At 46.6% G+C, this 71,580-nt stretch overlaps 3 protein-coding genes and 1 pseudogene across 5 annotated transcripts; 1 reads left to right on the forward strand and 3 right to left on the reverse strand.

Moving 5' to 3' along the window:
• Window positions 1-2,363: 2,363 nt before the first annotated feature.
• Window positions 2,364-7,180, reverse strand: LOC100827821 (aldehyde dehydrogenase family 3 member H1). The gene is made up of 10 exons (XM_003577710.4): window positions 6,552-7,180; window positions 5,430-5,498; window positions 5,227-5,323; window positions 4,348-4,554; window positions 4,114-4,229; window positions 3,917-4,021; window positions 3,652-3,824; window positions 3,432-3,522; window positions 2,969-3,118; window positions 2,364-2,892 (listed from the first exon to the last, which is right to left on the reverse strand). The coding sequence occupies exons 1-10, from the start codon at window positions 6,741-6,743 to the stop codon at window positions 2,647-2,649; spliced, it is 1,446 nt and encodes a 481-aa protein (XP_003577758.1). The 5' UTR covers window positions 6,744-7,180; the 3' UTR covers window positions 2,364-2,646.
• A 6,556-nt stretch (window positions 7,181-13,736) lies between these two features.
• On the reverse strand, window positions 13,737-17,809 carry LOC104585047 (protein FAR1-RELATED SEQUENCE 5). Of its 3 annotated transcripts, XM_024463041.1 has the most exons (5): window positions 17,642-17,809; window positions 17,266-17,340; window positions 16,951-17,106; window positions 14,295-16,852; window positions 13,737-14,197 (listed from the first exon to the last, which is right to left on the reverse strand). In XM_024463041.1, exons 4-5 carry the CDS (start codon window positions 16,312-16,314, stop codon window positions 13,923-13,925), a joined length of 2,295 nt encoding a protein of 764 aa, XP_024318809.1. In that variant the 5' UTR covers window positions 16,315-16,852; window positions 16,951-17,106; window positions 17,266-17,340; window positions 17,642-17,809; the 3' UTR covers window positions 13,737-13,922. The 3 variants fall into 3 exon arrangements, with proteins under 3 accessions (XP_024318809.1, XP_024318808.1, XP_014757844.2); XM_024463040.1 differs by having other exon boundaries at window positions 17,266-17,809; XM_014902358.2 differs by having other exon boundaries at window positions 14,295-17,106; window positions 17,266-17,809.
• Window positions 17,810-31,095: 13,286 nt separating this feature from the next.
• On the forward strand, window positions 31,096-33,473 carry LOC100828131 (NAC domain-containing protein 71). Its single transcript, XM_003577711.4, has 2 exons — window positions 31,096-31,725; window positions 32,193-33,473. Exons 1-2 carry the CDS (start codon window positions 31,210-31,212, stop codon window positions 32,775-32,777), a joined length of 1,101 nt encoding a protein of 366 aa, XP_003577759.1. The 5' UTR covers window positions 31,096-31,209; the 3' UTR covers window positions 32,778-33,473.
• A 16,734-nt stretch (window positions 33,474-50,207) lies between these two features.
• LOC100827407 lies at window positions 50,208-55,275 on the reverse strand (annotated as a pseudogene).
• Window positions 55,276-71,580: the final 16,305 nt, after the last annotated feature.

A 71,580-nucleotide genomic window follows, 5' to 3' on the forward strand; every position in this document is an offset into this window, starting at 1 on the left:
GTGTATGCTGGAACGACTATCTCGTCTTATAAGATTGCAGGATAAGGACGAATACTCTGATCTTGGCTGGCGTCGAGATGTCTCAACGGTCTTATTCTCACCACGTGTCGTAAAGTAAAGCAACGCTGTCTTTATCACGGAAAAGTAGTCGCCGCTTACGTTGCGGTGCCAGGCAACTGCGTGAAGAAGCACCGAAAGAGAATTTCTGACGGAAGCCGGCAGATGACTGCTGTATTTGTTGCAGGGCGTCAGTAAAAGTAAAGTTGTCTTGTCCCCTACGGCGCCATCCGGAGGGAACCAAGGCGCGTGCCCGGCGGGGCCCAAAGAAGATAACGTTAGGCTCCGGTCCGCATGTCAGTATGACATGGGCGGTTCATAAATAGAGTACTACCCCTCTCACGAGAGGGATCCAAGACTTAGGCATCTAGGGTTTTCCCCTTCTTCTTCTTTTTCCTCAAGAATACAGCTCAAGGAGCGTTATTGTAGAGCTTGTTATTTCGGCTAATACAACAAAACAGAAGTAGGAGTCTTAACTCGGTAAGAGGGCTCCGAACCTGGATAAATCTGTGTGTGCTTGTGTATTCGTGCGTGTTTCTCTTCACGTCCTCCCTCCTCCGGATCCTCCTTCGTCCATCGGCCCCAAGATAAGCCATCCCATGACATCTGCCGTGACACCACCACGACAGGTGCAAAGCCTGACGATCCCTGATTTCGTGTTGATCCCGTCAGGGAAGGGAATAACCAAACGGGACCTTATAGTGGTGACGAAGGACTCAAAACATGACCTCAAATCACATACGGATGCTCTATAGTAGTGGACCTTCCTCTGTTAGATAAGGACTGAAAATAAAACCAATGCAGGAGAAGGTTAGGTCTTTATTTCTGATTAGGAGAAGGTACAAAATGTTTCCCTCCTTAGCCTGGTTGCAAGTCTTTGCAGATTATAGTAGTACATACGGTATAAAATTTCTTCCCCTGCGATTCCAATTGACAGTACATATAATCACCCTATGAACATCAGTTACTGTCTACTACTCCTACCATAGGTCAGGCTGGACCTAGGCGCACCACAAACTTGGCGTGTTTATGTTGTAATCGGTCTATTGGTAGGCTTATTAATAAGTGACTACGTTTCCTTTTTTTTGAAAATGAAAACTTATATTGATCTCAAACTTTATATCGACCGATACAACAAAAGAGTACCACACCTCCGGACCCAGGATTTTAGAAGTGGGTATTCAAAATGTAAAATAACAATGCCATAGCTAAGCCTTGTTTTTGGCATACAGAGTTGATTATAGCACATATAGGAGTACTGCATTTTCATACATAGAAGAGATAGCACATAATTGAGTAAAATTTCGTATAATTGATCATCCCATCAGAAATTGTATAACTGAGCCGAGCATAACATCACTAATTAGAGTACTAATTGTTCAAGAATCTATACAAATTTCTGAAGTTTTCATCCTTAGTCACATCATTAAAATGGTGCTTCAATTGATAAGGAAGCTTGTTCATTTTTTCATCTTCAAAATCTTTCTATCAAGCTTGTCCAATTTCTGATCGAGTGATCGGCTGATCGTTGATCGCTGATGCTGAGGCATTGTGCAACTGTCGGCTTGTCGCAGTGTAGCCGCCAGCCGCTGACAGGGGGAAACCGGCGGACGGCACCGAGCAGCAGCCACGCACGGACCCGACGAGATGAGGAGGAGAATTTTCTGCTCACAACTCAGTAGAATTCGGCATGGGATTTGGAAATTGGGACAGCTGCGCTAGGTATTGAAGACGAGGAGCCTCAAGGTGTTTTGGTCAGAACGCATAGATTCGATTGAAGACGAGGCTACGAGCAGAGATGGTTCAGTTTACTGGGCTGGCCCAACTCAAAGGACTAGAGCAGGGTGGAGAGAAGGGCCTAATACGTGAATACAGTTGAGATTTAGCATGAAATTCTTTTCACATATATACCTACATTATACGTACTATATATATCCAGGCTTTTTTTTTCCAAAATTGATGGGTATTCAATTGAATACCCTTGAATTGAGGTGGGCCCGTCCATGCACACCACAATCTTATTACATCAAAAGACTCTAAGCAGACTCAATCCGGCGACTAGACCACCATCCATGATGGCAGAAAATATCCCTGACCACTTGCTCTAACTTGCTGCACGTCATCAAAACCAGTTGACGATCCGTTGACTTGAGTAGCATAGACCAAGTACAGAACCAAGTGACTACGAGTTTCTGGGAGTGGCTTGCATTGTTATTGTAATCGGTCTACTTAGGCTTAACTTTCTATCAGTGCATCGAGACACGGTTTTTACAATTTTTCCTGGGAAAAAATAACAAAGCAAGAAATGAGGAATCATCAGGAACAATTCTTGCAAGCAGGACACCTTCACCTCCATTCTGCACACTAAATTGACTGGCAAACTCTCTCTCAAAAAAGAAGACTGGCAAACCATGCTTATTCATGTAAAATCAAATTAACTTACATCCAGAAACCCGAAAATAATCCCGTATTGTACACCTGTGTTTACCAAATGCATGTACCGATGCCGCTTTCCAGTGCACCAGACAACCATGACCATCATGAACAGACACTGTCATGCTGTGCTGTGCTGGGGAGGCCTCAACTCAGCTACCTCTTCTCCCTTGGAAACCCCAGGAGTGCAAGGATCAGCGCAAAAAAGCTGCCCTTTATGAGGCCCCTCAGGATCCTTTGCTTCTCCGGCGTGTAGGGCGGGTACCTGGCATTCGCCTCGCCGCCGAACCCACGGACCAGCACCGCCTTCTTGTGGCTGAAGCAGTCGAAGGTGAACTTGCCGTGGTACGACCCTGTCCCGCTGTCGCCCACGCCGCCAAACGGCAAATGTGGGTTCGCTAGCTGTAAGAATGTGGACGTTTTCATGAGGAAATGTATGTTGCTTTATAGATTTGGTCAGTCAGCAGAGAGCAGTTACGTGTAGCGCGACATCGTTGACGAGCATTCCTCCGGATGAGACGTTCGCGATAAACTCTTGTTGCAGCTTCTTGTTCCTACTGAAGAGGTAGGCTGCGAGTGGCTTCGTCCCGGCGTTTATGTGCTCAATGCTTTCTTCAATCTTGTCAACCTGATGACACAGGTCCGAAGAATTTAGACACCACTCGGGTAATAACTTCAGTTCTGGAGATTATCACACAATATAATGCAGAGTCTGCTGCACTCTATGAACATTAGTAACTGTCTGTCAAATCAGTTGTAGTTCTCTATTAATCCCTCCGTTCCATATTAAGTGACTCAAATTTGTCTAAATATGGACGTCTTTATATACTAAAATATGTCTAGATACATGTAATATTTCGGCACTTAATATGGGACGGAGGAAGTACCAACATAATCTTGCTTATTAGAGGTATAGATGAAGACGGAGGAGAACTACTAACCGTCACGATTGGAAGCAAGGGGCCAAATATTTCCTCTGTCATAAGTGCAGTATCATGAGGAACGTCTACCAACACAGTAGGAGCTATTTTTCTGCAACACAAAAAACAAATGTTCATTCCTCGCAAAACAACAACAACAACAAATGTTCATGATCAATCAAACCCCTTTGGAACCCAATCGCAACCGCAAAGTTCACATAATAAGTTGCTAAATTCTCACAATTGCTTCTCGTCTGTCTGGCCCCCGAGCACAATCTTCTCGGCTACTTTCTTATCTTCTATCAGTTTTGCAATTCTGTGAAAATGTTTCGAATTCACAATACGAGACAGGTCTGCTGATTGTAATGGGTCCTCCCCATAGAACCTTTCCAAAACTCTCTTCAAAGAGTCAACCTGTAAAAAGTTTATTCCATGGATAAGAGAATATAGAAGTTCAGTTGGCACAAGAAATATTTTGTCTGTAGTTATAATGGCCATCTACATACCAGCTCTGTAACAAAGGTTTTCGTTGTTATGATGTAATCCGGAGCAATGCATGCCTGGCCATTGTTACAGCCCCATTTGCCAACAGCAATCCTCTTAACAGCAACCTTCAAGGTAAAAACCAAGTTAGTGAATACCGAAAGATAAGAGTTCTATAGAATTGTTCTGACAACTGACAATACAACAAGATAATGCTTACGTGAAGATCGACGTTAGAATCAACAATAACAGGGCATTTTCCACCAAGCTCGAGAGCAACTGGGGTTAGATGCTTTGCGGCTGCTGCCATCACTATGCGGCCTACATGTCCATTTCCTGCAATTTCAAATGAACATGTGCATTTTAGAATCTTACATCACTATTTTGAGAGAACAGAAGAGAAATAAAGCTCCTCTATCTAAAGAGAAGATATTTTCACAGGTAATGACTTAACCTGTGTAGAAGATCTTATCCCATTTTTGTGCCAACAGTGCAGTTGTTTCATCAACGCCTCCCTCCACAACTTTAATACAGGAGCTATCAACATACTCAGGTAGCAGCTTAGCAAATAACGATGATGTTGCCGGTGCAATTTCAGATGGCTTCAGCACAACTGCATTCCCAGCAGCGATTGCTCCAATTACGGGGTCAATCGACAGCACTGTAATGAAGAAGTTGGGGTTATTAATCTTAATACTTAGCACTCAGTCTGTTAATACTCGACAGTGAGCCAGGAGGCTAAAAGCCAGTGAACACTGTCGTAAAGCTCAAGACAGAAGGGACAAAATGATTTACTGTTTTTGATCCATGGTTAAGATACTCTTCATGCCACTCATGGTAAAAATATCTTTAGCACTTGAAAACAAAAATCTTTAGAACTTCATATGTGGTTCTCTTTCTTAAGATACCACATCTAACCATCTCACCTAAAAGACCAATCTGATAGGAAGATGAGATATGATACACTTAACACTCTGCTCAAAAGTCTAATCACAGAAATGATGGTCAAAGAATGAACTGAGTTGAAACCTGGAACGACTCAGGTGTTGAACAGATCAGGACTCGTGGCATAAGATTGTGTTAGAGCATAACTGCGAGAATGCAGAGTTTGTTTGACGAAAACGAAATATACCAACTACCAGACAGATTGACACATAACCGATCCCTATGCGGAGGAGAGGGGAGCATCCAACTCATGCCATAAACCTCCAGCAGACCAGCACCATCATGCAACAGATTAATGGCTACTACTCCTATATCCTCATAGCTGCATTGTGCTACATATTTATTTTTTCAAGGAGTCTACAGCTAAACCCGAGTCTTGGCGACTTACAGAAAGGGTAGTTCCAGGCCGAGATGATGAGCACGACACCAAGGGGCTCTGGCACAATTGTAGCAGTGGACGGGAATGTGGTTATGGCAGCAGGTACCTGGACATAAAGTCGTAAAGGTTACACGCCAGATCAGCAAAACACAATGGATTTTACAAAGAGCGTAAACATATCCGGAGAATGGATTTGCCAGCAAAAGGCCTACCTTCTCCGGCTTCATCCAATTCTTCATCCCCTTCAAGGCAAATATGCATGCCCCCTTCGCCAGTGATATCTGAGCCATGAACAGACAAGACAGCAACACGTGGTTATCAGTTACTAGGAAAGTAAAAAATTAAATCTTCCTGATTATCAAATAAATAAATTAAATCTTCCCTGTACAAGAAGGTTGAACACAGAACGCATGTTCTGAAGAAACTGAACTTTCGACTTAATTCATCGAATTTTGCAGACTCCAATCAGCGGTCAGGGTGGGGTACGGGTTTGATTATACAGCAAACCTAGTACTATCCTGATAGTTACAGCAATGCTTCACTAACTACTGAGTTTGACTGCTCAACTCAAGATTTTTCCTGAAGAAACCTAAGTACTAGTACCATTTATTTATCTATTTATGTTGCCAAAACAGGGCAAGTAGAAACTGATGCAAGTTGCCTTCTGCCCAAAATTAAGAACGCAAAAAAGAAGTGCGCAAACAAAAAAGGGAGGGTTTTGTTGGACGCAACCCATGCCAGCAATGGAGTATCCATCCATCCATTATGACCAGCGAAGAGTCCATTAGCACGCAACAAAGCCTTTCCAAGAGTTGGGACGGCAAACGCAACGAAAGGGACAAGGACAGACAGACACGGCCAACTTTCCGAAAACGCCGCCGGCCGAAACCACAAACAATCCTCTAGAAAGATCCGATCCAACGGGCAGCTCGATCCATCCAGCGCCACAAGCATAATTTTCGATCGAAAGGGGAAACGAAAATCGAACAAGAATCCTATCGCGTGCCGGAGCAAGATTGACAGTTCATGAGAAAAAGAGGAAAGAAACAGAGGAGGTTAAACCTCTCACGAAGCAAAAGACCACTCTCAGATTCCGCCAAAGTCAAAACGAACTCCAAAGTCCAGATAGAATTTCCGATTACTGAATCGAAAGCAGGATGCAATCACTCACGAGGATTGATATAGAGCTGAAATCGATTTTCAAGCGCAGTAAGAGCAGCCGATGAACAATAGATTCCAGACACACAAGAACAATCCAATCCTATCCTGTCCGATTAGACTGGAGGAAATAAGAACAGGGGGCGGCGGCGGCGGCGGCGGCGGCGGCTACATACCTCGTGGAGGTAGGACTCCATGCGGGGCTTGGCGAGGTCGGCGTGGAGCGCGTCGCTGATGTCGTTCTCCTTGTCCTCGATCATCCTCACCAGCGCCTTGAGCTGCGCCGCCCGCCACTCCGCCGGCCGCGTCCGCCCCGACCTGAAGCATCCCCGCAGCTCCTGCGCCACCCTCTCCACCTCCTCCGCCATGACGGCAACAAAAACTCACTCGCTCGAGCAGGGGATAAGGCGAAGACCAACGAGCAACGGAGAAGGTCCGTAGTGGGGGTAGGAGAGAAGAATGATGTGCCTGCGCACCCCAAAGTCACGATTATATATATGCGGCCGGCCCCCGACTGAACCCTGATTGGGATTGGGGGCTGTTGGGTTTGAAAAAAGGGAGGAAATTTTTCGGCGTTCCGGAGCGAAAGAACAGATTGGAAATTTGGAAGGAGATGATGATACAAGAAGGAAATTTGGTGAGCTGGTGGATGATATTTTCCGCGGGGTCGATGGGATCTGTTTGGACTCTGGGGTTATACTACTATCTAGTAGTAGTCCAATTATCTTATCTGTTCATCGGAGTTCTTCGAGCGATGGGGACGCGGGCGGGATGGATCGTGGGATGACGGCCACATAAAAAAAAAAAGCCGGAGGAGGCATCGAGGCCTGCTACTGCTAGCGACATGGAGTACTGACGTGAGGGCTTTTTTTGGCTTTTACCCTGTAGAAGCACCTTTCTATGTCTGACCTCGTGGCCTCGTGGGCTCGGAATTTACCTTGTCGGTCAATGCCGTTTACTGGAGTACCGAATTACTACTACCGGTAAAGCCCTTCTGACTGACATATGCTACCCCGCACGTCAGAAGAATGACCACGAGAAATCCACAGATATATGCGGAAAGGAAAGGAAAATTTGAAAAATATAAAGAGAGGATAACACGATAAGAATTAGCTTATCCTATATCTAGTTTTCGGATGGTTTAAATTTTTGACGTCAGCTTTATTTTTTCTTGTCTTATGTCAACAATATCTGTGCCGACGAATATGCCGTCTACTGCCAAAAGACAATTCATATGTACATCATACATATCTTAATGAGTCAATGGCGTACAGTACTTAACGGCAATGACATATGGCGTGCAGCTTGCGTACGGTCAGCTCAGCGTCTTCGATGAGCAAATCAACTAATGTTAACTAATGTTAATAAGCCAAAAACTAATGTTTGGTTGATCGGGCAAACGCTTGTGGATCATATCGAATAGGATCGAATCGAATCGTATCATGGTTCTCTGACACCTCCTCCGTACCGTACGTATCTCGAAGCAGCTTCCCGTGACGTCTATGTGCGTCAACTGCACGCATGGCTTTTAACGCGTGCACGTAGGTGTGCCCGATCGTATTACGGGTTATTATTACTTAATATAAATGGAAAAAAAGATTTTGCTATTAATGGGTAAAAAGCGAGTCAAAACGTGACCAATTTTTTACTATCAATAAATGATAAAGGCTGCCACTGAGTAACAACTAGTACTCCAATACGCAGGAGGTACAAAGCGAGAGTTTCTCTTTATTTTGCTATTACGTTCTCTTTTCTTGAATTTTTCAGTATAGCACTATATATATTTTTCTTTTCTTATATTCATGTACACGTTGCAGTTATTGATCCGATCGAAACTGGGTGCAGCAATTTAGTCACGTTCGTCTTGTCCGAGAAGCTGAAGTGTCGGATCAGCGACCGAGAAGAAATTAACACCAAGTTCGTCTTGTGCAAGAAGCTGCTCAAGAAACACCTTAATTATGACCTGCATGTGTTTACTCATTTCGGTTTGGTATATATCTAAGTTGCCTGATTTTATTTTTAGTTGGAAATAAGTTGATTCCTCAACCTTTGTATATGGTTTGTTCTTTAAGATTCTGAACGACGAATGATAAAAGAAAGGATCTGGTTCGTCAGCTCAGGTTCAAACATTTTTCTTAAAAGTCAGGCAACAAATATATAGTCAAGTCCCGATCATTTTTGCATCCAGACTGTTAAAAGATACGTTTGCCAAGCTCTCGAGGCCGGCCACCCTGGGACATGTTTGTTTAAGATTCTGCTTCTGGCTCTCCCGACGTTCAGAATCCAGACTAGAGAATCGTCTTGGAGGGGCAGACTAGAGAATCCAGACTAGAGAGAGTTGAGAGCACGCACGCATCGCAGTTAAGCGTCGGAGCCGGCCTTCATAAATTTCCGCCACAGTGAAGGGAACAAACCAAAACTGTTTGTCCGTTCCTTGTAACAGCGCTTAATTTCTCTGGCCGAATATCAACAAATTAACGAACCAGGACGCATTTCCATCCATCTGATCTCACTGCTGCCGCTGACGGCTTCTAGAATGAGATCCAGGAGCCAGGAGGGCAGGGAGTTAAATGAAGCCGGCCAGTTTGAGTGGATCCCGGCACTTATCCAGGCCACGGAACCGTTCTTCGGTTTGTTCTGCTGTCTGCTCTATCGGACCGCACACGCGCGAGTTAAATGAAGCCTGCCTGCCTGCCTGCCACGAATCCAGGGCCCACGAGGCAGCGAAGGTACGAGGTGGCGGGCCCCATTTGGTCGGCCCAGCGGTTGGTCCATCTCTGCTCTTCTCTGGGCCCGGGCTGCTCGGTTGGTCCCACGTTTCAGCGGGTGGACGGCTGGTGCGAGAGCTTGGTCGGTTTGGTGGGGGGGGGAGCTGACCTGCTTGCTGCTGCTCCTGTTCTGCTAGTGCTGCTGCGTGGCGGGACCCACAGGAACTGACGTGTCACGCGCTGCGCACGGTCGTGCAAGGGGTAGTAGGGTCGGCCGTGACCGACGTGTGGGGCCAGGTTGCGGCCAAGACTTGTGCGTGCGTCGGTGCGTCATGCTCCACGTGTCGGTGACGTGTGGTCCGGAGCATCGAGATATTCCGCCTGCCGGACTAGTCTTGCCACGTTCGAACGGGACGAGACGGTGATGGGCCGGCCCACCGTGAGCCGCCCTCCACGTGGCCTCACGATCCGGGTCGGTCGGCTCACGTTTTTCTTCTTTTTTTTTCTGGACTCCGTTCCCGTGCAACCCAGAATTCTAAAGTCTCGACAAGGACGAGGGGACGACAATTCAAAGTCTCGGACTTTCTGTTTTAATTTGCGACATCAAATTAAGTCTTGGACTCTTGATCACACATGATGCGGGGGAGGGGGGCGCTGCGGGACACATTTCGTCGCCTGCACGTGAGCGACCTGAGCCAGATTGCCGGCCACGAGCCCACGAAACAAAGCAAATGGGGCCGGTCATCTACGAGGGATTTGTGGTCACGTCCGTGGGTGTTGCACAACCGCGTTATCATTCTCCGGGCCCCGCGTTTTAAAAACAAAAAAAATGTTTTGAGAAAAAACAGAAAACAAAATTGAGCTTGACACGTTGCCACGTTGCCCGTCAAATGGACTGGATCTGCTTTACTTTTTTCTACAGCAAGAATCACTCGTAGTAGTAAAATCGCCGATTACAATACTGGAGTAGCGCTACACCAACTGGAAGGTACAGTCGTACGTCAAAGAGAACAAGAAGCTGGATCCATCGAAGGAGGATTTAATGAAGCCCCCCCTCCCGGCCGGCCCGGACAATCAGAGAAGGCTGTCTCCTCCTACCCATGTAAACCTCGTTCTGTCCTCTGCTCTGAGACTCACTCAACGTCTCTTCTCAGCTGACCAGCATTAACTTCGCTTCCAATCAATGTTGGGAGTCAAGTGGAACGTACGTGATTGAATGGCTGAGGGCAGGTGGCTTTTGCTGCTCCTCCATCCACCCGGTTTTCGACAGACTGAAAGTCCGAAACCGAAGTCGACATGCCTGGTGTGCCAAATTGCGATTTTGGCGAAATTCATGTGTGTGTTTTTACAAGCCTCGGACGAGCCTATCATAGGTTTGCGACAGGACATTTACCAAGTCTTTGGCCATTGGGATTGCAATAATGCATCATCCTGACTTTGGTACGGAGGATAGCATTGTACTCCCGCCCATGCTCAATCAAACAATTAATAAAGAAAGTATGTATGGTATTCTCTCTGCTTTTGCTTGGAATGAAATGGACACCCTACCGGCCGGCTCCAAAAGAAGGAGCGGTAGCTCAATTAATCAACGGCTTTGCTATGGCACGATATCCGAGCACGAAATGAAAACGTCACGATCGTGCAATCTTACGCATCGTACATCTTAAAATATGATGAATAGCTCCGTCAAGTTGGGCTATGAATTAGGCCCGCCATCAACCATCATAATCCAGTTCACTAGTGCCTTTTATTTCGTGTTTCTTCAACTCTCAATCGGATTTAAATTTTGGAAAAATTGTAGCGTGATAGATACATGTCGTCGTATATGCATGTTTACGTTTATTAAAACACAAAAGTCAGAACATTACAGAGATTTTTGATTTTTGTAAACGAGGAAAAAGATTTGCGATTTTTGTCGTCACGTTTTCGTGCAATTTTGGGCTTGCGTACGAAAATCAACTCTTTGGCATTCTCGTGGTTTGTAGCCCACAATTTTTGGTTTCCATCTGATTTTATGATGTCGAGACCTTCGGTACATGGGCTCAGTCCGTTTTCGATCAGTCCTGTAAAATTGCTGTTTTATCATCTGATTTTATGACCATGTGTTTTCGAGTATTTTGTTGATTTTTTCGATATCATGATCCTGCATACACGGCTTCGGACTGTTTTTTGCAAGTCGTGAAAAATCATTGTTTTGACTGTTTATCTGAGGTATAACCCTATCTAGTAACCTCGATACACGGTTTGGAAAGGTTTGAGACCAGTGTAGCCCGGACATACATGCCACGTTTGGCCAACTCCGACGCTCCTGAGACGATCTGCCGTTGTAACCTATCAAGGATGGCGACCTGCTTACATAGAGATGTTTTCGAAATATGAGCCGTTGAACTTCCGTGTGAACTGTACGTACGTCGGTACAGGCCGAGATCCGCACTCATTAATGTTCCATGGGCCACGTGTCCCTCATTCTATACCCCGTCTCGGAAACTGATTGCGTGTTGCCCACACGACACGAACCCAGATGTAGGTGTTCGTCGATGCGTTCTGAATTTGTACCGATCCTCCCCAATCAATATCGTTTCTACGTACTGTCAAACAGGGAGTCGCTAGCTACTGTACGCGTACCGTGCAGCACGTAGTGTTGAGTGACAGCGGCGATGACCGATCAAGATCGTCGTGGTTATCAAGGAACAGGCCATATGATTACGAAGGGCAGGATACTCATGTTAATAATCTCTTTTAAGCTAGTTTGGCACCAGTGATTTTGGGTGTTTTCTATGGTAACCCTGAATGGTTGTTTGGTAGGATGGGATTGGAGGGAATCATCTCTAGTTTTCCCCACAAAACATTTCATTTTGTACTAAATTAAAACACCTTTTCATTCTAGTGTGTTTTTAACTAGTGTTTAAAATACATTAACACCAAGCAAGGTCTAAATTAGTCGCTTCTCTATCCTTGCTGTGACAAGTGCTGCCATGATTTTCGTGAACTAAGCCTAACTTAGGTGGCTTGATTCCTTGTGGTGGAACCAGCCATCCAGGTTCAAGTCCTAAACTTGACATATGGGTGTCACATTTCCTGAATTACTTCAGGATTTAACCGGCGCCATTCTTTCAGTGGTAGGTGACGTACCCGTCAACAACGAGGCGCCAGCGGTGAATTTGTCAATCTCTCAAGATCTGCCGACTCAGTCTTTAGGAGATGCTCATAGGGGTAGAGTGTGCGTGTGTGTGTTCATAGGGGTGAATGTACGCGCATGTTGTGAGCGTCTACGTTTGTACTGTGTTCCTCAAAAAAAAGTGCTGCCAAGATTTTCAAAATGTGTGAAGTGAGCCTATCTCAAGTGGTCTGGTTCCTTATGGTAGAACCAGCCAACTCGGGTTCAAGTCTTAGACTTGACATGGGTGTCACATTTTCCTGAATTATTTTAGGATTTAACTAGCGCTATTCTTTCAGCGGTAGGTGATGTAACCGTCAACAGCGAGACGTCTGCGGTGACTTCGTCGATCTCTCAAGATCTGCCGGCCTAGTCTTTCGGAGATGCTCATAAGGGTAGGCTGTGCGTGTGTGCGTTCATAGCGATGAGTGTACGCGCTTGTTGTGAGCGTTTGCGTTTGTACCGTAGGGTGTGCGTGTGTGCGTTCATAGCGATGAGTGTACGCGCTTGTTGTGAGCGTTTGAGTTTGTACCGTAGGGTGTGCGTGTGTGCGTTCATATCGAGAGCGTTTGCGTTTGTATTGTGTTCCTTAAGAAAGAAAATCAGAATGTCGAGAGTTTTTTAGCCGGTGGAGTTGCTTGTGGCACACAAATTTTGACCCAAAAAAGGGGTAGCCTGGCCTCAACAGATGCATACTGGGCTAGCAATTCACATAATCAAAATTTGCCTACCGATTTGAAACGGCTAGAGGCTTTAATACAGGGCCTTTTTACTTTTCGTTTTTTGTTTGAGAGAAGGCCTTTTTACTTTTGGATGAGTATGCTTTTTTCTGGTAGCACTGCTGGGCCTGGGCCTGCTGGAAAAGGCCCAACTCGATGAGTGTTACTGGGAACCTTCCTCTTCCTCTTCCTCTTCCTCTTCCTCTTCCTCTTCTCCAGGCTGCTCTACCGGCTGAGGCGACTGCTCCGCCTTTCTTTTTTTTTTTCTTGTTTACAGATGTACATGAAACAAGGCATGCGACGGTGAAGCCATGATTATTCCACATGCCAATGGCGAGGGGCTTTCAGCAAATGTCGTGATAGGCAGAAAAAGACACTGAAAACACACCTGGGCTTCCCATTTGGATTGCGACCCAGCAACAGAAACAGAAATAGATATGTAGTTTCCATTTTTTTAATCTGTACAAACAATGAGTTCAATTTTTGTAGCACAATTTTTCTCAGTTTTGTCTTTTTTTTTCTCGTACCAGTATATGTGACTTATTCGGATCTACTCAAAGCTTTACAAAATGTTTGTGTTTACACACAACAAGATGAAAAAAGCTGCACCCATTGTGCCTGTGATTTCATTATTTGTGCAACTGTTATTTCTTCTTTTCAGTCATCGAAAGGAAGTTTTCACAAAAAGATATTCCGGGAAGCGCGACACGGATGAAACATTTTTTTCAGGTATATTCCCCCTGAGCACATATTCTTTTTTCCCCGCACTCGTATGTATTTCGATTTTACATATTTTTGTTTCTAGTACGCGAAATCATAATGTAGAGGAACACGAATTTTTAACAGTCATAATGATACAAGAATTGGAAATGAGTTCTGATAAAACTAGTGATTCAATAACCCAGACAGCAACATAAATCTTGTCGTCCTTTTTCCGCTTTTTTTTGTTGTGCATATGTCTGCTCAGCCTTGTTTCCCATGCTTCCTGGTGGGAGTGAGGACAAGCATGCTCTCAAGAGCCTTCTGTGTTGGTTTACGGATTCTTTGTGATTGGCCTTCGCGCGAAGGATTTGGGGAAGATACTATCCCAGAGGCTTGCCCTTCTGTGTTTGTCTTCTTCTTTGTTGGTTTGCTCACGTTTTGTCCGCCCTTTGCATCACGTGGCACAGCAGAAGCAACATGCGCAGCTTCATCCGTAGTTCTTTGTTTCTTTGCTGGCTTCGACACAGCTGTTGCACCTGCATTTGATTTATAAAACGTAGTTATAAATTTCAGGGGGTTCTTTATCTCATCCTCTCTTTTTATAGATATTTTTTGCTACCAAGTAATGATTACCTTCCTTATTCTTCCTCCCATTATTCTTCATGCATAACGTCTCCTTATCAACGTGCAATTTTTTGCACGTCTTGATGTTATGATCATGATCACCACAATGGCTGCAAGTTATCTGTTGCTTTGTCAAAATCTCTTCTACAAGTGTCTTCTGCCGTCCTGATAGTTTAGGGCGGCCTTTTGACTTTGCTACGTCAGACTGTTTGTATATGGTCTCGGGGGCACAGTTATTTGATGTGTTATTGTGTTCTGTACTCCCTACAGGAGTTTGCTTCTCAGGGTTTTTTGCTTCCACCTGTTTTCTGATGTCAGCTACCTTTGTTCGCATCTTGCTGGTTTTGCTAGCCAAGTACTGATATGTCTCTTTGTATGTTGATGCATCAGATGCCAAGTCTGTCAGCATTTTTGTTAATATATTGTATCTGAAATGACTATTTTCTGCAGTCAGGACCATCGGCACATTATTTTGCACATCTCTCGTATCTTCGCTTTGCTTTGGTCTCCACCTCTCAATATAATATTTCTGTGGCAGCACCGAAACATTAAGGTGCAGCAGTACTTTCAATGCATGGCAGCACAGTATGCCATCTTTGAGGAACCTAGCACAAATATAAGATATATCTTCATTTGCCCAGTCAACCAAAACCAGGAATTTTCTCTCCCTGAAATCGAGTTCAGCAAGCATACTTGATTTGCGAACTTCGTATCTCACATCTTTTTCTATCTCTTCAACATGAACCTTCTGGGTCATCTTCAGCTGAGCTTGAAATCTATACAATATGGTCCTATTATACATCCTTGCAGCCTGCAGCTCAAGTTCTGATCCTACCCACATTGTCGGTTTGGTCGTTCTTGTGACTGAATCTTGTTCCTTCTCTTTCTCCATTATATTTTCTGATATTCTTTGGTATTCTCCAAGGAAACTTATAATGCTATAAGTCGAGCCAACATTATCTTTGAAAATAGCATTTGTGCCTTCACTTCTAGCTGTTGAGTGTATAAATGGGAAAAAATCCTTCTTGAAATAGACAGGGACAAAACTCTTCCTAATCTCAAACATGTGCTGAAAGTATTTCACTTTCTCAACTTTGTACTTCTGGATCATTGTTGGCCAAAGAGTCTCAAATTCCTCTTCTGTTTGCGATCTGTTAATGATGTCATTGAACTCAATGTGTAGCGTTGGTTTAGTAGCAAAACATCTTGCAGCTTTCTCTTCTGCTTTCTTCTTGATGTGGAACAGACAATTCCTGTGTTTGGTGCCATGGAATACAGCTGGGATGGCCTGCTTCATTGCAACATCCTGGTCTGTGATAATCGTGAGTGGTTTTTTACCCGCCATGCACAGCAAGAACTCCTCAAAGAGCCATGTGAAAGTCTCTATTGTCTCATTCTGCAGTATTGCACAAGCAAACAGACAATTATGTGCATGTCCAGTTATGCCAACAAAAGGTGCAAATGGGAGATTATACATGTTGGTCTTGTATGTGGTGTCAAAACTAATGCAGTCACCATACAAGCCGTAAAACCTCCTACAGTTCCCATCAGACCAAAAAATGTTCTGAACCTTGTCTTCTTCATCAACCTTGAATGCATAATAGAAACGCGGGTCTTGCATTTGCCTTTTTCTAAAGTAGTCTATAACCATCATCATGTCATTCTGGTTGCTTTCTTTCCTTATAGATGTTCTGTAGTTACTGACATCTTTTTTTGTGTATGGCATTGCAGATATACCACCTCTCATACCAGCAAGAACAGCCATTATCTTCCTACTAGGAAGCTTCACTGAGTGTAATGTTCTGATCAGCAACTTCTCTTCTTCCGTCATGTGTTTGTGAGACCTCAGGTACTTAGCTTCACCAGGGGGGCTGAGGTGATGATTGTCTTGCATTTCAAAGCTTGTTACAACCCATTTGTTTTCTTTCAGTGTGACAACCATCTTTACCTGGCAATCTGTTATCTCTATATGATTCTTATTGATTGCTTTTTTTCCCTGCACAGCACTAGTCAACCCAGCTTTCTGCATTCTATTCTGCTGTTTTTTCTGCTTTCTCTGTTCAAGAGTCTGTCCACAATCTTACCTGCCCTATTGCACTTGTATGTGTATCTTCTAATCTTGCTACTGCCAGCCACCCTGCAATGATAATTCCCAGCTTTCTTCGCAGAAAATCCAACAATACTGGCATATGTGTTATAGAAGGCAAAAGCATCAACATGACTTGAGAAGAACATATCCAGGCGCGGCGTGTGTTCGTTTCTGATTTCCTGGACTGAGACGCAACGACAAGCTCATTCTGCAGTTAATTCTCAATATCTTCATTTGTAAGCTGTTCAATTTCTGGTGTTTTTCTAGTCTCTCGCGTATCCACAGGAGCACCCAGTGTGGCTTGTTTATGCTGTTTATGCACATCTGTAACACAGGACAAATTTTCTGAGGCTATAGAGACATGAACTGTGCCTGCACTTTCTTGCGTGTCCTGCGCGTATTCATTTTCTGTCTCATATTATTGTTCATCAATGCTGTTGTCACGCCCATCTCGCCCGGTTATCATGAACATCCTGTTCTGAAGTTTGGAAACAAAGATTTTTCTTTAAAAAATGAAAGCAGATTTTTTTTTGTACAAGTTATGGCAAGCAAATTATTGATTAGATAGTAAAAAACCTCTTCACCCATAGGCTCATGGTGATACTGGCTGCAACCAACATCATCTGGTTGCTGCAGCATCTCAGTGAAAGATGTGTACTCATGATCCAGGGTACCATGACCATCCCCACACAAATTGCCTGTTTTTTCCATTGTATCAAATTCATTAATGGCCTGCAAAAAAAAAAACAGGCACACACAACAATGTGTTTTTGTTACTGTTTATTTTTGTGACCATACGACGATTATTTATGTTTTTCTTTCAATTAGGATATGAAAAGAGTATTATGGAATACAAGCAGGGGAAATTCATTTTTTGTGGGGGAGACATACCTTTGAAAGGTTGGAACGATCAACCACAGGTATGTTGCCTTCCTGCGCCCTCCCACCGTCTTCTACGCTGTGGTTCTGCTAGGTTTCAGCGATTTTGAATGTTATTATTTTTTGTTTCAGTGATTTTCTGGTTTCATTGGTTGTATCAAAATTTTCCATCCAACTGAGTTACAAGTTTGTGCCTTCGCATGTTCTTCTCAGTTTATAATACTGTCTCTTTTTCTTTGATCTGTGTATGGAGACCTAGATGAACGTACAAGGGACTCTGATTTGCGTGACATAAGAGAAGGGAAGAGAGAAAAAGAAGACACGGATTTGTTCTGTAACAGAGGAAATCAAGCATTCTTGCCAGAGAATCCTTGGCAACACAGTTTACCTTGGTATGTATCGCCTGGTTCATCCATCCCTGTGTTTCTTTTTTCTTGGCAGCGATCCCTATCTGCGTTTGCGTGTTCCTAGATCCAGGGGAAAGGGGCGAGGGTTTGTGTGGGGGGGGTGTTCTGCGGCTGTTTTTGCGTGGGGATCAAGTTAGTAGCCAACTGCGTCCAGGTTGTGGGCCGGCAGTGTGTCCCAAACAGAGGAAGCCCATACATCATACTTATATAAAAGGCCATACAAATAGAAAAGATATATATATATATATTTGGATTTGGCTTGATTCTTCCCATATGCAAAACCAAATCCATGCAGTAAAAATATTCGCATTTTCCTCATAGATCATAATCATAGCTGGCTTTCTTAAACTTCAATATATTAACGACGACTGATACTACGGTTGCAGTATTTCCTCCAAAACAGAGCCTGAGCAGCGTGCATCTTCCCTTTTCTCTTTTTTTTTTAATCTTTTTTGGAGAACAACCATCGACTAGTTGAACAAGTCCTAAATCTGCTTCCAATCCATGTTGATCAAACTGGGGCCCTGCTATTCTAGCCCCGCCCATGAACAACCGTGAAACACAAAACCGGAAAATATACTTATTTCTCGCACGTGGATAACTCGGCCGCCCACGGGCCCAACACGACCTTTTCAGTACCACGACTAAAATGGACCCCCAATAAAAAAACGACACAAATATAAAATGCTCACGCCTCGATAGAGTTTTTCTGCTCCACGCTAAGAATCGTTCCTCAATGCTTCCTCCCATCGATATTAGTTGTCGAAATATTACATGTATCTAGACGCTAGTAGATTTTTTCTACGCAAATGACTGAAGGAAGATTTTTTCCCGATACGGAGTAATAAAGGAAGGTTCAAAAAACTAGATGGGCGAAACTTTACTTCCATTACGTTTCGGAAAACACACATGCATACACGCGAGTACATTCCATCGCCTCCGACCAGACAACCAGTACACGTACGTACTCGCTGTCCTTCTCCTTCCCAGGTCATCCTGCTCACGCGGCGACCGGCATACATGCATGTACACGCAGCTCCCGATAGACTCGGTGGTGGGTCCTGCCCGTGGGCGGCCCACGCAGACACACGCAGCACCTCGTCGCCACCTGCCTGTCGTTGGCGCATCTGCTGGCAAAGGCACGTGGCCGGGCGGCCCCTTTGCGATCGCGTCGCCACATAATCGAATCGAATCGATCTCACCTTTGTTACAGTCCCGTAGAAAAAACGAGTGAAAGAGAGGGGATCAAGACTCATGACTCAAGAGCAGCTGCCTTGGCCCACCAAGATCACCTTTCTTTATTGGTCTTTCTTTTTTATTATGGAAATCACCTTTCTTTATCTTGTGCGACCTAGGTTCCTAGGGTTCTCGGCGACTTCGGTGGCGACTCTCTTCTCCGTCGAAGTTTGACGTCGGATCTCCCTTGTTCTTCTCCTAATCTCTCCCCTTCGATTCGGGCTGATTAAGGGGCTGGTTGGCCCAGCTTCCCGGCCTTGGTTGTGTGGTGGTAGTTGCGGGAGCGGAACTAGATCCATTTTTCTGACTTCCTGGTGAGTGGTGATTCATGGCGGCGGAAGGTTCCCAATGTCGTGAGGCAAAGGAGGGTAAGGCGGTGGTTGACGTGGACGATATGCTGAAGAAGCTGAAGCTCCGCGATTCTGAACTCGACAATGTCGTAATCGGCAAGGATGATGTGGGAAATCTCCCATCGGTGAAGTGGATGGCGGTGGCGAAGGTGCTAACGAGGAAGAAGTTCGGCAAGGGTACGCTGATGGAGACGATGTACTCCGCCTGGGGTGCAGATCGGGAGGTTTCCTTCCAGGAGTTGGAACCAAATCTGTTTCTCCTTCAGGCTTTCTGCTTGGGAGACTGGAAGCGGATCATGGAGGAGGGTCCATGGCTGTTCCGCAAGTGTGCCCTCATGATGGTGCCCTATGATGGAGCCACTATGGTTCCAACTAAGATCCCAAATCATGTGGACGTCTGGATCCAGATTCACAAGCTACCACACCTGTACTGGAGGCAAGAAGTGATCAAGAAGCTAGCAAGCAGGGTGGGTGAGGTCTTGGCGATTGATCCCGCCGCGGTGCCTACTATCCGCAGGGATTTCTTTCGGGCGAGGGTTCGACTGGTTGCAGATGCTCCTCTGACCAGGGTCGTCCCGCTTTCGTCGGAACGGCAGGAGCGCATGCTTTTGCCGGTGCTTTATGAGAATATACCGCGTTTCCGTGAATTCTGTGGGCTGATGGGGCATGACAAGCTGGAGTGTGGTACCGGTGAACATGTTGAGGAGGATCTCCAATTTGGGGACTGGATGCTATCGGACGAGGCCCTCTGGCGGCCGGGTACGCCAGGCATGCGTGCGGGCCGTTTTGCTGGTGGACAGAGAGGCCATGGTGGGCACTCTGGGTTTTGTGGTGGCCGAGATGATGGACGTGGACGGGGGGGGGGGGGGGGGGGCGAAAGAGTCTTCCGCAAGTGGAAACCTCATCAGCCGACGGAGAGTGGTGGCCATAAGCGCTCCTCGACGGATGCTGGTCTTGAGGAGAATGAGGATTTAGCGGATACTGCTTCCGGTCCGCTGAAAGCTCCGGCAGAGGTTAACCAAGCTGATACAGGAGATCTGCTTGTGAACAAGAAGTTGGATACGAATGGTGGTGATCCAGCGATGGCGGGGAATGTTCCCCCTCCTCCTCCTCGGTACATCCCTCCGCGGGAGCAGAAGAGAGCAAAAAAGGTTAGGGGAACAGGCGATGAGAAGACCAAGGTTGATGTGAAGGGTGAAGGCACACGCAAGCACCTCAGGATCGGCGGCCTCTCTCGAGGAGGACCGCCGGGCGCAATGAAAACCCTTTGTTGGAATTGTCGGGGCCTTGGCATGGCTGCGACAATAAAGGAGCTTCATGATTTAGCACGAACGCATGCCCCCTCTATTCTCTGCGTAGTCAAAACCCAACTGCATAGAGAGAGAGTGGAAAGACTAGCACATACGCTAGGTTATGATAGTTGTTTTGCTGTCAGCAGTTCTGGTCGTAGTGGTGGCATTGGAATTTTCTGGAACAATGAAATAAATATTGCTATTTTGCCCTACTCTCAATAACACTTGGACGCGATTGTTGCTTCTGCCGATGAAGAGCAATGGTGGCTGACTGTCGTGTATGGTGAAGCACAAGTCCGTGAGCGCCATAAGACGTGGGATATGCTTAAGTTCATCAAGTCCTCTTCAGACCTCCCATGGCTGTGCATTGGCGACTTTAACGAAGTGCTCCACCGTGATGAACATGACGGAGTTAATTATCGAAGCAATGCTCAGGTTGCAGCGTTTCGAGAGATGACGGATGTTTGCGGCCTTGTCAATCTTGGCTATAGGGGACTTCCCTGGACATTCGAGAAAAGGGTTGCTGGGGGCAGCTTTTGCCGGATCAGGCTGGATCGGGCACTGGCCTCCTCAAGCTGGGCGGCCCGCTACCCTTTAGCGGAACTCGCCCATCTACAGGGCGTGACTTCGGATCACTCTCCGATCGTCCTGACTTTCAAGCCGGATGAAGAGCCTAGAGATCAGAGGAAGATTTTCAGGTATGAGGTTATGTGGGAATCTCATGAGTCTTTTGATCCTTTTCTGAAACAGCAATGGCAGGAAGGAGGAGAGTGTATGTCCACAGCAGATGTCAAGTCGAAGCTGCGAGTAGTTTCAGCAAGTCTAACCGGCTGGAACAAATCCACTTTGGCAATGTTCGACGCCAAATCAACCAACTCAAGGTGGAGTTGGATCGACTCCGATTGGTTCCTGGTAGGGTGGGGCCAACATACGAGGAGACGAAGGTTGTGGAGAGGCTTGCGGAACTCTACCACAGAGAGGAGCTAATGTGGAAGCAACGCTCCTGTATTCAATGGCTTGCGGCAGGTGATAAGAACACTCGGTTATTTCACCAGAGAGCTAGCAGAAGGAAGAAGAAAAACAAAATTACTAGCCTGAAGCGAGTGGACGGCACGATATCATGTGATGATTGTGAGATGGGCGATATGACCAGGGTCTTTTAGTCCTAGCTATATACGTCCGAGGGGACTTCTCAGATGGAGGAGGTGCTAGACACGGTTCTGAGGAAAGTGTCGAATGAGATGAACCGGGATTTGACCGCACTGTACAGTGAGTTAGAAGTAAAGGAGGCGTTGTTCCAAATGTTTCCGATGAAGGCGCCCGGGCCGGACGGATATCCGGCACATTTTTTCCAGCGAAACTGGGCGCTGTGCGGAGCGGAGATTATGTGTGCTGTCTTGCGAATCCTCTGGGGGGAAGATGATCCGGAAGGGATTAACAACACGTTTAGTGTGCTCATTCCGAAGGTGGCAAGCCCGACTGAGCTAGGTCAGTTCCGTCCTATTAGCCTTTGTAATGTTATTTATAAAATTGCTTCCAAAGTGCTGGCTAACAGGTTGAAGAAGATCCTCCCGGAGATTATATCGCAAGAACAATCGGCTTTTGTGCCGGGACGTCTGATCACGGACAATATTATCACAGCTTATGAGTGCTTGCACTTCATGAAGTGCAATGCGGCTATCAAGCATAGGCATTGTGCTATCAAGCTGGATATGAGGGAGGCCTACGACCGTGTCGAGTGGGCGTATCTTCAAGCGATAATGCTCAAGTTGGGCTTTGATGTGGGCTGGACAAATCTGATTATGCGTATGGTCTCTACTGTGTCCTTCTCGGTTTTGTTCAATGGTACGCCCTCGACTCCGTTTAAACCGTCAAGGGGTATTCGCCAAGGCGATCTCATCTCTCCATATTTGTTTCTACTACCAGCAGAGGGCCTCTCGTGCCTATTAAAATCAAGAAGTTTTCTGTCATCAAATCTCGAAGGTTTACGGGTGGCAAGTTCCGCGCCAGCGGTCAACCACCTCCTCTTTGCCGATGACAGCCTGTTGTTTGTGAAAGCATGTGCGGAGGGTGCACAGGATGTCTCAGCGTGTCTCCACACCTACTGCCAAGCCTCGGGACAACGTATCAATCTGGACAAGTGCTCAATTTTCTTCAGCAAGAAGTGTCCTCAGGCGACTCGGCAGAATATGAAGGATCTGTTGAATATTCAGAACGAATCTCTGAATGAGAAATATCTGGGGATGCCTTCGGATGTAGGCCGGTCTACCGTCGGGGCGTTTAAATACCTCAAAGACCGAGTCTGGAAGTGCGTTCAAGGCTGGATGGAACACACCCTGTCGGCTTGTGGCAAGGAGATTCTAATCAAGTCGGTAGCTCAAGCGATTCCGACGTATTCTATGGCATGCTTCAGGCTGCCACGAGGTCTTTGCCAACATATAAATGGCATGCTACGGAATTTTTGGTGGGGTAGTAGGGACGGGAAGAGGAAGACTTGCTGGATTTCTTGGGAGGAGATGACATCCCCAAAGTTTGCCAGGGGAATGGGCTTCCGCGACATCGAATTATTTAATTTGGCTCTTCTTGCCCGACAAGCTTGGCGGATCTTGCAGAATCCAGAAGCTCTGAGCACCCGGATCCTTAAGGCGGTGTATTTCCCGCAGGAGGATTTTTTGGATGCCTAGTTGGGCACACATCCGTCGCAAATCTGGAGATCAATTGTGGATGGACGGAGCGTTCTGAAGCAAGGGTTGATCAAGCGCATCGGCACCGGAGAGCTTACCCATGCTTGAAATGATAATTGGCTTCCCCGGGATTCCGCCCTGCGGCCGATCGCTTGCCGCAGCCAAGATCCACCAATGAGGGTGGCAGATTTTATCGACTCTACTTCAGCATGCTGGAATTTGCCCTTACTCGAGGAGCATTTTTTGCCGATGGATGTGGAGATGATTAGGGCTATCCCTGTTTGTACAAGGCAGATGGAGGATTTTTGGGCCTGGCACTTTGAGCCGTCAGGCGTGTTCTCGGTCCGATCTGTGTACAGAATGCTGGTCAATACAAAGAGGAGGAGAGAGGCGTGGCTTGATGGGAAAGCTACAGGCTCAGACCAGTCCGGCGAAGAGAAGAATTGGACGGCGCTCTGGAAGGTGCCGGTTCCTTCAAAGTTGAGGGTCTTTCTCTGGCGCCTCGCAAAAACGTCGATCCCTACCGGCGATGTTCGGCATAGACGCAATATGGCCCCCACAAGTGCGTGTGCGATATGCGGAGAAGAGGACTCATGGCGCCACTCGTTACTTGAATGCACCATGAGCAGATGTGTTTGGGCTTTAGCACCGGATAACTTGACGGAGCATATGGAGACGGAACCCGAGGCAAAGCAGTGGATATTTGCCATGATGAGCTTACTCGCTGCTTTGTTACTCTTTGGGCCATCTGGTTTGTTCGCCGGAAAGTGATACATGAGGGAGCTTTCAAAGCCCCTGGTCGACTCATGCCTTCATCGAAGCTTTTCTCCGCGACCTGGAGTCGTCCTCTCCGAGGACTACTGTAGCCGGTGCCCCTCGCCCGAGGGAACAGCCCAAGCGCTGGTTTCCTCCCCCTTCGGGACATGCCAAGATCAATGTCGATGCGGCACTATCAAAGCTTGGTAATGGGGGATCCGTTGCTGCTGTCTGCAGAGATGAAACGGGGTTTCTCCTGGGCTCGTCTGCTCTGGTGTTCCCGGGTATTTCCGATCCAGGCACGTTGGAAGCGCTTGCTTGCCGTGAAGCGCTGGCGCTTGCCGAAGATCTCCAAGTGACGAGGCTGCGTGTCGCGTCCGATTGTCTCGAAGTGTTCAAAGCCATGCATGAAGATCATCAGGCCCCGGTGCCGAAGGAGATCAAGCAGACGTCGTCTTGCTTTGAGTCGGTTAGTTTTGTTCACGAGTGAAAAACTCCAAACCTAAATGCTCATGGTCTAGCTAGGGCTTCGGCCTCTCTTCCAGTTGGTCGCCACACCTGACTTCTTATTTCGCCAGATGTCTTTTGTATCGCTACTCGCATTTCTAGTTAAATAAAGTAGTGACTTTTCTAAAAAAAAACCTTTCTTTATCTTTCTTTTTCTTTATAGAAATCACCTTTCTTTACTACTCCAGCAACAGCGGCTGCTTCCTTTGCAGTCTCGTAGAGAAAACGAGAGAGTAAAAGAAAGGGGATCTGCCTTGGCCACCAAGATCCCTCCCTTGTTGCAACGATGCGTTCCAGCCGCTTGAGACTCGACTCATGGAGTCATGGACTCCACGCAAACGTTGTTTTATGACAACTTGGGCGGGCGGACCAACCAGCCTACGCACGCAGTATGTCGCCAACTGACTATGGAAAACTCGAGCGGTTCCCCACATATCACCGGTCTACTAGCTAGGATGCAGATTCATTGTACGTGGACCGATTCAGGACAATGCAAGGGGGGGTGAGGATATGCATCGTGCATGTGGTGGGCTCGACTGGCTGAAGTACTCAGTCCCATGCATGACAACCAATTTATTGAGAATAAAATCGAAATCTTAGAGCTAACTGCCCTTTACATCAATCAGATCGAGGTTTCTGTCGTCGGAGTACTATTTAATTTGGCGTTTTCACAATTAAAAGAAAACATTTCTAGGTCTATTGCCAAGCACCATAAGAACATCTCCGACAAGGCGAGTACAAGGTCGTGGAAAGTCGATCAACTTCTTGTTTTTTAATTCATCACGTGATGTACAGTATGGAAAACTTAGGGAAACCATGTCATAAATGTGTAGTCAATTGCCGAACACCACTCTCTTCGTCTCATATTAGTGGTTCAAATTTGACGGAGGAAATTGATCGTTCCCGACTAAAAAAGGGCGCGCCTACAAAATTTAGAAGGGAGCATAAAACTGGTATGCAGCGGATGAGACGAGACAAGACGGGACGACGACTGTACCACAGGCTTTTGTCAACAACAAAGTATCTTCCGCATAACTACACGACGGTCGATGATCGTGCAAAAATCTGAACAAAATGTGTTCTCCATTTTGCTTGCGAAACACAGACACAGTAAGATGACACATCTCCGGCCAGAAAACCAGCACACTCACACGCGGCGACCGGCCATCGACCGATGGAGACGTCCGCCACGTCAGCGGTGGGCCCTGGCCGGCGAACAAACGCGGACGCCGCGCCTCGTCGCTGCGCGCCGGCCGTTGGCGCATCTTCTGGCAAAGGCACGCGGCCGGGCGCCCCTTCGCGATCGCGTCGCCACATAATCGACTCGATCCCCACCACATTATTTCTTTATCTTTCTTTCTCTGAATCGGTTGATTATTTACTCCTCCCAGCAGCAACAGCTTCCTCGCAGTCGCAGTCTCGTAGAAAAACTAGGGATCAGATGCGGTGCTCCGTAGAAAATAAAAGGATCAAGCAGCTGCTGCCTTGGCCACCAAGATCCCTTCCCCTCCCTCCCAAAGCGATGGATGATGGGTCAACGGATTCCACCCGCCGCTGGTGCACTCCGATTCAGAGCCGATTCTCCAGTCACAGCCACAGGAGTGCTCCATATCTTTATGCCAACTTGGGCGGGCGGGCGGGACCAACCTACCCCGGCACGTACGTCCGCATCGAGCCACGCACGCAGATACATATATGTCGCCAACTGAGAAAACTCGAGCGGTTCCCCACATATCACCGGTCTGGCAACGAGTATATCCAGATTCATTGTACGTGGACCGAGCCACGATCGAGTATGCAGCGCCTCACGGCTCCAACAAATTAAATTGTACATCAGCAGTTTCATGACTGACGATGCCACATGGTGGAGCCCTAACCAATACTAAATATTAAATATTAAGTGTTCCAAATTTGTCTACATAGATGCGTATTTGCAAGTGTTTTACTGCATATATCATGGCCTAATGCCATACACTTGTATTATTATTATTTTTTGCAAGAAGGCCATATATTAAATCAACCAACTATTATCGGGCCATTTTTAAAGTAAAAAAATTACACATAAGTCCTGTAATAATATTAATCAACCAACTCTTATAGGGACATTTTTAAAGTAAAAGAAAATTACACATAAGTCCCTGTAATAAAACGATGGCGTCTTCCTCCTGCACTCGCCGGTAGCGCACCATGAGGGAAGTTCAATGTTGCCACTCGACCTCCGAACCACGTCGGAGCCAGGAAATCGTTGTTGACATAGCAACCGGGAAGTCAATTGGAGCCTAAAAACGCCGGTGACAGTGATATAAGAAACAGACAGATGTTTCAGAGAAGAAGGTGACGAAAAGAATTTGCTGATCACCCCTTATCCAACCAGAAAGATCTGGGTCGACCTAGCCTTCCGCGACGAGGTCAAAGCTCGTCGAGCAATTGCCAATCGGAGAAGAAGCACTGAGACACGGAGACCAAGTGCAAAACACGAAGATGAAACCAAATCCACTACTCCAGACGATGCCCCCCTCCTCTACGCCACCAACGAGATTGTCGTCAACGAGGTGGATTAAGCTTATTCCTCTATTGCATGACGTCACCAAATCCACTATAGCGTCGCTGCTGAGGAACCAAAAAGTCTAAGGGTCTGTTTGCTTTGAGGCCAACGGACGCCCTGCCAAAAATTGGCATGCCCACGCCTTCAGGGCCAGTATTTGGTTCAACGTCAGCAAATTGGCGTGCCCGTCTGACTTCCCTAGCAAAACGGCCGCGTCAGTTGTTATTTGCGCCCACGCGCGGGCGAAACGCTGGTGGCAGGATTGTTCGCCAAATCGTGGGCGAGCCAGCGTTTGGCGTGGTGGGCGGAGGGAGAAACCAAACATGCCATAATTCTTAGAGACCTAACTACCGCTCTGCTCCACCTTCATCGCCAGAGTGCCAAAGCGGAGGAGGAGGGGACCCGTGGCCTAGCCGGTGGGATGTGCTTTTTGTGGAGAGATTGGGGACAGGAAGATGGCGGCTAGCTTTTGGCGAAAATATGCCATCAGTTATAGTTAGAAAACAAATATAAATTTTATATTTCTAAAATAACTACCGTGTACCCAAGTAAATACTCCATCTGTTTCATAATTCTTGTCTCAAATTTGCCCAAAAATGAATATATCTATTCCTAAAAAGTGTCTAGATACATATTTAATATTTCAACAAGAATTATGAAACGGAGGGAGTACTCCTATATACTTCCGGGCATGCAAGTTGTGCTGAATGACCAATGACCACGAAACCAACTAAATTAAACACGGTTATAAAACAAGCATTATTGCAATTGCCTGCTGACTACACTCCATTGATCTTTTCCCTCGGTGCACCGTACCTTGCCATGAACACCCGTACGTCCACTTCTCCAAACAGATGACGACATAGCCAGAAGAGAATTGCTTACAAGGCAAAACCTTGCGCTGATTCGACCTCAACAACGGCGCCATGATGCCACACATCGATCCATTATACTTTAACCCAGTGCGTGGTTGGTCTTATCTGGTTACCAATGGTCCAACATAACTAATTAAATGATGTGATTAATTAATGTAAGTTGGCTAGCTCAGCGCAGAATAATTAAAACAGAATCGGTGATCAGATGCAGATTCTACAGAAACCATACGGCGACGCAACGCCACATACGTTTTGTTTATGTTTCTTCGTGATGATTTGTTTAAGATCAAGGGAGCTGAGAGCGATCTCGTCGTCCTTGTTTGCTTCGCTGTAAAGCTTAGCTAGCTTCCAAGTAATCATGCAGGAGTAGTTAATTCGATAAAACTTGGTCGTACTAATTGCAACTTGCAGGATTTGATGGTTTCTTATAGTTAGGAAATGTGAGAGCGCATGCGTGTGGTGGATGTCATGCATGATGTACGATCTAGATATCGACCGGAATCTCTGATTCCCTTCTGGTGTTGAAACTTGAAACCGCCAGTATATGTATAGACAGTAGTTTTCTAAAACAAATTGACGGAATCAACCAGGTCTCTACTGGCATGTTTTATTGTATTGGACCTAGAAATGGTCTGTGTATATATACTGCACTATTCCTTTCCTATATAGGAGTATTGGTATTCACGGTAAGAAACTATAGGAATGGCCGCTTAATAACTTGTACGGAGTAAAAAGTCTGTGACTGTACATAGAATATTTTCACCATTTCCCAATAGTAGGTACTGTATTAATTAGAACTAAGGCAAAGATGAGGTTCATTTTTTTTTAGAAAGCAAAGACGAGGTTCATGAAAGAACATATATATGTTCGCGAAAATGTTATTTCAACATCATACCGAAATTTGAAAAATCCTTGCACACGATGGCCACACACCATATCTGAAACGAACTAATGTCCAATCATGAATCCAACCGGTTTACGTATTACTAGAAGAGTCCATATACTTCATCGGCGGTGTCAAATGGAAGTGTTAATTGCTCCCGACAACAACAACCCATGAAGAAAACGATTAGCCAGCTCGGGATAGAAATGGATAGTAGCACACACACCTCCCACGGAAACATCTATCAGGGAGCTAGCCCAAGCATGTTAAAGTAAAAAGCCTAGAGCCACCACTCCAGCTAAGCTATCGCGACCGAGAACGACCCCCTGGCGAATCACTTGACGGGGGGAGGGTGAGTGAGAAAGCCCGGAGATTCCGAAACGGGCGGCTCTTGGTGGCCGCGTAGGAACCTGCGATCCGTTTTGTCAATTGCCAAGAGGCAAGATGCATCTTCCGACATGGCGGAAAGGCTGGCTTGGGGTCTGTTAAACAAGTCCCCAAGGGTCGTCTCCGCCCCCCGACACGGCTGGGACACAAAAACATCGTGACGACGTGGACGTGAATCTGCAAAAATTAAGAAGAAAGCTGGGCCGGGGGCGGCTCATGCGCGCCGCGTCAAACACCCGGATGGTCGTTTGCTTCTTCTTTTCACTTTTTTCACTTGTTTGTACGCAGCACCTGGACCAGAGTATTTTTGGTTCTCTGTCATGGAGGGCCCCTTTCATCCCTTCCCCACAAGTCAGTCGAGGTTAAGGACCGGTGTCGGATCAGATAAGAAGGAGGTTACAGGCCAGGCTGCTGTGGATCGCCGCGTATGGTCTCGATCTTTTTTTGTTCTGGAGAGTACTCAGCTTAATTCGATCACGTAAAGCGGTCGACCGAACGGCCCGAGTCTGAGACTGACACGTGGGTCCGGTGAACGCGAGGCGCACGCACGCGTCAGTGGGGCTCATCTAGCCTGTGGCTAGCCAAACCCGCTCTCCATCTCGTCTCGTCTAGCCGGCGACTTGGACTCCACCCATGCATTTCCATTGACTGACTGACTGACCAATGGGGCCACCGGTCAATTTATTCGTGCACCCTCGCGCGCCAGCGTCCCTTCGCCGCATCGGGGAGAAGAAAGAACGAGTCAGCCAGCACGTGTGGATCAGTCCCAGCAGGGCCCGGACAGGCTGGCAAGACGGCCAGGGCCCACCGTGGCGTGGCACGTCGCCGTCCGCGGAAGTTCGGCCGCCGCGCGCGAGGAGCGGCCGGCCGGCCGCCAGCCCACGTGCGGCGGAAGTATCTCGCTAGCTCGCCCACCACCGCTGGGCCGAACACTTGTTTTGAGCAAGAATATCAGGTCTCATGTCGCCGTACGATGCGCGGGTGCGTGGGTAGGTGGCTGGTGCCCGATCCCAGCATATATGCATGACTGTGTCACGTCACACATGGGTATCTCGATATCTCTGGGTGGGGGAAAGTACATGGCCACATGGATGAATCTATCTCGGGAATTTCGCCCCATGCGAGAGACCCGAATCTGAGGGAAATATTTTCCGGTAGGAGCGAGAATTAACTGCATGTTTTTCATCATCAGAAACTTTGTAGTAACGATGTTGTAAAAGCATGTAGAATTCATAAAACAACTCCAACTCGGTATATGTATGGAGAAAAGTTCACCTGTACAATCTGCCGCCGCGGCGATAACTAAAATCATCAGAGCCGGAAATCCGATCGATATAGTCAAAATAGCTTAACATTTTACACGACGGAAACACGAGAAACCACATATTTCAACGCAAGTTGTTGTACACGGGAAAACGTAAACCGGAACCTGACTTACAAGCTGCCTAGTAATCATCGACCGTGGTTTAAACCCACAAACTCTGCAGCAAAACATTTTTTTAACGGACGAGCAAACAGGACGACCAATTCGACGATCGACGGGAATCTCGACGACGACCCATATAAACAAAACAAATATCAGGTGGGCCTCCACAGCATGACACCCGCAAGACCCGGGCCCACACAAACATGCCACCCGGTACCTCACTCGGGCCCACGAGACAGGCAGGTACATCCTGCATCACATCCCACGGCCTATAAAACCAAAACTGCTGACATCATCCATGACAATTCCGCCTCCCAGGCCGGACCCCACGATCCCATCCGACCGTCCACTCGTCTGGCACCACACTCCCGATGGCTGACACGCGTCATGCCCCAGCTCCGGTCAACCAGCCGAGCTCCTCAACTTGCACGTGCGTCATGCTCCGCTCGGTCGACACGTGTCGTATTCCCCCTGTCTATATAAACGCCCAGGTACGGCGACCCAATGTTCCATTCCAAAATCTTTTCCCCCAAAAAAGAGCTCCCCCCCAAAATCGCTCGAACCCAGCCTAGTGAGCTCACAGTGATCGAGAGAAATCCCAGAAGCGAATGGACTACTACCACAGCGGCGGATCATCAGACCAGTCGTCCTCGTCGCCGTCGCTTTCGCTGCCGCCGGGGTTCCGCTTCCACCCGACGGACGAGGAGCTCGTCAACTACTACCTCTGCCGCAAGTGCGGCGGCCTGCCCCTCGCCGCGCCCGTGATCGCCGAGGTCGACCTGTACAAGTTCGAGCCATGGCGGCTGCCGGAGAAATCTGCCGCGGCGATGGCCGGCGCCGGAGGGGATGAGGCCAAGGAGTGGTACTTCTTCTCCCCGAGGGACCGCAAGTACCCCAACGGGTCGCGGCCCAACCGCGCCGCCGGGACGGGTTACTGGAAGGCCACGGGCGCCGACAAGCCCGTGGGCTCGCCCCGGCCTGTGGCTATCAAGAAGGCCCTCGTCTTCTACGCCGGGAAGCCGCCCAAGGGGGTCAAAACTAACTGGATCATGCATGAGTATCGCCTCGCCGATGTCGATCGCTCCGCCGCCGCCAGGAAGAAGAACAACCACAACGCTCTCAGGGTAAATTCACCAGATCCGATTTCTTTCTTCCCCTCTTCTTCGTTAGTAATCCCCTTCCTTCTTTTAGCAAGACAAAAAATTTTTTGAAGGGGTTAAAGAAAGAATCGAGCAATGGATGTTTCTTGAATTGGCAAGTTGTGGTTGTATTTTATTTTTTCCTGTAGCTTTAGAAAAGTCGTCTTGATTTGTTAGGTTCGTGGCCATAGAGAAAAGAACAAGAAAAGAAAAAGGTAGTGGATCCGTCCAAGTTGCAGCACGCTCAACTTGTCCCTTTCGTCACAGCCTGTAGTCCGGCGGCGACGTGCGTAAAGCGGCGGCCGCATGGCGTCACGGCTCACGTCACGCGGCTCCCGGACCGCGACAGCTCAGGCCGACGCCGTGCTTTAAAAGTTGGTTGATTAATTTGTTTCTGGCTTGGGAGATAATTTTGTTCTTGAATTCTGATTGTGTGATTTTTCAATCTGCAGCTGGATGACTGGGTGCTGTGCCGGATCTACAACAAGAAGGGCGTCATCGAGCGGTACGACACGGCGGACTCCTCCGTCTCCGACTCCGGCGACGTCAAGCCGGCTGGTCCTGCGCCGGGGGCGAAGAAGAACCCGCGGGCCGTTCCGCCGGCCATGAAGGTCGAGCTCTCAGACTACGGGTTCTACGGCGGCGGGAACCACCCGTCCCCGCCGGCCACGGAGATGCTCTGCTTCGAGCGCGGGGCCTCGGCGGCGGCGGACCGGGACTCGAACTCGAACCACTCCATGCCGCGGCTGCACACGGACTCGAGCTCCTCCGACCGCGCGCTCTCCTCGCCCTCGCAGCTCTCCCTGTCCCCGGAGTTCCCCAGCGACATGGATTACGCCGAGAGCCAGCACATTAACGCCGCCGGGGGCGGCGACGCCGGAGGATGGCTGGGGGAAGATTGGGCAGGGGCGATCGACGACGACGGGTTCGCCATGGATGGTTCCCTCGTCTTCGACCCGCCGCTGTCGCCCGGCGCCTTCGCGCGCGACGCCGCCGCATTCGGGGACATGCTCGCCTACCTTCAGAAACCCTTCTGAAGACCAGATTTCATTTCAGATTCAGCAACAGCCGCTGCAACTCTCTTAGCCCACTAACAAGTTCGTCATCAGGTCTCGTGCAAATTCGGTTCAGGAAAACTGATTAGAGTGTTCGTCAGTCTAGCAGGATCAGAGAAACGCAGGGAAAGATTAACCCGCCGGATCGATGCCCGACCGGGTGCAGACTTATCAGCATCAAATGTTAGCTTGATAAGGTAAGTAATTCCTCGCCATCGTCGATAGGTTAAGTTAGCTGGCAAATCGGGTCGATTTATTAGCCGGTCAATTTTTGTCGTGTTGATTAATTAGTGGAGTAGTTGAGGTTCCTGCCTGAGATGGATCCCGTATTCCCGGACGAACCAAGAAGAAGATGACACTGAGATTGATGTTCTGAGTTCAGTCAGGGCTGTCGAATTATTTTCGGTGCCGTCGTGTTGTGTTAGATTGTGTACTCCTAGGATGGTTCAGGTTCCCCTCATTTTAGGAGGACTTTTAGTTCAGGGGGCTGACGCTTTTTAGGGGGTTACTCTTGTGTGCGTCCTGTAATTGCAAAAAGGGTTCGATGTAACGGAGTCGCTTTCAGTTTCAGTGGTCTCTCGCGTGACCTGGGAAGCCAATTTTGTAATGCAATTATATCGTATAATTAAGCAGTGTCGTAAATTGTAATTATATATGCATGGGCTCCTTATTTATTTACGGAGCACTAGTACTTTTTATTGTGGCTTTTTACAAATTTGACTTATGACAGCGTTTTACCAATGCCAGTTTTTTTTTTTGCTTGTACAACTGAATGAGCATGACAGATGTGAACCTGTTGCCTGCTGATTGCTGAATCTAGTCATCCAACTGCGCAGGGAGATATCCATAAAAGTTGGAGAGATGTCATGCACGCATGCCACTTTAGAACTATAAAGGAGCAACATGTGTCATGCCTTTTTCTCGTTTGGTTGTTGCTGTTGAGTGGCATCATGATTCATGGCCCGCAGTTCCATGCTGAACACGTACCTGTATTTGTCTAGAAAATACTTCTGGATGCGATGGACCATATGGAACTGTCGATTCTGTGTGACATAATCCACACATTAATCCACACAGTATAACCCAACGGTGTGGGCGTGTGTTATGTGTACACAGGTCGACGGTGTTGGAATACATTTTTTTTTCCAAACTACCATCTTCTTCTTCTTCTTCTTCTTCTTCTTGGCAGGTGCTCATTTCATTCGGTAAAAAATGATATTTTTTTTAAAAATAACGCCGGTTAAATCCTAAAATAATCGAGGCAAATTTAACACACATGTTTAAGTCTAGTACTTAAACCTGGATAGGCTGGTTCCACCATAAAGAACCAGACCACCTGAGTTATACTCAGTTCACGGTAAAAAAAAAGGACATTTTTGTTTTGTCCCAAGTCAATTCTGTAAAAAATCAACATTGTCTGCACTATGAAACAACTTTTTTTAAATAGAAACAACGGGCTTCTCTCATGATTTCCATTAAAGAAACCGTCCCAGTGTTATTACAGCATAGTTCTGGAAAATAAAGGGAAGTACAAAAAACACAATACAACTGCTACACACCGCATACATAGTCAGAGCAGCACAAAAACTTGGTATCTGCAGGGAATGAAAACAGAAAAACTCAGCGGTCGCTCCAGCATGAGGAAACACCAGCTTTGCCCCTTCTCATCCAGCAATCCTGCATCGCAAAGGAGCCCAACCATATCTTATAGAATATGCCCCACCACCATCTTGATCGTGGCGATCCCTTCCTCAAGTTTTCTTTTCTTTAGCTTTTTCTGCAACACAGCTCAATTAGGCTGCTCATAGTGCATATAGTAACATAAAGTAGTTACATGTATATATTACTAACCTATGTTAATCTGTAAATAGTGAGGGTAACATAATTTGTGGTAACATATAAACCTCATTAATTGCTTGGGAAATGTGGTGTGATAGTAACATATCTAGTTACCAACTCCTTCTTTTTCTTCATTAATTATCATGCCATGTCACCAAAATGCTTAGTTTGCATCTATGTTATTACTTAAGTTGTTTGCACTATGGCCAGCCTTATGGAGCAAATTACACAACGAAAATATCAGCACAGACGGCTCACTAGGGAACTTTTGCCTGAAGCAAGCATTGTTCCTCGTCTTCCATTCGTCCACAGCACAGCCGCCGTCCCATAGAGCATAAGCTTGCACTGGGTCCCAAGAAACGAGCGACACCATCGATCAAACAGATCAGCGGAGCAGGTCGGTGCTCTGGCTAATCCCCAAGGCACACACCCCCCACCCCCCACCCCCATATGATAACAATGATTGTGCTTTATTCTCGACCATATAAATTAGAAAATGATACTATACGGTAAATTGTGCTTTATTCTCGACCTTATAAATTACTTCCTCCGTTTCATAATTCTTGTCGAAATATTAATGTATCTAGACGTATTAAATAGATACATCCATTTTTAGACAAATTTAAGACAAAAATTATGAAACGGAGGTAATACAAAATAATACTATAAGACAAGAATTACGGAACGGGATAGTACAAAATAATATTATACGGTAAAAATAACCACATGCATTAAAGTCAACTACTGTGTGCTAAGCATATGTGTCATATGCTTCCTCAACTAAACCGTGGTGGATCTAGTAATCATTAGTCCTTGATTTTGTATGCTACATGTGCGACCCGCACATTTTACCACCACGGCACTGCTAACCTCACGCTCACGGAGGTTCTCGTCCGTTGGGTGTGCCTCCATGTGGGCACGCCAAGGAAGCCACACGTCCACTTAAACGATGGTCGATGCACGCTCGAACAACCGAGGTGGGACTAAACGATAAAACGTGGTTCCCGTCTGCAGCCAGATCGCGATAATACATGCGTCGCATACCTCCAGCGGCCGATCCGATCGACGGTCTCCTTCGATCCGGTTCCGTCTGGGATGACGTGGCTGGCTCTCGGCCCCACGTACTCTAAACCAGAGAGGTCCGTGCAGATCCGCCGGCACGTGGGCACGTGGCGCTTGCTTTAAGTGCGTCTCCTCTGACGCGGCGAGACGCCGGCGCATGCTGGCATGCAGCGAGCTCTCCTGGGGTTGCCAGTCTCCTGCGAACACTGACATATTGCCAGTCTCCTGGAGTACTTTTCCTTCTGCTGATCTTTTCTAATTTGACTTGTGGCAGCATTTTACCAACACCAGTGTTTTTTTGCTTATGTACCTGAATGAGCATGACGGATGCGAACCTGCTGGTGTTGAATTGAGTCATCGAACTAGTTAATTAGGGAGATATCCATCAAAGGGGGACAGATGTCATGAATGCGTGCCACTTTTTGGAATATAAAGTGGCACCAGGATTTACGGCCGTCCCAAACGCGAAAGGTAACTAGCCGTGCTGGTATGTACCGGCACCAGTTCCGCCAATCACACGCTTTTCACGTGCTGAGCAAAGCAAAATCCTCCCCACCCACCCATGTGCTCACGCGTCAGCAGGGAAGAGAGGAGGAATGGGATTGACTGGACTTTACTAGTTTTGTACTAACACATGTTATTACATGTGCAAATTATTCAATGGTCTAAACAAACTCAGAATTTTATAAAAAATTGAGAGTACTCTTAAGATGGGGTAATCCATCTTCAGTAAAAGTTTCAAAAATTTCAAAGCAAGTTTGAAAATTCATTATTGGAATTTGATGTACCATATACCAATCACTTATATCATGCGTATATCATACATTATACACCAATGACACATATGACATACCATTCCATTATCATATAGCAGTAAATATATCATATACCGATGACATATACCGATGACATATACCAATATGTCAATGACATATACTATTCATATATCATACACCAGTATAAATATCATTCATATGCCATGTACCAATAAAATTATATGCCAGATTTTCAAACTTGCTTTGAAATATTCCATTTGTATATCATTTCCGAATGACACATACCATTCATATACCATCTATCATACACCAATGATGCATATCACATACCCTTCCTTTCTCATATAACAGGAAATATATCATATATAATGACATATACCAATATACCAATGCATATAACATCCATATATTATATACCAGTAAATATATCATTCATATATGCCATGTACCAATAAAAATATATGCCAGATTTTGAAACTTGCTCATAATTTTTTGAAACTTTTACTGAACGTGAATTTTCTCATCTTAAGATCACCATCAAATTTTCATAAATTTTTGAGTTTGTTTGGACCATTAAATAATTTGTACAAGTAATTAAATGTGTTAGTAAAAAACTAGGAAAGTCCAATCCCAATCCCAATCCCATTTATTCTCTTCCTTGATGAGCACGTGGGGGGTGGGGCTTGGATAGCACGTGTGAGGCTCTGGTTGGCTCTAGCGGTGCCGATATGTGCCGGTTCATACCGGCTCCGCTAGAATCACCGCTTTGCGCCCCAAACTGAATATGTGCAAGTATTTGAATAGAAAAATACTACTCCGTAGCACTACTTCTGAATACGGATGCAAGATATGTGGTGTCAATTTTTTTCCCGAACCGGATGTTGGTGTCAATTTTGTTTGGCATACCACACATTGTTGTTCAAATTGCAACCTAACTCTTGGGCTCTTGTTTTATGGGTAAACTGTGGTCGATTACAATAGAAAAAATACTTGATTCAAGGATTTGTTTTTTTTGACTAATTTTATAACAAGAAATGTCAACATCTATGGCGGCAAATAAAGAACATTACATCCGTTGTGAAATACATTTTCATAGTATTTTGGTTTGGCACTGTAAATGTTGAAACTTTTTGCGTGTAAACATCGGCCAAACTTTAAAAGGTTTGACTGTCAGCAAAATTTATAGGCCCAACATTTTGCGGAGGAAGTAATATAAAATAAAATCGGTCTTCACGGTGATCTTAGAGTTCACAATTGGAGAGTAGGCGCAAAATCTTGGGAGTAGCTACGAAAGATTCCCCTAAACCAAACCAGTCGTCGGCCTCGAACAACCGAGCGCGTGCAGGCATGCATGCCTGCCGTGCGCAATCCATGCATGCATGCATGCGGCGAGGTTGTTGACAACAACCCGTTTAATGCATCTCTTCAATCTCTACGCTGCAAATTTGCGGCACGGACAACGCTCTATCATTTCAGCTGGGGCATCTGACTGGTGGGGCCCTTTGTCATTGGGTTGGTTTCTTGTGTGCCGTGCGCTGGCTACGTGGCCCAGTGTTTCCGTATCTTTCTTTCTCTCTCTTTTGTTGGGCCATGTATTCTCTCCCATGTCTCGTCTTCAAAATCGCCGCCCTTTACCAGCGAACTCCTCGACTTTTCTGCATTTCTGAGCGTTTTGGACCCCTCGCCCCACCCCCCTCTCAATCAATAAGTAGTACCAAATCTTCATGTCAGAGAAGACCAACCTAAGGTGAAGCGTCAGTGGCGGCAACCGAATTTGCTTTATACTTATCATTATCATATTCTCCCTCCATTCTTAAATACAAATTGCACTAAAACAACGACAAATATTTAGGGTGTACATTTTAGTGTGATTTATACTCGACCATATACATTAAAAATATATTCTAGAAAAATATACATTCAAAATGACACGTACGGTGCTATATACTGGCGAGGTCAGTGATTTATATTCGCCTGTATATATTAGAAAATGAATGGCCATACGCATAAAAAAAACACTACTGGGTGCCAAGCATATGTGTCATATGCTTTATCAACTAAACAACCGTGGTGGATCTCTAATCATTAATCCTTGGTTTTGTATGCTACATGTGCGAGCCGCACATTCTACCACCACGGCACTACCGACCACCTCGCGGTCCTCGTGCGTTGGGTGTGCCTCCATGTGGGCACGCCAAGGAGGGCGAACACCTCCTTATACGATGGGCCTGGCACGCTCGAATTCCCGAGGTGGGACTAAAACGTGTACGTGCTTTACGTCCGTTGCCTTGCCTTTCCGAAGTTTTACTCGCGGTCCACGTGCGCGGGCGGAGGGTCTGTCCACATGCATATACGGCCAAGAGGGTTTGGGATGGTCGTCGGGTCGATCGAGATCGTAACTCTGCATGCATGCGCGGCCATGTTTGATTGTTGCCTGGACGGTCCGGTCTGCAGCCAGATCCATGCAGTCTCATGTGAGTGACAACTGACAATCATGCGTGCGTGCATCGGTGCGTGGCCTACCTGAGCATGCAGCCCCCGATCGGATCGGCGCGCTTGCCTTCCAGATTGGATGACGCGGCTGGCGCCCGTGCAGACCGGCCGTCACGTTGCACTTGCGCCCGTCACGTGGCACAGCCGTGGGTCCCACATGGCCACATGAAAGGCGGGACACCGCTCACTTTGCTACTGTACTTAGATTATTAATTAAGTGTGCGGTAGTTAATTACCGACAAGATCATACGCGGCGATCTGCAGCTGCTTGGCGCCGCGCACGACCCATCCCATCTGACGCGGATGACATCAACAGCCACCTGACATGTGGAGCCAGGAACAGTGGCCCGACCTGACATGTGAAACCAGCACTCCTGTTCAAAAGTAGCGCTTTGATCGACGCGGCACACATGAGCCGCCCCCGCCAGGGCTTCTCCATACTGCATCTTTTTCGATCTGATCGTTTTCATCTTTTTTTTTCGAGGAGTGTTTTCCTGTTTATTTTGTCCGAAGCTGACAAATTAGCTGGTCGTATTAGTACGTGTGATCTGGATGATGACCTTCTTGGAAAGCTATGTTTACCTCTTGGTGTACACGAAGAGCCGCTGGATTTGGAATCAATTGATTCACTGACCCCATCCTGTCGAACCGATGGCCGGATCCCGCCGCCCCCCGTGCGCCTCGCCTGCACCTCGGCCGGATCCCGCCGTCCCTGCACTTTACCTAAGCAGCTCCGTCCCTGCACTTTACCTAAGCAGCCCCGCCGCACCCTTGCACCTCGCGTGAGAAGCTCCGAGGGATCCAGCCACCCGTGCACCTCTCCTAAGCAGGCAGCTCCACCGGATCCCACCGCCACCTGGGCTCCCTGTTCCAGCCCCTTTCAGTGGTTTTGTGATTGTTCTACTCCGTATGTTTGTTGTACAGTAGACACATGCACAGAATGTTGTGAAGATTTTATTTCCTGCAAATGTTGTCATATGTTTGTTATAATCACTCCAACGATACAAAATATTGTGCATAAAACAAATCAAAGCTGAATTCCTCAGTTTGTCCATTCAAACATGATTTGGAATTTGTGTCTTCCTTGAATTCCAGGAGCAAATTCAACTAACAACCAAACAATAGAATTGGAATTTAGGCTGAATTAAGTTTCCTTGTGAATTGGTATTCCAGCACAATTCAATTCCTGTTCCCCAAATACCAACATCCAAACGAAGCCTAAAAAAACATTACTGGGTGCCAAGCATACGTGTCATATGCTTAATCAACTAAACCATGGTGGATCTAATCATCAATCCTTAATTTTTCACGCTATACGCGCGAGCCGCACATGGTACCACCACGGCCGAGAAACCTCTCGGCTCTCTGCGCTGCGCTGAGTGTGCCTCCGTGCGGGCACGGCAAGGAGGCCGGGCACCCAGTTAAAGGATGGGCGAGGAACGCTCCAAATCCTGAGGTGGGACTAAAACAGTAAAAAACATGCTTAATTTCCATCCGTTGTATATATCCGTTTCCTTTCCGAATACTCGTCGTGCTCGCCCGGGGGCCGGAGGTCAGCGCGGACGTGCATATGGACTTGGATCTCCTGACTTAAAGCCTGACTTAAAGTCAGTGACTAAGTGGGACCCGCAGTGACTTTATGGTCACTGACTGGTGGCCCCGGCTCCACATGATAAAGTCACTGACTTTAAGTCAGGAGATCCTTCTCCCGTGCATATACGGTCAAGAGGGTTGCATGGGGAAGGTCGATTGATCACCTTTTTTTTTGAGTGTCTAGGCATCAGTCGACTGAGAATCTTAATTTCTCAGTCCACTGTTCAGAACGTTGTGCTTTATTTGTTCTAACTTCTAACGGCAAGGTTGCCACACAACACAATCACATGCATGTGCGTGGGTGTGACGTCCCGATCGGTATATGCGAGCACGTGTGTTTCGGAGTTTGAGATCACAATAAAAAGCATTCGTTCTTATATTAACATAAATCTAGTCCCCATTTATATGGTTCTCATGTATATTGCTACAAATTTTAGAATAGTACTAAAACTTGAAATTTAAAAAATGACCGATCCTGACAAAATCACACTTGCACAGCGCAGCCAACGCCACGGAGAAAGTAAAAGGCAACAAAAATAATAACAATCAAAATTTCAAAATTGCAGGTAAAACTTTATGTACGATTTTAAAATTGCAGGGGAAAGTTTAAGCGCGATTCTAAAAGTTGCGGGTGAAATTTTATGCGTGATTCTAAAAACTGCAAGTGAAAATTATGTTCGATTCTAAAATTGCCGGTGAAACTTTTAAATGTGCGGGTGAAATTTTTTAAATTGCACTGAAATTTTCAGAATATGCAACTCGTCCAAAAGAAAATCGGAACGCGAGAAAATAAAATAAATGTACTTCTTTTACGTGAGTGCACATATATAAACTTGAAAAAAAAAGTCAAGAAAAATAAAAGTTAAAAACAAAAATAAAACAAGTTATAATTAGAAAAAAGAAACAAGAATATGAGGGCAAGAGATTTGAAACCGCGACCTACTCTGGGGCATAACAACCACAAGCCACCACACCACCGAACCATATCTTGAAATTATTAGTTATTAGTCTATTTATTATCGGTACGTTTCCGTGTCGACTGAGAAAAGCAATTTCTCATACGACTGATCGCTAGCAAATCCGTTTTTTTTGCCACACGATACTGCTGACTTTGCCAGGTTAATTAGTTTACTCCAGTGATTTCTTAATTACCGACAAGATCATACGCGGCGATCTGCACATGCTTGGTGCCGCACGACAGATTAGACTGAGACAATAACCACGTACGGTTCTCCCCTGCATGTGGAGCCAGCCTCATGACAGTGAACTGCAGTCTTGTTTTTTTTTCTTTACAACATAATCAACACTCCTCTTTACAGCATAATCGATGCGGCGCACATGAGCAGATCGCCCAGGCTTCTCCATAGTGCATCTTCTTCGATCTGATCGTCTTCGCCTTTTTGGTAATTGGTATCCCAAAGCTAGCTGACTGACAAATTAGCTTGTCGTTTTAGCATGTACTCCACTCTGCGAGATGGATGAGCCTCTCGAAGAGCTTATGCTTAGGCAATATTCAGGGTTATTTTCCCCCTAGGAAACTAGGGTTTTTTTCTCCTCCGGCGGTGGCCAGAGTTTCCAATCTATACTGTCTCCGGCTAGGACTCTGAGGCCGATCCTGGCTGGAAGTGTTCCTCGTGGGGCTTTATAGCGCTGCGGGCCTGGAGATCTCGTGAGCGGTTCAACAGGTCAACGGCAAACTCGTCTTCGTCGAAAGCGAAAGCGTCTAGGGCGTCGGCGGTAGAGGTGGAGGAGGTGGTGGCTGAGTTGGCGGCGGAGAAGGTGGTGCATGGGACCTCGGCGGTGCAAAATTTGGAGTCGCTGGGTGATGGCAGATCCGAAGGAAGCAAGAGATCAGGGGAAGGAGGCAAGGTCCCTCTGGCGGAGTTGCTGTCGAGTCTCAATCTGAGGGAGGATGAGGAGGAAGAAATCATCTTGGAGGAGGATCTAGATGAACTAGCGGTGAGTGCGAGGTGGTTGTCCTTGGCAACGGTGCATACCTCAAGGACCTTCTCTCATGGTTCCTTGTATGGTGATATGAGGGCGGCGTGGAATCTGGCCAAGGATGTCGAGTTTCGGGCGATCGAGGACAACTTGTTCTCAGTGCAATTTTACTGCCTGGCAGATTGGGAGCATGATATGCGTGGCGGACCGTGGCTCTTTCGAAGATGCTCGGTGTCGATGTCAGAGTATGATGGTTGGGGTGAAGTTGAGGATGTGGAGTTGTCTAAGTTCCCGGCATGGGTGCATGTGCTTGATCTAAAGGAGAAGATGCGTACTGGCAACATTGCTAGGCAGCTATCCAAGCACGCAGGAGAGTTTGTGGCGCTGGATGAGCAATCGGTGAAAGGAGCTTCTGGTGGTGTGCGGGTGAGGGTGATGATTGATGCTCGTAAGCCCTTGGCAAGGGCGACGACTATCACCCTCAGCAATACTAAGCATTATTTTTGGTTCCAATATGAAAAGATGCCAGATTATTGTGGAGTGTGTGGCTATGTGGGGCACGTGGAGAAGGAGTGTGGTGATGGAGTGTGGCCCGAGGAGAAGATTATTTACAAGCCTGACCTAATTGTGCCTGCTTTTCGAAGGGACTTGCCGTCCTTTAATGGAGGTCGTGCTAGGGGTCGAGGTAGGGGACGTGAACGAGGTAGAGGAGGTTGAGAGGATAACTGGCGTGAGGCGGGGTGGTCTAGGGAGGAGGAAGATGACGAGGATGTGAAAAGCATTGCCTCAAGCCCGATTAAGCAGACACAAGCAAAGGGACGGGGGAGCTTATTGGCGAAGCGCAGGCTCCTGTTGGATGCCGACCCGGGGAAGAATGTGCTGCGGATTACGGATGGCAGGGTGACTCCAAGCCTTGAGCAGGAGAAGGAGGATGAGAGATCTGGTGAGAACTCGTCCCAGGATTCGAAGAGACATAAGGTGAAAGGCAACGTTACTATGGACCAAGATCTGGCACTATCGGCGGACTCCCTTGAGGAGCGCCGCCGGGCCTAATGTGTACGTTAGCCTGGAACTGCCTGGGTGTGGGGAACCGCCGGACAGTTCAGGAGCTGCTAGCCCTCGCCCGGGCTAGTCACCCCAAGCTGGTCTTTCTTTGTGAGACCAGGCAGTCGGAAGAGGATGTTAAGAAGTTGAGATGGAGGCTTGGTTTACGTGGTTGTGAAGCTGTTAGTAGCGAAGGTTATAGTGGAGGCCTAGCACTGTTCTGGGATGAATCGATCCAAGTGCAGGTGTTGGGGAAGAGCGATAGATATATTGATGTGTGTATCCAGGAGGCAGCGGGTGAGCCACCATGGCGGGCGACCTTTATTTATGGCGAGCCGAGAGTGGAGAATTGGTATCTTATGTGGAATACCTTGTCGGATCTGCGGGTTGTGTCGCACCTACCCTGGATGGTCATCGGCGACTTCAATGAAGCGCTATGGCAGCATGAGCAGTTCTCCACGCATCTTCGGCCTGAAGCTCAGATGATGGCCTTTAGAGATGTGCTGGCTGTATGTGAGTTGAATGATCTGGGTTTCTGTGGAACGCCGCACACTTATGATAATCACCAACGTGAAGACAAGAACGTTAGGGTTCGGCTTGATCGAGCTCGTGCTGATGTGGAGTGGCAGGAGATGTTTCCCAATGCCGCAGTGGAACATCTTACTTCGCCGAGATCTGATCACTGCCCGGTGATCCTTCGGTTGCAAGGTGAGGCCGCACCGCGGCCTGGGGGACAAATACAGCAGTATGAGCTGATGTGGGAGAGAAGTGCAGCCTTGCCGGAGGTGGTAGGAAATGCTTGGGCAAAGGCTTCGCCGAGTGGCTCTCTGGACTCGGTGTCGTCGTCACTGAGTTCAGTCATGGCTGATTTGAAAGTGTGGAGTAAAAAAGAATTTGGGCATGTCCTGAAGGAGTTGGAAGTGCTGTGGCAAGAACTGAAGGTAGCTAGGGTGGATCGTGTAGTTTTGAAGCAGAAGTGTGAGCGCATGGATGAGTTGCTCTATAGGAAGGAGATGATGTGGTTGCAACGCTCCCGTATTACTTGGTTGAAGGAAGGGGACCGTAATATAAGGTACTTCCATCAGAAGGCTGTTTGGCGGGCAAGGAAGAATCATATCAAAAAACTCAAACGGCAAGATGGTGTGTGGTGCTCGGCCCCGACGGACATGGAGAGAATGGCAAACTCCTATTTTCAGGAAGTGTATACGAAGGATCCGACGCTGTTGAAGATGGCAAACACAGTGGCAAACTCAAACGGCAAGATGGTGTGTGGTGCTCGGCCCCGACGGACATGGAGAGAATGGCAAACTCCTATTTTCAGGAAGTGTATACGAAGGATCGGACATGGAGAGAATGGCAAACTCCTAACACAGTGTTGGATCTGTTGGGTGTTAAGGTAACTCCGGAGATGAATGATGCTTTGTGTAAAGATTTCACTAAAAAGGAGGTGTTGGATGCTCTGTTTCAGATGGGTCCTTTGAAGGCCCCGGGCCCCGATGGTTTCCCTGCAAGATTTTACCAGAGGAATTGGGGCTCGTTGAAGAAGGAAATTATTGGCGCAGTGTTGGCTTTCTTTCATGATGGTGTCATGCCACCGAATGTTAACAAAACGTTGATTGTTCTTATTCCAAAGGTTGCCCAGCCGGAAAGCTTGAAGCATTTTCGTCCGATAAGTCTGTGCAATGTTCTGTACAAGATTGTTTCGAAGTGCATGGTGAATAGGCTGAGGCCTTTGTTGGAAGAGCTAATCTCAGAGAATCAAAGTGCGTTTGTGCCGGGGAGATTAATTACAGACAACGCAGTTATTGCTTTCGAGTGCTTACATTATATTCAAACTTCTATTACGGTGGATGACTCGTATTGTGCATATAAATTGGACTTATCCAAGGCATATGACCGTGTTGATTGGGAATTTCTGGAGGGTGCGATGAGGAAGCTTGGCTTCTCGGAGGTCTGGATTCGGTGGGTGGTACAATGTATCACTATAGTGCAATATTCGGTGAAATTCAATGGAAAGCTTCTCTAGGGGTTTTCACCATCGAGAGGACTTCGACAAGGTGACCCATTGTCTCCGTTCCTCTTTTTATTTGTTGCTGACTCATTGTCCTGCTTGATCCATGATGCGGTTGAAGGAAAGGGCTTGGTTCCCTTGACTATTTGCCCGACGGCGCCGGCGGTATCTCACCTTCTTTTTGCGGATGATACAATGTTATTCTTTTGGGCGGAAGGGGGTCAGGCGCATATTGTGGAGGATGTCATTGCTCGCTATGCGAGGGGGACGGGGCAACTGATTAATCCGCAAAAGTGTTCCATGTTATTTAGTGGCTCGTGTGCTGTTGCACGCCAGGATGAAGTGAAACAGATTTTGCAAGTTTTGCAAGCTGGTTTTGAAGCAAAGTATTTGGGCCTTCTTGTACCGGAAGGACGTATGACGAGGGGCAAATATCAAACCTTGCAAGCAAAGATGAGTAAAAGATTAGTGGACTGGGGAGAGAAGTATATTTCCGCGGGCGGGAAGGAGGTCCTTATTAAATCTGTGGCACAAGCCCTTCTGACGTATGTCATGAGTGTGTTTAGGCTGTCGGCTGGAGTTTGTGAGGATTTAACGAAGCTAATGAGAAGTTACTGGTGGGGCATGGAGAATGGTAAACACAAGATGCACTGGGTTGCATGGGAAAAATGTTACTCCCAAAGAACCGCGGTGGATTGGGTTTTCGTGATATGCGTCTCTTCAATCAAGCTCTCTTGGCAAGGCAAGCTTGGAGGCTGCTTGAGAGACCTGATAGTCTTTGTGCGAGACTGCTCAAAGCAAAGTATTATCGGCGTGGGAATCTAATCGATACGGTGTTTCGAGGATCCCCTTCGGCTGTTTGGAGAGGCATTGAGCATGGTTTGGAGCTTCTAAAGGAGGGCATTATCTGGCGCATTGGTAATGGTAGACTGATAAGAACTTGGCGAGACCCGTGGATTCCTAGAAGCTTATCACGTCGGCCTGTCTCTCTTCAGGGCCGATGTCGTTACACTCGGATCGCTAGCTTCATTGATGGAGATGGACGATGGAAGGAGGATTTGTTGAGAAAGCATTTTCTTCCTGTTGATGTTGATATCATTTTGAAGATTGTTCCATCTCGTCAACAGGAGAGTGACTTTCTTGCTTGGCATCCGGAGAAGAATGGCTTGTTCTCAGTGCGGAGTGCATACCATCTGGCGGTGGAGCTTGAGGCTGGTGAGAACACCCGCTCCTCTAGCTCGCGGCCACGAGGGGATCGGCCGGATTGGAAGATGGTGTGGCAGACCAAAGTCCCACAGAAGATGAAGATATGTGTATGGCGTTTGCTTGTTAATGGGCTGGCTACCAAGGAGAATATGAAGAGGAGACACATTGAGAAGGATGATCGATGCCCTCGGTGTGCAATGTGCAAAGAGGATGCCTTCCATATGGAGGTGATATGCCCGAGCTCTTACAGATTGTGGCAGGCAATGAGCGAGGTGTGGGACATTCCGTCAGTGGATGATATTGTATACACTGGCCCTGAATGATTGTTTGATGTGCTCCGGGGTATTGATGTTGATGCCAGAGGCCGTGTTATACCGCTGATTTGGCGACTGTGGCAGCTTCGCAATGATGTGACGCATGAAAAACCTCCTGCGCCTATCGAGGCCACTCGAAGATATCTTTGTAGCTATGCGGATGCGCTTTTTGCAATTGCACAGAACGATGGGCGTGATGTTATCAAGGGCAAGCGGGTGGTTGGCTGTTTTGGGGGGAAGAAACAGAATTATAAATCTCATCAGGTAGCTCCTTGTGATCCATGGCCGAGTCTGATGGGGGGATGGATTGTGGTGTCCACTGATGGCTTATTCAAGGATGGGGAGACTGGTTTGGGTGCTATTATCAGAGATGAGTCCGGAGAGGTGCTGGTTTCGGCTTATCGTTTCATGCCCCACTGTGCGGACGCGCTGGAAGCTGAAGCGGAAGCGGCATTGGAGGGCATCAGGCTGGCGACCTGCCATGCTGATCACCCGGTTCTTCTCCAGCTTGACTCAGATGTGCTGGTCCAGGCGCTCAATGGCTCGGAGCTGAATCGTTCTGGTATTTGTTTCATTTTGAGTGAGTTTCGTTGTGTTAGTTCTGGACTTAGTGAGCTTGTTATCAAGAAGATTAGTCGGTCACAAAATAGGGTTGCAGTTTTGCTAGCAAACTTGGGGAGAAGAGCTAGAGGATTAGATGTTCTGTTGAATCAGCCCCAACCTAGCATCTTGGTAGCAGTAGCTACTGATTGTAATCCTATTATTAAGTAATAAAGCTCACCTATTCCTCGCAAAAAAAGAGAGCTTATGCTCGCCTCTTTGGTGTACCAAGAGCCGCGAATCAATGGATTCATAGCTGATTCCCCTATCAAACCGATCGATGGCTTGAGCCTGTGAAATACGGAGTAACAGTAGTCCTCTTGCCCTGGATTTATTGACACCGTAAGCTCTAATCCATATGCCAGAGAGTCTGTTGAAGTGTATAAATGGATTGCCTAGTCTTTTTCATCAGATCGGTCTTTTGGTTGCGTTAGTTAGCGCATGAAGTTTGACATGGTATTAGAATCAAAGGTCTCAAGTTTAGGTTCTCGCTTTCACAATTTATCTTAAAAATTGCTTTTACCCCTCCGTTTATGTATTGGCCTCTTGAGCCACTATACATCTGAGTTTACACGTGTTGACTTCTCTTCACCCTCACACGTGAGGAAAGTGGATTGACTAATCCTTTTCATCAGATCGGTCTTTTGATTGCGTTGGCTAGCGCATGAAGCTCGACAATCCAAGATTCGGCGTTACGTGCATGTTGCAAGCAAGCAGGAGTACGACCAAAATTAATATGTGAAGCAGTTTACGTGGTTTAGGTTGATTGATTATGACAGAAAACCAAACAAAGGATTGAACAAAACAAATGGCACGTGTACGTACCCCAGAAAGAAATTTGAAACAAACAAAACTTGTGTAGTGCTCGAGAAAGAAGAGCACTTAAAAAATACTACCTCCGTTTCATAATTTTTGTCTCAAAATTATCCAAAACTGGATGTATCTAAGAGGAGTATATACGTGACATTACGGCGCCGTTGTTTGGGAAAAGTATGCATTAGGTGGGCCAGCTAGCTAGGCTTTCCGGTAGTTTGATCTGCCCAACGTACTCTCATGATTTGATTAAGCACCTCACATTAACTAAGTGGACAGTTTGCGCCAGATGATACCACGCAGTTCCCTGTTAAACTAATGGATGTGTGGCATCACGACGCCGCTGTATCCAGATTGATTCGGCACCAAGTTTCTTCTTTCAAAACACTACAAAAGATGCATCCAAAATATGTGTTGACTTTGGCTATGGCTTCGTGATCGGCCTGTCGATGCGGGGTGTTCATAGCAGGCTAGGCGAGAAAAATAAGAGAGCAATGCTTAATTTTTTTTGTCCTGCCTTTTTGCCGCTGGCGATCAACAGAGATGTGAGATGGATACAAGTTTCATGAATTCTGTCCGATCCTTGTCTAGCAGTAGCCTCATCTATTGTACTAGTGGCCATCGACGTACATCTGGCCCCAGGCCCACCGCCTCAAAGCCCAACACATTTTTTTTTCTAGAATACAAAGCCCAACACATGTTATGGACATGTGTGTTACTCATTTTTTTACATGCTAACTTTAAATATAGAGATTACATTTTTTTTCCCGATGTCGACGAAGAGCAGGGCCTGGCCTGGCCGCAGCTGCGCCCAGCGCCCTCACTGCCTCTGCAATTGCCAGCAGCCCAACACTACACCACCTGAATGCCACAACCTCCTCCACATCAGCAGACAGAAATAAAAAGCAGATAAGGAGTTGAGGTTCCCTTTTTTTTAAATACGCAATTAACTAATTGTACATTTTTGTCTAAATACTGACAAATAATTTTATCTGAGGAAGTAAGAAAAATGGATTAAAAAAATTATTTGATGGACGTGTTCAACCTATATATTAAAAAAGGGAGTAATAAAAAATAATTATTAAAAAAATAAGAAAAAAAAATCAAAAATTATTTGATGGACGTGTCCAACCTATATATTAAAAAAGGGAGCAATAAAAAAGAATTATTAAAACAAATAAGAAAAAAAATCAAAAATTATTTGATGGACGTGTCCAACCTATATATTAAAAAAGGGAGCAATAAAAAAGAATTATTAAAACAAATAAGAAAAAAAATTCAAAAATTATTTGATGGACGTGTCCAACCTATATATTAAAAAAACTACTGGGTGCTAAGCATACGTGTCATCTGCTTTCTCAACTAAACCGAGAGATGGCTCTAATCATTGATTTAAACCAAGGTGGCTGTAAGCCTTAATTTTTTATGCTACATGTGCGGGCCGCACTTTGTGCCACCACGGCACATATGACCTCATGGCTTTATGCGTTGTGTGTGCCTTCACGAGGGCACACCAAGGAGGTCAAACGCCCACTTAAAAACTGGTCGGTGCACTATTGAATACCCGAGGTGGGACTAAAACAGCAAATCATACGTGCATTGCGTCCGTCGGTACAACCCGGAGCTATCCGTGCATTGATTTTAGTTCAAATACCGCTCGATATCCTCCGATCCCTACAGGGAACTATGCAACCGAAGGGGCCTCTCAGGGAACACAGCATGAAATATGACCTCCGTCCATTTCATTATGAGCAGGAACAGGATACAAGGTTTCTATGAACATTCCTTTATTCTTCGCTAAGGTGTGATGATCCCTTTTCTACTTCCATGGATCATGTTACCCCCACCCCCACAGCTTGACTCAGACGCTAGGCACGTACACACGGCGCACGCACCCATCCGATCCGCGCTCTCTCGTTGTCGTATATGACCAGCTGATTCTGCATAGAAATATCTGCACAACAGAATATCAAAAAACCGGAAATTGTTAGAAAGATGCGTTGCACGGTGTCCTTGTTTCAGAAACAGGGCAATTGTTTGTCCGAAATTCGCACCTCCAATTACGTTCAGTTTGCGCAGACCAGCCTGTGTTCCGTCAAGGATGCCCATGCATACATTCCCCTCTCCCTGCCACAAAAACGCAAATACATATTAGGCAATGTCCACTTTTCCTCTGATGATTGTCATCCATCAAGATCTGTAGTCAATTGAATTCTTGGATATTTACAGAGATAATGAGGTAGTTTTCAGGAGGGATCTCCATGATGGCCTGGCTAGTGCCCTGGATAAAGGCCAATTCCAGCGGCTTGAATTTGTCCTTGACGTCGCCGATCTATTTGAATGGCTCTTTCCCTGCCCAGCAAACAGGCAGTGCAGGATCACGCACCAGTGTAAGTGATGACTTGCTGAGAGAGGCTATAACCTGAAAGGCCGAAATGTCATCAGTTGCAGATTTATTTTCTCTGTTAAAATGTATGGGCATCAATAATGCCCTGTGTGTGATTCGCAACCTACCACAAAAACAAGTCGACGGTAAGTCTCTGTAGGCATGTAGGTGTAGGTGCTACCACTGTCAATGACCACCTCCATTGGTGCCACACTTATCGGATTTCCCAGGTTGCCGTTGAAGTGAAGTGCTGCTAGGCCAGGGGAGTAGTAACTCCCGGGGGGTAAAAATATTGAGAAAATTATAAGAAATGCAAGATCTCGAACTAAATGTTTTTGCACGTTTATATAATGAACTGATGTGCTTACTGATTGTTTGGAACCATCGGAACCCAGGTTACGACTGAAGAGGGCACCTTTTCATGCCCAAAGAAGAGGTAGCCACCTCCCTGGATGCGAAGACAATGGCCAATGACATTCTCCGCGATCGCCCCTTGTTGCTTGAGCTGCGAGGCAAGGTCTCTTGTTCCCCTACCAATCCCAAGGACGCCGTCTACTGGCATCTCAGCTTTCCCGCCTTCCTGGTCGTACCCGCAGCTGCATTCGCAAACAGGAGCAACCATCACATAACAGCCGAATCATGCATCCAGTATGCACTTATCATGTAATGCAGTGTTGTTTCGAGTGAAGTATGCATGTACCCAAAGGTGAGGGTGGGGCGGGCATCTCTTCCAGGGAGGGAGAACTTGTCGGCGATGAGCACGCCCAGGGATGACTCGCCACCTGCGTATCTTACATCATAGTCGCATTGGTTTGGGTTTTCCTTACAGTCATGCTTAAAACGTACATCCCTGTGCAGTGCAACACAACGTTCGTCTTCACATGGAACCAGGTTGCTCCTCCTTGGTTTGTACAGTTTGTGTGGCACCTGTAACAAGAATCGCCAACAGAGATCGAGTAGATCCCATCATTCAATTGTTAGTATATGAATAACTAAATACTTGAAAGGTAAACAGATTCAGCACAAAAACAAAGTACAAGTTGGTTTTTCGCTGAGACAGAAAAGGCAAGAACTGCCATATAGGATCCTGCTAAAATTAAAATGCAATGCACTCCAGCCAGGTGAGGGTACTGCCGGTATCGATGTCGAGGAAGTAGGGCTTCTCCTGCTCCCCAATGCTCATGGTAACGTAGATGTGGCTGTAGAGAAGTAACAAAAGTTCATAAAATGACAATGAGGCTTGCTCCCCAACCCTTCCTCTTAATTATCATGCAATGACCAATTGAAATCTAAGAAGAATAAAATTTGTATAGGTCATCACCAATCAAGAAAGACCCAACACCATATGCATAGATGGGGGAAGGTCCGATTTCTCAAGGGAAAAGACAACAACTTGATATCAGATCCCTTCAAACGCAAACATCAAGAACAGTCATGGAGAGAGCATGCGTGTACATCAAAATCTCTGGCTATCATGGAAGCAGCCGCCAACAGATCAGGTTGGTAATTAAGGGCTAGATTGATTCGATTTCAATGGAGTTGGGTACATTAGGGCCTTGCATGGGCCTCGCTAAGTTCACTGTCACATAATTATCACTAATCAAATTATTTTAATCAATAATGATAAATACATAATTACCTTATAATTTAGTTGCTTTGAGATGCATAACTAGTTTTCAGTGAGCGGGTGCACCGAAGCACCCCTCAGATGACATAGTGGAAGTTGATGCACACAACTTCCATGTACTACAAACTGTTCTATGAATTCTCTGAACAAATGGAAAAATCAGAGTAACAGAGAGCAACAAGACAGAGTTTGACAAACTGCAAAAAACAATTATAAAAAAAAACAATAGTGATAATTCAGGCAAGCAATGCAGTGCAAGCTACCTGAAAGGAGTTTACTTCACATCAGTTTTTCGACATGGAACAAAATCATAGCATTTCTCGCAAATTAACACATTAGCAGACAGATGAGAAAAAATAACACTGTTTGCTTAATGAGAACTGAAGATCCTTTGCGTTAACATTTGCAAGGAAGAAAGCTAGTGATCCTAGCAGGGAGGAGATCAATGAGACTTGATACCCAGTAGGGTAGACATCACCATGGAGCTCGAACACCATTGAGGAGCAGAACGGCAGAAGTGGGAGAAGGAGGAGGCCAATGATCAGGGCCGCCACGGTGGAAGGAGAAGGCAGAGTTGTGGACAAAAGGTGAGAGTAGTAGTTTCAACAATGGGGTTGTACTTCCTCTCTGTTTGTTAGGATGGTCTGAGAAAGGTGGTGATGTATTTATAGCTGCTGTCCCTGAGAGCTTACTTCTCTCTAGTGTTTTGCATAGCTTTGGGTTTCAGTGTTGATTCTCTTCCGAAGTGATGTATGTTCAGTTATAGGATTTTATATGTGCTGCACAACACAATGTGTCTCTAATATTTTTATCTTCTCCCAAAACATAAATATTATAACTCGAGTGTAGATTTATCTTTTCTCTTCATGAAAAATAATATCCCCACGTCATTTGTAATTAACGAATAGCTTGAGGACTCGGACAGCTAAGAATATTAGGGCGGGTGACATGAGTCAAGAGTGAACAGAATACTCAGAGTCACATCATTATCTTAAGTTTTGACGACCTGTACAAAATGTGTTTTTGTCTCTGGGCATCTCACTCTAATTTGGAATAACATCGGCCAAGTAAGTACAATGGTTGGCTTCAACAAAATGGTTATGAAACTACCAGGTATCCAGTTCTAATTTTTAGCATAATCAAATTGCCAGTGAATAGTGATGGTGAGTGTGGCACACAAAAGACCAGTACGTGGTAGATATTGAATCAGAGTCCCAGTGGTAGATAACTCAATTTGGTCTGCTTAATCTCTAAATTAGTTTTAGGGCTAAATAACTAAACATTTCTAGCGGTTCCAACATAACACTAACGGAAGACTAAATTCCAGTAAATGATGCATGCTTATGTGTCGAGTAAATAATTAAGCATCACATGTTTGCAGATCAAATTGACTTGTGAAATTGGAAACCAACTTCTTTCTTTTCCCCTTGCCTATACATGACGGTAACTGCCAGATACATGCTATATCATGTCCTGAAATAATTCTCAATCTCGTGTGGAAATAGCAATATTCGAGACGTCATGGGATGGATCATTCATTATTACTAGAAAGGTCTCCCTTTTTTCTCAGACACTTCTAAAGATATTTCCTGAATCATGCTTGCGATCTCCATCACGCAACAACTTTCTTGTTATTCTTCCCAGGAACTTCCATTCTCCTCATAATAATGTTCACTGAGTGAAAAATTAATAAGGAAATCATCTTGCCCATCAGATGGATTGGTAGCTATGGCTAGAACTGTCCCCAAGTTTTATGGAGAAAGAAGTATAGTGTTAGCACAGCGCATAATGTTATTTATAGTAAAACAGAACGGGCATCCCATTTTGATATGGAGATTTGATTCCAGTACTCATGTGGAAATTAGAGTAACCGTGTGCAAGTACGATAGAATGGACTTCCCACTTTGGTATGGATATTTTATTCCACAAGTCATGTGAAAACTAGAGTAAAATGTATAAGGTACAACAGAATGGATTTCCCATTTTGATGCCATCATACCAATATTCTATTGCTGTAGTCATATGGAAACTAGAGTAGAATGGCTACAGAGTTTTGTACGCGCATGAGATGGATTGGTAAACACTAAATAGTGGTCACTCCCATAGTCTCATGATCCTATCAACTAACAGCATTTACGTTCGGTCAATGTTCAGACACTTAAGAAAACTAGGTATCAAGTTATAACGAAGAACAAAAGGTACTCAAATTCATGTTTGGAAGGACTTGAACCATAGTGATGGGTTTGCACATCCACTCCGTTGCCCGACAGAGTTAGCGCCAATTCCTTGTAGTTCGCAAGTTTTCATATCGTGCCTTGCAGTTTATCTGTTTAATCAGTGATTCTAGAGTGATCATAGCACAGCTCATCATATGATTTGAATATATGGTGAGAAATTATGCTTGAAGGGCCACATACATTATATACAAAACTCACCGTGAAGCTCTGATCAGCGAGGATGGGAAGATCCGGTTGCAAGGAATTCGCACAAGGTTTACCGGAGGGGGAGATCGACGTTTGGCTCGCCGGAGAGGCCCGTCCGTCGCCGCCGGCTGCGGCGGCAATGGCATAGCGAGATCTGCCATGGGAGGGCTCCATGTGACTGGTCGAGCACACGGGCGTGATCCGCATGGAGAATGGAGGCTGGCTGGACTCCTTCGTTGACGGGATCACGCACCGAGGGCGAGCCGGCGACGGGCGGCCGGGCCGGCTGGCCCATTTCCGTGCCGCCGCCGCAGATGTATAAAGAGACGGCAGAAGGAGACTTAGTGTTAGACCCTAGGCCGGGCCAGGCTTCGTAAAGCTCGGTTGCTAAACCCCAAGCCCGGCCCCAGGCCGAGCCCAGAAAATGGCCTTTTTAACTATTCAAAATATGGGGTGCCCGATAAGGAACACGACACCCTTAAGAGCAGTTTCTCAAAAAAAAAAAAGAGCTACCCTCGAGAGCATCTTTGCCGCACCCCACGTCCGGGCGCAGCCCAATTTTAGGCCTTTTGGGGGGCGCCAGTGCAAAAATAAATTGGGGGTAATAAAAATTCAAACTCGGCTAAATTCATCAAATTCGACACAGTTCATCAAACTCGGCGATATTTCATTAAGCCCGGCGACATTTCATTGAGATTTGCGAAAATTTATAAAAAACTAAAAACTAAAAACCCTAGTCGCTGAGGCCGTTCACCCAGGAGCCGTAGCTGCTGGAGTCGCTGCCGACGTCGTCGTCGCTGTCCAGGACGATGACGTCGGGCTCCGGCTTTACCCTCGCCGCCGCTGCCTTCTCGGCCGCCTCCCTCGCGGCCTCGCACTGGTTCCAGCCCTCGGCCTCGCCAATTTCATGTTTTGACTTTATTTTTTTCATGAGTTACCACCTCTTGATCACTTATAGTACCCCAAACATCCGACTGCATTTTCCAACTGAAATGGAAAATGATTACCGAAATTGCATTGTACATCCAGAATAAACCTAAGAAAACATGATCCCAGGCAGATACTTGACATGTTCCCCCTCGGCCAGGCCCATCGCAAGGAAAGCGAAAACCTAGATTTGCTTTATCGGGTATCAAACGGGAACTCCGAGCAAATAAAACGCATCCGTCATGCCGAGGCCGAGGCGTTTTGCCGAGATTTGAGAGATGTTGGGCTGGAAGCAGATAAGTCATTGGTGTGGGATCACTTACAGGTATGTATTGCAGACATGCCTTAGTACTTACTCCCTCCGTTCTATAATTCTTGTCTCAAATTTGTCCAGAAATGGATGTATCTATTCCTAAAAAGTGTCTAGATACATGTAATATTTTGACAAGAATTATGGAACGGAGGGAGTACAATTTATGTTGAGTGCACAGGTTTGTCTCTGATCTGAGAACTACAGTGAATCAGAATTACAGTGGAGCACCAGATTCTTGATTGCTTAAAGGATAGCAAGCTCATGTAGGCTGTAGCATCTTCAGTTTCCAGTGTAGTGTAAGTAAACTCAAAAGACCAAGCTTTGTTCCCAGATTTATTAGGCTTATTGGTTAAAAATTGTATAAGCTTTAATACACCAGCTAGTGGGGAACCAGGTCAGGCTTTAGAAGTAAGTTAACCATGCCAAGTAGTAGTTGATTTTTGTTCCCAGATCCAAAAGCTTAGATATATAAGTTTAGCTGCAAACACTCAAACACACAACAAGGCATCTACTTATACAACGGTCCCAAATCAGAGATGGTCCTGTGTACTTGCTCAAACAACATCCAGTTATGTACAGCAGCAAGTAGTAATTGTGTAATTAGCTACCTACACTCGCAGCTTCTTTCCTGAACATTAAGCTACTGAAAATGACATGACCTGTTGTTGGCCAAGAACCTGAAACTAAAATAACAGAGCTCATGTGTGCTCATGTGTGTTGTTTCTCTCTGCTGTCATGTACCTAGATATGTAAAATAACATCTTTGTTTATGCATGTGTGCTCTTTTTCGTACATGATTCACCTGAGACATTGTTTTCATGTGTCTAAGTAGATCAATTTTATCTCTCTCCAACACCATAAGATCCACTATCTGTTTTATAACGGCATGAATTGCATTTTCCTTTTTCACTAGGCAAATGTTTAGAACGCCATTGTATTACAAATTTATAAATGTATTGAGGCTTGCTTATCTTTTATAGGAATGGTATTCATAAGGACAAAGAACCAAGAAGCTGGCGAGCGAGAAACCATGAAGTCGGCGGTTCGTGTCAAATGGATATTTTGTGTACTTGGTCAAACAATGTTGTCGAAATATTACAAGTATCTAGACGCTTTTTTAAAATAGATACATCCATATTTGAGCAACTTTGAGTCAAGAATTTAGAATCAGAGGGAGTATTTTGTAAACTTGTATGGTTTCTTGAACATTGAACTATCATGTTTCCTTTAGTTTATGAGAATCTGGATGGTAACTATGTTTCGAAGATATGAATTATTTGTGTGTCAAAACTTACTGTTGTGATATATGTAACTTGATTGATTGAGAGTGCACGTTCGTAGGCAATGAACCCAAAAATTGGTTGGCAAAATTACCATCGTCTAACAATTGGTCGGCAAAATTATTTGTGTGGCATCCAAAAGTTGGTCAGCAAAAATACATACCATCAGACTGTTGGTCGTTAAAGAGTTGTGGTAGGCTCAACAGATGGTCCGTCGCCGAAACGCATGCCATCAGACTGTCGGTCAGGAAAGGGCTGTCTGTCGGGAAAGAATTAGTTGGTCGGGAAAAGTTTCACAATGCCGACTATCTGTCCGTCGGCAAAAGAATGTCAGTCGGGAAAGGCCTGTGCCGCAAAAGCCTTTCCCGACCAATGTTCTGTCGCTGAAAGTGGTTTTGCCGACCAACCTGGCTGTCGGAAATCATGTGCATTGGTGTAATGCCGCTCTAGTCCATCTTAAGGGCACTACTCACTACTAGAAATCACAATTTTCCCTAGGGCAAAAAACTTTACCTAGACTTCATTTCTCTTTCCTAGGTAAAGTAAAGTTGCAAACAGTGTAACCCTAGGTAAAGAAAGTTTGCATCCAAAAATAAATGTGAAGTAAACTATACCTAGAGTTAATTTGAGCCCTAGGTAAAGAACGCCTTGTTGCCGCTCAATTTTTCTTTTATTCCGCGTGCTTTCTTGCTCGGGCCTAGTTGACAGTGATAGAAGCAGCGACGCACCACGGCCCACGGGAGAGAACAAAATATCCTCCCCTCCCATCTCAATAAAAAACAAATCTTGTCTTCTTTCTCCTCTAGTCGCCTCCACGCCACCCCACCCCGCCGTGCCCACTGCCGCCCTGCCCGCGACTGTTAGGTTCGTTGCATAGGAAACAAAATTTTTTTCCTACGAGAAGTGCGGAAGAAAACCCAAGAATATATATACTAGATGTATGTAACGAGAGGGATCATGAACACCATACCCTCGTAGACCGCTAAGCGTTACGATCACGAGATCGTTGTTGGTGTAGTGGAACTTTCAATGAGATCAATCTCAGTGCCGAACGGACAGCACCTCCTTGGTATCCACACGTTCAGCTTCACGTTGTCTCCTCCTTCCTCGATCCAGCAAGCGAGAGGGAGAGGTAGACGAGATCCCGGCAGCACGACGGCGTGGTGACTATGGTGAATATTCTCACGGGCAGGGCTACGCCGTGCGCGTGAGAAGAGGAGGAGAGGAGGGCTCAGGGGAGAGAGATCCAACTGAAAGCTTGGGGTGTCTCTCTCCCTTGCCCCCCCTTCTATTTATATAGGGGTAGAGGAGGCGTGGCCGGCCAGGACTATCCCATGGCCAGGACTCTCCCGCGGCCAGGACTCTCCTCCTGGCCGCATGGGCCCTGTGGGCTAGCCCCTCGGCCCATTAAGGCCAGGGTGCTCCCTCACAGGCCCATTTAGCCCCGGGATAGGTGGGCCTCAAGGTGGAACCCTCCGGATCCCTCCGGAACCTTCTAGAAGCTTCCCGGTCAAAACCGGGAAATATTCCAAACTTTCCAGAACCCTGAAAACAACTTTCCATATATAAATCTTTATCTCCGGAACATTCCAGAGCTCCTCGTTGCGTCTAGGATCCCATCCAAGACTCCGAATCATAATTCGATATCATCATCATTTATCTCATCTAACCCAAGCAACATGAAACGTTAAGTGTGTGACCCTACGGGTTCGAGAACATGTGGACATGATCAAATATCAATAACCAATAGTGGGACCTGGATGTCCATAATAGTTCCCACATATTCCACGAAGATCTCATCGGTTGAACCACTATGTCGAGGATTCAATTAATCTAGTATCCAATTCTCTTTGTCTCGCGATATATTACTTGCCCGAGATTTGATCGTCGGTATCGCCATACCTAGTTTAATCTCGTTACCGGCAAGTTCTCTTTACTCGTTCCGTAATATAATACCCCCGCAACTAAACACATTAGTCGCATGCTTGCAAGCTCATTAGGATGTTATATTACCGAGAGGGCCCAGAGATATCTCTCCGTCACAAGGAGTGACAAATCCCAGTCTTGATCCATACAACCCAACAAGCACCTTCTGGGATACCTGAAAAACACCTTTATGATCACCCAGTTACGAGATGACGGTTGATGCCCACAAAGTATTCTTCCGGTACTAGGGAGTGGCATGATCTCATGGTCTAAAGAAATAATACTTGACATAATAAAACATAAGCAACTTAAACTTAAGTGACACGATCAAAAGCTATGTTTAGGTTTGGGTCTGTCCATCACATCATTCTCCTAATGATATGATCTCGTTATTAAATGACAACACATGTCTATGGTTAGGAAACCTTAACCATCTTTAATCAACGAGCTAATCTAGTAGAGGCGTATTAGGGACACGGTATTTGTTTATTTATCCACACATGTATTTGAGTTTCCAATCAATACAATTATAGCATGGGCAATAAACATTTATCAAGAACAATGAAATATGATAATAACAAATTTATTATTGCCTCTAGGGCATATTTCCAACAGCGACTTCCCGCCCTGCCGTGCCCACCGCCGCCGCTACCTATCCCACGAGGATCGCCACCCTACCGAGCTCCCTTCTCTCCCCTTTTTTCTCCGTATCGCTGCATCTCTCCCTTCTCTCCCCCTTCTCTTCTTCCTCCTACTGCTCCCCGGCCTGCTCGCGCCGCCGTCATCCCCAGATCAGCGGTACGGGGGATCCAACCCCCTTCCTCTCCTCCAGATCCGGCCATCCCGGGTCCGGATCCGGTGGACGGGGCGACAAGGGAGGCGGGCCGTGGCCCCGCCTTCCCCTGTTGCTTGAGGAGGCCGGACGCAAGGTGCCGGTGGATCTGGCCGTTCTCCTGCTCCGAAGCGGTTGAGGTCGCGGTCCAACATCCACTGCTCCGAAGGCCGCCGCCCGCAGTTCACCTCCTTCCGCAAGAGCAGGAGCAACACCAGCACCCTTCCCGGCATTCAACCGTGGTGAGCCCATCTCCCTTTCCCCCCTTCTCTGCTGCACACCTGAAATCCCCCTTAGTAATCAAACAACACTTCTCTGCATGCAGCGGATTTATTACTTGATTCTGTTGCATGGTTGCCATCCTTAGCATGTTCATCAAGATGTCTCGGTAGTATCATGATAGAGAGGGTGTATTGAGGTGAGGCAGAATCATGTTTATAGCAAACTTATAACATGGAGCAGGAAGAGAAATTAGCGCTCTAGGTGAAATTAATTGGGAGAAATGGATGAGTGCTTAGTTGAGTTATGTGTTGTGAGGCCTCTAATTGAGCTAGTGTAAGTGATATATTATCATCAACTGACTTCATCATTTTGATTAGATTTTTTATTCCAAGTTCTGAAGTGAAACTATTGGCTACTGTTTGCGCTAATTTTTGGTTCTTCTTTTAGGTATATTCAGATAACTAATTTACAGGTAGCATTATTTGTTGTCTCTAATTATGTCATCATTTACTGCTGGGATTACCTATACCTGTTATATTAGAGGTAGTTAGTTTTGTCATTCCATAACATGAATCAATTCCTTGAAGTATTACCACACCATCTATGGAATTTCTGTAATATCAAATCTCTATCTTTTTATATATTCCAAGGTAGATGTGAGTTGTATAGCAACCCATGTAGCTTCATTGTCTAGATAGATGTAAGTTCTGAAAATGTGTTTATCCATGTCTGCACTTGCAGAAGCCGATGACAAGGTGCCCAAGCATGCGCTCCATGGAGGTCGCTAATGAGGCATAAAATGAAACAAGGAAGGAGGTTTATATTGGCTTGATCAGGTTTCTAGATGTTTAATTGAGGCGATTGGAGCTTTACCTGCGCAAGCACAATTATGTTGGGTATATTGTATATGAATAAGTACTCTGATTATTTTCTTGGAGAAAAAACAAGTATTATGTAGGTCATTCGACAGCCCCGCTTAGAATCTCTAGTCTGACGTGATCTATTAGAGCATAATTCTATCTCTATGCTTGTCCTTACCCTTGGTGATAATCATCTCAGGTTTCAGGGGAAGAATTCAAAACGACTATTGGAGCTTCATCCCATGCTTAAATTTGTCGATTCCCTGTGAGTTTCATTAATCTGTATTCATTTGTATTTGTGTCTTAGTATGCACTGCAATACTCTACATTATGAAAACAATGTTGTGGTTGAATCCATGGACAGCTATATATTGTAGCAATATTTCTACTATTGTAATGAGAGGTGTATGCAAGGTGTATTCGTGCGTGCGCGTGTGTGTGGTGATAATTAATGACATTCTTAGTCTGATAATCTATTCCATTGTATGTTGACCACCTCACCAATTCTGTACATCCCTATCCATACTCGTAAATGTACATGGATGCAGCCAATTCTTTTAAGATGAACCGACTGCTAGTTTCTCTTTTTATAAATTTTTGAACTGTCTAGCTTCCTTTCTGAAGTCATGCAGCATGCCAAATGTTTGAACTGCCTAGCTTCATTTTTTATTCCATGGTGTTTCTCTGTATGTTCATTGTAAAATTAGAAATAAAGCCACTGGGAGTTTAATCTTGTTGTCATATGCAAAGCCTTGATGAGTTTATCTTCTCAGCCTAATTAAATCATGGAGAGCTGACTGTAACTATCATTTCGTGCATATTTCATATATGAACAGAGGGAGTATATGTAGATTTTCCATTAGCTTAACAGTACATACTTACTTGTTTGCTGATGAGATATTGTTTATTACCACCAATTTATATATATTGACGCTAACACACACACACACACACACACACACACACACACACACACACATATATATATATTTTTTCATCCAACTCCTAAAATGATTTTGATCTTATTTTCAGGAACACAATGTCAGCTCAAATGTTTGTCCACCAGCCTGCTGCAAATCAAGAATGGGTTGTTTGGAGGTTTCTTCAACAAGTCTAGCATAGGAGCACTTGCTTTCTCGTCGTGACAATAGTTGACATGTTGAGTTATGTTTTTTTGCATAGAAAACTCTAGCCATTCACTGATTTGTTATGGCTGTACATCACGAACGTGTTATTTGAATGAAGAGTGAGATTGATCGAAACAATTTGTGTTCTGTGCAATGTCTACTGGTTATTATTTCTGGCTCCGTTTGAATATATTTTTGAATTATTGTCATGATGAATTCAAATATGGTCAATATAAATTCATGTATGGTCAATACAAATTTCAATATGGTTTCCTAAGGTGTATTTCAGATTCTAGTGGGTAAAATCCTCTAGGGGAAGATGATGATGTGGCATATGCAACACCCATGTGATATCTAACCCCTAGGTACAGAAATGTTCCCCTAGAGTTGTCAAAATGCCCCTAGGTAAAGTCCACTTTACTCACCATACTATACGTAGGGTTCTTTCCCTAGAGCAGTCCCTAGGTGAAGCCTTTACTTAATGTTTTTATGCTTTCACCTAGAGTATTTGGGACTAGGGAAAACCATGATTTCTAGTAGTGACTACATGTCGCCTTTTATCCAAGGAGAAAATCACAATCGGCTATTTTAGTCCACCGTCGGCTAACCATTTAACTAACGCGGTCTCCTGTCTGGTATGCGTCGTCAGCCATTACTATTGTCGTTGATGGTACGGTCGGATACTGTATTTGCCTACGTATTATTCAATGGTGGGCTGCTCGGTCATAGGACTCGCCAACTTGGCTAGCTGACGTCGTAATTCTTTGAGCAAAACCATGACACACAGCACTGACACTGCTTTGGATGACCGTGAGGGACTATTGGTGACCAGTTTGAACGGTTCGGGGATGAAATATATATGAAAAAAAGAAGTCAAGAGGGCGTTTTTTTTCTTTTCAACTAGTCGATGGACGAAACTATATTTTTCTCTAAATATATCTATGACACACCTTATGAGTGTCTTGCACAGCTAGCTTCACTATTTACAGGTATCTGTGCACATTCTTTAAAATGAATGGCTGGTATAGTTGTATCTTCACTCCTTGTGCCCCAGACAACCATCCTCTCCACTTCAGTGATGAAATTATTTAGATCAAAATAATATCTGGTACTGTGATCTCCTTACCTGTTTTACTGGTAAACCTTCATCCAATGAATTCCCCAGACAAGTTTTGTCTCCCCGCTTGGAAAAACTCCCTTGATGCAAACAAGGAGCTAGCAGTCTGGGAACCCAAATGGCCATTTGTGCATTAGGAACATCAGGGGAATAATATTTCAGAAAAGGTAAGTAGATATTATTTACTCGGCAGCCCACAAAAGTTTCCAACTCCTAAGACCATCTTTAACAGATCGCTTTATACAGCCCTAGCCCATAAATATTTGGGGTTTCGTGTGGAAAAAAATATGTTCTGAACAGGTCCCTTAAACGGTCTCTTAAAACAGTAGGCCTGTAAAAAGTTTTAGGTATCACCATAGATCTTTTCTCACGAGCGATACATCTAGCACCACGGCAACTGTTTATATGTCCAACTCCTCATTCCCCTACCTCCCCCAAGCGTGGGCCACCATCTATGGTCAAATCCGCCCGATCTCGCACGGTACCGTAAAACTATACTAGTTTAAATGATCTATTCTGCCTCACGGAAATTGCTATCTTAAGACAGTTTAAGGATCTACCTGATATGTTTTTAAGGGCTAACTTTTTTACAATGTCTGCTAGAGATGCTCTAAGTTTGTAAGCATCGGCGCCGAGGCCCCGTCCCATGAATGGCTAAGAGCCGTCAGATTCAAGTGAAAGTGTACTCTTGGCACGAATCCAACGTCTCTCAGCTGTTCACACATGGGCGGCTGTTGATGAACGCCCGCGCCCTAACTCACCCGAATATCATCTGCTGAGAAAAGACCAACATCCATGGGCGGAGGCACCGCCCGGTCACCCTGGGCAATTGCTCGGGCTGGCTGGCTCCGCGTAGTGTAATTAGGATTAGTCAAAACAGGAAAAAACTCCCTGGCAAAATCAATCTTGTCAGGCTCTGTCCAAGTCCTAGCGCCGCCCATGCCAACATCGGATGCATAAGAAAAAAGAGTGAAGAGAATTAAGCTCCCAAGCAAGAAGCAGGCTATAAATACCTCACCCCCCTTGCTCACACGGTCATGTACAGCATGTCAGCATCCCAAGAAACAAAGAGCTCAAACCACAGCCCGGCCCTGCCTTTTGCTCGATCCATGGCTGCCATGTGGTCTTCCATCGTCGGCCTCCGGTCTAGCGTTCCTTCTCCCCTGACGGCCTCCTCCTTACCAACTGGCGGCATCAAGATGACGGTCCATGGCAACGTCTACCCTGTTGGGTGTGTTCGTCTGCAGCCAATTCTTGATCTCACACTCGAGGTTTAATTTCTGCATATATTTGTTGAGTCATATCTGACACGTTTTGTTTTGCTATACCTCTGCATGCAGCCATCACTATGCCACCATGGCCATTGGGAGTATGTACGGAGTAGTACTTAAAAAAGTATATAATGCATCACACTTTTTCTTACAAAAGGGACAGTATGTCCCGTATCCTTTTATCGAGAGATGTTTGTAAAGGTAGTATAATTTCTAAAGAAAAAATCAAGTACATATATGATCGTGTACGGATTTATGGGGGGCGTACCCTCAAACCCCTAATAGTTACTCCCTTCCGTTCCCAATTAATTGGCGCCGGCCATTTTGCAAAAAAACCATATTAATTTACGAAATCACCTGCAGTACACATCTTCAATTGAACGTGGACTGCGCGTTGATTCTGAAAAACTACAATTTTTTTTGCAAAAGTTCTGGTAGAACGTGTACTGCAGGTCGATTTCGAAAAATAGCAAAGTTTTTTTTGTGAAATTTCTGACGCCAAAACAGAGGGAGTATGTTGCAAAGAGAAATTTAGTGATATGCAGGAGTAAAAATTGTAACAATATTAGGATTTATGTTTAATTGCCCCCTCCAATCTTCAATATTCAACTTTTGCTTCTCTTATAAGCAAATCATGCCTCTGTCCCTATATATGCATGATCGACAAGATATCTTGACACAAGCTAAATTGAATCAACTGATGATCACTTCTCGAATAAAACATAAGCCATGGTTCCCAATAGAGATGCTGCTATAGTAGTGGCTGCAGATCAGGTAGATGAAAATGTGTCAATTATATCAAATATATGTGGTAGACCACATGTCTGAGAAGGAAGATCAAAGCTTGCTAATTGGCATGAAGGGATCGGAGAAACATACCCAGAAGGGTAGACGTTGCCTTCGAGCTTGAGATGGATGGACTGGATGGAGGAGAAGGGCTCGAGTCGGAGTAGAAGCAGGAGGAGACTCAAATCCTATCTCTCGTGCACACTCCTTCTTTACTTCATTAGATTTCTTGATAATCCAATACAAAGTCTTGGCTGATGTCCTTGAGGTTGCTGACTTTGAGCTGGAAGATGCTTGACTATCTTCATTGCTATCATACTCGGTGGCATCATCGTTCCCCTGGGAGGTACAGGAAACTAGTCAGAATGGAAGCATATTGTTTTGTACATAGTTCATGGCGGTAGAACATGCAGTACATTGTTTTACAATAAGTAGATGATGAAGACAAGCAAGCAAAGGAACGTAACGGACAGGTTTGTTGTACCGAAAGAAGTTAGGATTGCCTTCCAATGTACAAGCAAAAGGTAGACGATGCACATGATGTACAATATAGAAGGGGAAAGACAGGAACCTAGGATTGCACGTGGATGTACATGAAGGAGTGGAATCTAAGATGTACATGAAAGAGTAGAACAAACTTTTGTCAGTACATCATGAAGGCATGTAAGCAAAGGTAGACGAGGTACATGATGTAACACATAGAAGGGGCAAGACATGAATATAAGATTGCACGTGGATGTACATGAAGGAGTGGAATCTAAGATTGCATTCCAATGTACATGAAAGAGTACTGAAGTACAGTCTTATTCAGTACATCAAGAGGGGAAGTAAACAATTGATGAAGTCAGGTACATAAGTTCATCCGAAATGAAGTTGAACCTAAACAGGAGGAAGAAACAACTTAAACTGCACGTTGATGTACATCATGAATCTAATATTGCATTGGAATGTACATGAAAGAGTACATGAAGTACGTCATTATTCAGTACATCATGAGTGGAAGTAAGCAATTCCTAGAGTCAGGTAGAGAACATGGGGAAACGAAAGGAGGTATACATAAGTTAATCCGAAATGAACTTGAACTTAAACAGGACGCAGAAGAAACTTAGAACATCGAGGAAAACGAAAGGAGGTACATAAGTTTATCCGAAATGAGCTTGAACTTAAACAGGACCATGGGCGGATCCAGGATAAAAATTGAGAGGGGGCAAAAATGTATTCATGAACCAATCGGACAATTGAGAGTGGGGGCAGCCTCTCTATACACAAGCTTGTTATAAGAGAGTGAAAAAAAATCGAGTGGGGGCAGCTGCCCCCACAGCTTGTATGCTGGATACGCCCATGAACAGGACGCAGAATGAACTTAACAAGACAGGACGCACATAAGTACGAGAGTTCATGTACCTTCGATTCATTCATCTTCTCTAACTGGTGTACTAATATGAGCGAGGGGTTCACATTAGCGGCTGAATGTACAAAGCAACCGAAAGGCAAAAAAGCTCTGACGAGAGTATGGCGAACCCAACGACGATGGAGCGGAAGACGATGAATGGGGATTACTGAACAGAACAACAAAGAAAGCAAGGAACAGTGGGGACGAGTGAGGAAGAGAGGAGGGAGAAAGAAATATCCCACCCCACTACGCACAGTACACTTTGCCAGGACGGTGGGCCAATTGACAAGACAAATCACAAGTGGGGCCCGCTGACACACCCACCGCAGGGCTACGAAAATGGTCACATCAAGGCTACAGCCTACTCCCAGCTCTGGATTTCCTTGGCCGCACGATCTCCCGAAGCACAACTATGTCCCTAGCACCGTGGGGCGAGCTCGCGTTAGCGTCACCAGGAGGTTTGGCTACGAGCCCTGGCTTTATGATCAAGGTTGTAAGGCCGTGTAAGAGTTTTGAGTTAAGATAAATATAAAAAGAGGCACGACATGTTCCTCTGGTCAAATAGTTGTGTACCTGTTTAAGAGTTTTGAGTTAAAACCGAAATTAGTTCAGAAAATTCAGTTGGTTGCCTCGGTTAAACGAAAAACCTATCCACATGGCTTAATACCAATCTAACGACCTAATCCGTGGCCCAGCACACAGCCTATTAGGGAGTGTATAATGGTTGATAAAACTACCTTATCTTAGGTGTTCCACGTTATTTAGAAAAGACAACAAAACATGTTGTACAATGGGTTATCTCGTGCACCTTGTTTGGATGTAGACATTGAAACTTGGTATTAGACATTGACATTGTGTAAGTTCCAAATACCAAGATTAAAGATGTTTGGCTGGTCTGGATATTCATGTGTGGTATCCTATGTCAATATTGAGTACAGACTCCAGCAGGCAAAACCAGATCCGGTCCAATTCTGAGGTAAAAGGCTCGACATCGGTAGGAATTCGGGATCCTCGTTCCTTCGACCGAGACCCAGGCTCGACTCCCGCTAGACGCAATTTTATTTCCCTTTTTTCCTTTCTCAGCGACACAGGCAGCGCCCTCCCTCCCGGGTCCCGAGCCACGCGAGTTCTCCCGTATGCGGTGGCGCCGCAGGTACGTCTCCTCCCGCCCGCCTCCTCCTGCGGCCCCGGTGGTCAACTCCCGCCCCGCCGCCCTCCTTCCTGGCGGTCCTCTCCCTCCCCGGCGCCTCCCCTCTCACCTCCCTCCTCTCTGTACTGCGTGTTCGCGTAGCCGGCGGCGGGCCACGAAGAATCTGTACTGCTGTTCACGTAACCAGCGGCGGGCCACGAAGCGATGGAGCAGCTGTGCATGTTCGGCTGCTGTTCTTGCTCGCGTGCCTGGAGGAGCACCAAAGACTGTGGATGCTCTAATGGATGCGCCAGTCAGATTCGATGTACTGTATGTTTCACGTTTGCAAAGGTTGTGTGTGTCCTGTGCAAATTCGGTGCATGAGTAAATTCATATCGCTCAATTTTGGTACGAGGCATAAGTTACTTCAATCTGATTTTGTGTTGATGTGCCAAAATATTCTGTGCTTGTGGTCAGAATTACTTCATTTGTTGTGCCAGAATTTGTTGTGTAGATTTTTCCAATACATTTTTGTCTTTTATATCATTTTAAGATGGTACACAAATATACATTTGGCGTATGTATAGAACAGTGTAATCACTATACGGTTTCAATTCATCAATTTGATCATCCAAACAGGATTTGGCATTTAACCTCAATATTGTTAAGAACATAAATATGCAGAACAAGAACAACGGAAAACTCACACAAAGCACACAGGAATCGAGCTATTTTTTGGGAAATTTTGGGCTTTATAATTGTCGCACCAGTGGCACCCGGGGTACCACCGCTGCACGACGCGTGGGTCACCTCGCTTGCTCCCCGGGAGGATCGCACCCTGGGCGGCAGTGTACAAACTGCCCAGCAAGCTATCAGCCTGGCAGGGCTAGCGGGGCTTCGGGGGAGAGTTCCCACCTGGACGCCTCCCGGGAAGCTACTCGCTGGGAGGGGCGTTCCCGGGCACAGGTTTTCGTTGCGAGAGCAGGACCGAGCAAACAGAACAGCAACGCCACGTGGGCGCGGTAGGCACCCTGTGCGCAGGGTTCGTCGGGACAAGGAGTGAGGCGCACGGCGCATTTAATGAACCGACAAAAAGGGGATTCCCCGTCAAGTCATGCAAACAGTGACTACTCAAGAGTAGTTTTTAGGCCTTTAGATCCCTAGTTACAAGGCTAGTATTCTTGCATGTATGCCAACACACCAAGGAGGAGCTGCCGGAGCTCCCTGCTCGCCACTTGTAAATCATGCATCGTGGCACCTGTGGTATCCCCTTGGCTATAAAAAGAGGACCCCGTCAACGGTCAAAGGGTTGGACCAACTCATAGTACAACACTAGCAGTAGCCCAAAGTAGCAAAGGACACTTAGCCAAAAAGAGAGCACCCGGGGGCTCCCCTCGGCAACCTGTAAGCACTTGTTTTTTTGTTAATACAAGCTCAGACAAGCAGGACGTAGGGTTTTACACCTCCGGGTGGTCCGAACCTGGGTAAAACGCGCGTTCGTGTTCATTGTGTGTTGGCGCGCTTCACATCGGCCCCGCCGGCGATCGCCGGAGCGATCCCCGTCGCCCACTGCCGAACCAAAAAGGGGGTGCTCGTGCATCCCCGGTGTCAAAGCCCCGTGCTACGACATCTGGCGCGCCAGGTAGGGGGCGCGTGAGGAGAGCTCGCCGGTGATCGCTGGCGGCGACGTCTACAGCAACATCGGCCTCGTCTTCCTTGACGACAGAGCCGGCCGCCAAGCCCCCCAAGCGGGCTGGCGACTCCAGGATCGACCCGCGTGCAGCCCCAGCGGCGCACACATGGTCGCACGAAGTGCCACGCACGTCGCAGGCGCAGGGTGACCCTGAACCTGCCCGGGCGCAGCAACCGCAGTCGCCGCGGCCTTCGGCTGACAACCGGCCGAGGGGGCCGGCAGCTCCCAGCGCCGGAGCCCGCCGCGCGAGCGGCTATAACGCCGCCCGCGCCCTGCAGTGGGCCAACTCGCGGGCCGATGACCCGCAGCAGCAGCAGCAGCCGCGCGAGGAGCAGGGTGCGTCGCGGGCGACGCCGACCCACTCGCACTCAACTCACCCATGGGCACCGGGAGACAGGGCGGAGGGCAGCCGCTCGGAGAACTGGCAGCCTCCTGCGCAAACCCCGACGGAGGCCGTCATCGCCGCGCGCATCATGGTGCGCTACGAGCCGCCACAGGGCACGCCGGTGCACGAGGTTTGGAGTGCGGAGCTGGAGGCGCTCCTGGCACTCGCCGCCCCGCAGCCGCAAGGCGAGGGTGCCCCGGCTGGCTCAAGCCGGGGACAGAACCCTGGACGCGGAGGTGTGCCTCGCGTCTCGGGGCACGGAGAGAACCCTGCCCCGCAGGGAGGGTCGGGAGGCGGGGACCCGGAGGGGTCCTCGGACTCGTCACCCACCGTCGCACGAGGTGACGCGCGGGGCATCTTGAATGCCCGCCAGCAGGAGGACCTGCGCCCGCACCTGGAGCGCCGGCATCGGCGCGCCGTGGAGCGCCCGGGCCCGCAGGAGCAGGAGGATGCTCCTATGGGCCCGGAGGACGGCTGCACCGCGTTCATGTGCGAGCTGCGGCGGGTGACATGGCCCCGCAAGTTCGGAGCGCCCGTGCTCGGTACGTACGACGGGACCGTGAATCACAAGGATTTCCTCCTGACCTACACGTTGGGGATGCATGCCATTGGCGCCGACGACAATGTCAGAGCCAACTGGTTCCCGATGGTCCTTAAGGGATCAGCGAGGACCTGGCTGCTCAACCTGCCTGCTGGGTCCATCGCTACTTGGGCGGACCTGCGCGAGCAGTTTGTGAGCGCGTTCCAGGGCGGCTACAAGCGCTCGGGAACCATGGCAGAGCTGCACACCGTGGTGCAGAAGCTGGGAGAGACGTCACGGAGCTTCGTCAACCGCTTCTCCAACCTCTCCTACTCCATCCCGGAGGCGGAGGCTGCCGCCATCATCAACACCTTCACCAACAACGTCCGCAACCCCAAGATGCGCGAGAAGCTAAGCACGCATCGGATCCGGATGATGCAGGATCTGTACGCCCTGGCACACTGCCATGGCCGAGGAAGGGCGCTTGGCGCCCGAGCTTGCGGCTAAGGCTGCCGCAAGCCCAGGTGAGGGCTTGCAGAAGAAGAGCTCCCGCAAGCGCAGCGGGAAGCAAGTCCTCGCTGCGGAGTCGGGGCTACCACGAGGCCCACAAAGAAGGCCTCATCCGGTGGTGGGACTGGCAGCAAGCAGGGCGACGCGTCCTCCTGCCCCATCCACGCCAACGCTACTTACGACGCGCAGGACTGCCGCGTCCTGCAGGGTATCAAGCAACGGCACGAGCAGCACCACGAGGAGCGCCGAGCAGGCGGCGCCTGCTTCAACTGCGGCGACATCGGGCATCTCTCCCGAGACTGCCCGAACGACCCCAGAGCGGGGCCGAAGCCTGCCGGCACTGCAGTGAAGCGCCTCACCCAGGAG

This window comes from Brachypodium distachyon, chromosome 4 (genome assembly GCF_000005505.3).
Source record: "Brachypodium distachyon strain Bd21 chromosome 4, Brachypodium_distachyon_v3.0, whole genome shotgun sequence".
Classification (NCBI taxonomy): domain Eukaryota; kingdom Viridiplantae; phylum Streptophyta; class Magnoliopsida; order Poales; family Poaceae; genus Brachypodium; species Brachypodium distachyon.

Bases quoted from the DNA above. Each gene is read 5' to 3' on its own strand.
- LOC100827821 (XM_003577710.4), bottom strand. From the start codon at position 6,743: ATGGCGGAGGAGGTGGAGAGGGTGGCGCAGGAGCTGCGGGGATGCTTC. The intron at 5,324-5,429 runs GTAGGCCTTTTG...CTTTATGTCCAG, and splicing joins ATTGGATGAAGCCGGAGAAG to GTACCTGCTGCCATAACCAC. The intron at 4,230-4,347 runs GTTAAGTCATTA...TTGAAATTGCAG, and splicing joins GGATAAGATCTTCTACACAG to GAAATGGACATGTAGGCCGC.
- LOC104585047 (XM_024463041.1), bottom strand. From the start codon at position 16,314: ATGCAGAAAGCTGGGTTGACTAGTGCTGTGCAGGGAAAAAAAGCAATC. The intron at 14,198-14,294 runs GTAATCATTACT...AATCAAATGCAG, and splicing joins TGGGAGGAAGAATAAGGAAG to GTGCAACAGCTGTGTCGAAG.
- LOC100828131 (XM_003577711.4), top strand. From the start codon at position 31,210: ATGGACTACTACCACAGCGGCGGATCATCAGACCAGTCGTCCTCGTCG. The intron at 31,726-32,192 runs GTAAATTCACCA...TTCAATCTGCAG, and splicing joins ACAACCACAACGCTCTCAGG to CTGGATGACTGGGTGCTGTG.